Source organism: Schistocerca serialis, chromosome 1, assembly GCF_023864345.2.
Source record: "Schistocerca serialis cubense isolate TAMUIC-IGC-003099 chromosome 1, iqSchSeri2.2, whole genome shotgun sequence".
Lineage (NCBI taxonomy): Eukaryota > Metazoa > Arthropoda > Insecta > Orthoptera > Acrididae > Schistocerca > Schistocerca serialis.
Window position 1 is genome coordinate 49,670,070 of NC_064638.1, and position 72,089 is coordinate 49,742,158.

Here is a 72,089-nt window from a genome sequence, read left to right on the forward strand (position 1 = left end):
CCATAGTATTTCGTAGCGACGCAATTTCTGTGTCAATACGACAATGTGAGGGAGCGAGGGATGCAGTAAAGAAGGAATAGTGCATCTGAAAGGATATTCCCGTATCCCAAAAGAAAATCCTGTCGTTTCCATAGAAACGTTACTCGATTTAGAAGGAGAAGTCATAGAACCCATAGTATTTCATAGTGACGCCATTTCTGTGTTTATTCGTCATTATGAGGGAGCGAGAGATGCAGTTAAGAAGGAATAGTGTATCGGAAAGGAGATACTCGTACTCCAAAAGAAAATCCTGTCGTTTCCATAGAAATGTTACTCGATTTAGATGGAGAGGCCATAGACCCCATAGTATTTGGTGGCGACGCAATTTCTGTGTTAATACGACAATGTGAGGGAGCGAGGGATGCAGTAAAGAAGGAATAGTGCATCTTAAAAGATATACCCGTATCCCAAAAGAAAATCCTGTCGTTTCCATAGAAACGTAACTCGATTTACAAGGAGAAGTCATAGAACCCATAGTATTTCATAGCGACGCCATTTCTGTGTTTATTCGTCATTATGAGGGAGCGAGAGATGCAGTTAAGAAGGAATAGTGCATCGGAAAGGAGATACTCGTACTCCAAAAGAAAATCCTGTCGTTTCAATAGAAAATTTTCTCGATTTAGTGGGAGAAGCCATAGAGCCCATAGTATATCGTAACGACGCAATTTCTGTGTTAATACGACAATGTGAGGGAGCGAGGGATGCAGTAAAGATGGAATAGTGCATCTGAAAGGATATACCCGTATCACAAAAGGAAATCCTGTCGTTTCCATAGAAACGTTACTCGACTTAGAAGGAGAAGTCATAGAACCCATAGTATTTCATAGCGACGCCATTTCTGTGTTTATTCGTCATTATGAGGGAGCGAGAGATGCAGTTAAGAAGGAATAGTGCATCTGAAAGGATATACCCGTATCCCAAAGAAAAACCTGTCGTTTCCATAGCAACGTTACTCGATTTAGAGGGAGAAGTCATAGAACCCATAGTATATCATTGCGACACAGTTTCTGTGTTAATTCGTCAATGTGAGGAACGAGGTATGCAATAAAGAAGGAATAGTGCATCGGAAAAGAGATACTCGTATCCCAAAAATAAGCCTGTCGTTTCCATAGAAATGTTACTCGATTTAGATGGAGAAGCCATATAGCCCATAGTATTTCGTAGCGACGCAATTTCTGTGTTAATACGACAATGTGAGGGAGCGAGGGATGCAGTAAAGAAGGAATAGTGCATCTGAAAGAATATACCCGTATCCCAAAAGAAAATCCTGTCGTTTCCATAGAAACGTTACTCTATTTAGAAGGAGAAGTCATATAACCCATAGTAGTTCATAACGACACAGTTTCTGTGTTAATTCGTCAATGTGAGGAACGAGGGATGCAGTAAAGAAGGAATAGTGCATCTGAAAGGATATACCCGTATCCCAAAAGAAAATCCTGTCGTTTCCATAGAAGCGTTACTCGATTTAGAAGGAGAAGTCATAGAACCCATAGTATTTCATAGCGACACCATTTCTGTGTTTATTCGTCATTATGAGGGAGCGAGAGATGCAGATAAGAAGGAATAGTGCATCGGAAAGGAGATACTCGTACTCCAAAAGAAAATCCTGTCGTTTCAATAGAAACGTTTCTCGATTTAGAGGGAGAAGCGATAGAACCCATAGTATTTCATATCGACGCCATTTCTGTGTTTATTCGTCATATGAGGGAGCGAGAGATGCAGTTAAGAAGGAATAGTGCATCTGAAAGGATATACCCGTATCCCAAAAGAAAATCCTGTCGTTTCCATAGCAACGTTACTCGATTTAGAGGGAGAAGTCATAGAACCCATAGTATTTCATAGCGACACAGTTTCTGTGTTAATTCGTCAATGTGAGGAACGAGGGATGCAGTAAAGAAGGAATAGGGCATCTGAAAGGATATACCCGTATCCCAAAAGAAAATCCTGTCGTTTCCATAGAAACGTTACTCGATTTAGAAGGAGAAGTCATAGAACCCATAGTATTTCATAGTGACGCCATTTCTGTGTTTATTCGTCATTATGAGGGAGCGAGAGATGCAGTTAAGAAGGAATAGTGCATCTGAAAGGATATACCCGTATCCCAAAAGAAAATTCTGTAGTTTCCATAGAAACGTTACTCGATTTAGAAGGAGAAGTCATAGAACCCATAGTATTTCATAGCGACGCCATTTCTGTGTCTACTCGACATTATGAGGGAGCGAGAGATGCAGTTAAGAAGGAATAGTGCATCTGAAAGGATATACCCGTATCCCAAAAGAAAAACCTGTCGTTTCCATAGCAACATTACTCGATTTAGAGGGAGAAGTCATAGAACTCATAGTATTTCATAGCGACACAGTTTCTGTGTTAATACGACAATGTGAGGGAGCGAGGGATGCAGTAAAGAAGGAATAGTGCATCTGAAAGGATATACCCGTATCCCAAAAGAAAATCCTGTCGTTTCCATAGAAACGTTACTCGATTTAGAAGGAGAAGTCATAGAACCCATAGTATTTCATAGCGACGCCATTTCTGTGTTTATTCGTCATTGTGAGGGAGCGAGAGACGCAGTTAAGAAGGAATAGTGTATCGGAAAGGAGATACTCGTACTCCAAAAGAAAATCCTGTCATTTCCATAGAAATGTTACTCGATTTAGATGGAGAGGCCATAGAGCCCATAGTATTTCGTGGCGACCCAATTTCTGTGTTAATACGACAATGTGAGGGAGCGAGGGATGCAGTAAAGAAGGAATAGTGCATCTGAAAGGATATACCCGTTTCCCAAAAGAAAAACCTGTCGTTTCCATAGAAACGTTACTCGATTTAGAAGGAGAAGTCATAGTACCCATAGTATTTCATAGCGACGCCATTTCTGTGTTTATTCGTCATTATGAGGGAGCGAGAGATGCAGTTCAGAAGGAATAGTGCATCTGAAAGGATATACCCGTATCCCAAAAGAAAAACCTGTCGTTTCCATAGCAACGTTACTCGATTTAGAGGGAGAAGTTATAGAACTCATAGTATTTCATAGCGACACAGTTTCTGTGTTAATACGACAATGTGAGGGAGCGAGGAATGCAGTAAAGAAGGAATAGTGCATCTGAAAGGATATACCCGTATCCCAAAAGAAAATCCTGTCGTTTCCATAGAAACGTTACTCGATTTAGAAGGAGAAGTCATAGAACCCATAGTATTTCATAGCGACGCCATTTCTGTGCTTATTCGTCATTATGAGGGAGCGAGAGATGCAGTTAAGAAGGAATAGTGTATCGGAAAGGAGATACTCGTACTCCAAAAGAAAATTATGTCGTTTCCATAGAAATGTTACTGGATTTAGATGGAGAGGCCATAGAGCCCATAGTATTTCGTGGCGACGCAATTTCTGTATTAATACGACAATGTGAGGGAGCGAGGGATCCAGTAAAGAAGGAATAGTGCATCTGAAAAGATATACCCGTATCCCAAAAGAAAATCCTGTCGTTTCCATAAAAACGTTACTCGATTTAGATGGAGAAGTCATAGAACCCATAGTATTTCATAGCGACGCCATTTCTGTGTTTATTCGTCATTGTGAGGGAGCGAGAGATGCAGTTAAGAAGGAATAGTGTATCGGAAAGGAGATACTCGTACTCCAAAAGAAAATCCTGTCATTTCCATAGAAATGTTACTCGATTTAGATGGAGAGGCCATAGAGCCCATAGTATTTCGTGGCGACCCAATTTCTGTGTTAATACGACAATGTGAGGGAGCGAGGGATGCAGTAAAGAAGGAATAGTGCATCTGAAAGGATATACCCGTTTCCCAAAAGAAAAACCTGTCGTTTCCATAGAAACGTTACTCGATTTAGAAGGAGAAGTCATAGTACCCATAGTATTTCATAGCGACGCCATTTCTGTGTTTATTCGTCATTATGAGGGAGCGAGAGATGCAGTTAAGAAGGAATAGTGCATCTGAAAGGATATACCCGTATCCCAAAAGAAAAACCTGTCGTTTCCATAGCAACGTTACTCGATTTAGAGGGAGAAGTTATAGAACTCATAGTATTTCATAGCGACACAGTTTCTGTGTTAATACGACAATGTGAGGGAGCGAGGAATGCAGTAAAGAAGGAATAGTGCATCTGAAAGGATATACCCGTATCCCAAAAGAAAATCCTGTCGTTTCCATAGAAACGTTACTCGATTTAGAAGGAGAAGTCATAGAATCCATAGTATTTCATAGCGACGCCATTTCTGTGTTTATTCGTCATTATGAGGGAGCGAGAGATGCAGTTAAGAAGGAATAGTGTATCGGAAAGGAGATACTCGTGCTCCAATAGAAAATCCTGTCGTTTCCGTAGAAATGTTACTCGATTTAGATGGAGAGGCCATAGAGCCCATAGTATTTCGTGGCGACGCAATTTCTGTGTTAATACGACAATGTGAGGGAGGGAGGGATGCAGTAAAGAAGGAATAGTGCATCTGAAAAGACATACCCGTATCCCAAAAGAAAATCCAGTCGTTTCCATAGAAACGTTACTCGATTTAGAAGGAGAAGTCATAGAACCCATAGTATTTCATAGCGACGCCATTTCTGTGTTTATTCGTCATTATGAGGGAGCGAGAGATGCAGTTAAGAAAGAATAGTGCATCTGAAAGGATATACCCGTATCCCAAAAGAAAAACCTGTCGTTTCCATAGCAACGTTACTCTATTTAGAGGGAGAAGTCATAGAACCCATAGAATTTCATTGCGACACAAATTCTGTGTTAATTCGTCAATGTGAGGAACGAGGTATGCAGTAAAGAGGGAATAGTGCATCGGAAAAGAGATACTCGTATCCCAAAAATAAGCCTGTCGTTTCCATAGAAACGTTACTCGATTTAGATGGAGAAGCCATATAGCCCATAGTATTTCGTAGCGACGACATTTCTGTGTTAATACGACAATGTGAGGGAGCGACGGATGCAGTAAAGAAGGAATAGTGCATCTGAAAGGATATACCCGTATCCCAAAAGAAAATCCTGTCGTTTCCATAGGAACGTTACTCGATTTAGAAGGAGAAGTCATAGAACCCATAGTATTTCATAGCGACACCATTTCTGTATTTATTCGTCATTATGAGGGAGCGAGAGATGCAGTTAAAAGGAATAGTGCATCGGAAAGGAGATACTCGTACTCCAAAAGAAAATCCTCTCGCTTCAATAGAAACGTTTCTCGATTTAGAGGGAGAAGCGATAGAGCCCATAGTATTTCGTAGCGACGCAATTTCTGTGTTAATACGACAATATGAGGGAGCGAGGGATGCAGTAAAGAAGGAATAGTGCATCTGAAAGGATATACCCGTATCCCAAAAGAAAATCCTGTCGTTTCCATAGAAACGTTACTCGATTTAGAAGGAGAAGTCATAGAACCCATAGTATTTCATAGCGACGCCATTTCTGTGTTTATTCGTCATTATGAGGGAGCGAGAGATGCAGTTAAGAAGGAATAGTGTATCGGAAAGGAGATACTCGTACTCCAAAAGAAAATTATGTCGTTTCCATAGAAATGTTACTGGATTTAGATGGAGAGGCCATAGAGCCCATAGTATTTCGTGGCGACGCAATTTCTGTGTTAATACGACAATGTGAGGGAGCGAGGGATGCAGTAAAGAAGGAATAGTGCATCTGAAAAGATATACCCGTATCCCAAAAGAAAATCCTGTCGTTTCCATAGCAACGTTACTCGATTTAGAAGGAGAAGTCATAGAACCCATAGTATTTCATAGTGACGCCATTTCTGTGATTATTCGTCATTATGAGGGAGCGAGAGATGCAGTTAAGAAGGAATAGTGCATCTGAAAGGATATACCCGTATCCCAAAAGGAAAACCTGTCGTTTCTATAGCAACGTTACTCGATTTAGAGGGGAAGTCATAGAACCCACAGTATTTCATAGCGACACAGTTTCTGTGTTCATTCGTCAATGTGAGGAACGAGGGATGCAGTAAAGAAGGAATAGTTCATCCGAAAAGAGATACTCGTAACCCAAAAGAAAATGCTGTCGTTTCCATAGAAACATTACTCGATTTAGATGGAGATGCCATAGAGCCCATAGTATTTCGTAGCGACGCAATTTCTGTGTCAATACGACAATGTGAGGGAGCGAGGGATGCAGTAAAGAAGGAATAGTGCATCTGAAAGGATATACCCGTATCCCAAAAGAAAATCCTGTCGTTTCCATAGAAACGTTAATCGATTTAGAAGGAGAAGTCATAGAACCCATAGTATTTCATAGTGACGCCATTTCTGTGTTTATTCGTCATTATGAGGGAGCGAGAGATGCAGTTAAGAAGGAATAGTGCATCTGAAAGGATATACCCGTATCCCAAAAGAAAAACCTGTCGTTTCCATAGCAACGTTACTCGATTTAGAGGGAGAAGTCATAGAACTCATAGTATTTCATAGCGACACAGTTTCTGTGTTAATACGACAATGTGAGGGAGCGAGGGATGCAGTAAAGAAGGAATAGTGCATCTGAAAGGATATACCCGTATCCCAAAAGAAAATCCTGTCGTTTCCATAGAAACGTTACTCGATTTAGAAGGAAAAGTCATAGAACCCATAGTATTTCATAGCGACGCCATTTCTGTGTTTATTCGTCATTATGAGGGAGCGAGAGATGCAGTTAAGAAGGAATTGTGTATCGGAAAGGATATACTCGTACTCCAAAAGAAAATCCTGTCATTTCCATAGAAATGTTACTCGATTTAGATGGAGAGGCCATAGAGCCCATAGTATTTCGTGGCGACCCAATTTCTGTGTTAATACGACAATGTGAGGGAGCGAGGGATGCAGTAAAGAAGGAATAGTGCATCTGAAAGGATATACCCGTTTCCCAAAAGAAAAACCTGTCGTTTCCATAGAAACGTTACTCGATTTAGAAGGAGAAGTCATAGTACCCATAGTATTTCATAGCGACGCCATTTCTGTGTTTATTCGTCATTATGAGGGAGCGAGAGATGCAGTTAAGAAGGAATAGTTCATCTGAAAGGATATACACGTATCCCAAAAGAAAAACCTCTCGTTTCCATAGCAACGTTACTCGATTTAGAGGGAGAAGTCATAGAACTCATAGTATTTCATAGCGACACAGTTTCTGTGTTAATACGACAATGTGAGGGAGCGAGGGATGCAGTAAAGAAGGAATAGTGCATCTGAAAGGATATACCCGTATCCCAAAAGAAAAACCTGTCGTTTCCATAGAAACGTTAACGATTTAGAAGGAGAAGTCATAGAACCCATAGTATTTCATAGCGACGCCATTTCTGTGTTTATTCGTCATTATGAGGGAGCGAGAGATGCAGTTAAGAAGGAATAGTGTATCGGAAAGGAGATACTCGTACTCCAAAAGAAAATCCTGTCGTTTCCATAGAAATGTCACTGGATTTAGATGGAGAGGCCATAGAGCCCATAGTATTTCGTGGCGACGCAATTTCTGTGTTAATACGACAATGTGAGGGAGCGAGGGATGCAGTAAAGAAGGAATAGTGCATCTGAAAAGATATACCCGTATCCCAAAAGAGAATCCTGTCGTTTCCATAGAAACGTTAGTCGATTAAGAAGGAGAAGTCATAGAACTCATAGTATTTCAAAGCGACGCCATTTCTGTGTTTATTCGTCATTATGAGGGAGCGAGAGATGCAGTTAAGAAGGAATAGTGCATCTGAAAGGATATACCCGTATCCCAAAGAAAAACCTGTCGTTTCCATAGCAACGTTACTCGATTTAGAGGGTGAAGTCATAGAACCCATAGTATTTCATGGCGACACAGTTGCTGTGTTAATTCGTCAATGTGAGGAACGAGCGATGCAGTAAAGAAGGAATAGGGCATCTGAAAGGATATACCCGTATCCCAAAAGAAAATCCTGTCGTTTCCATAGAAACGTTACTCGATTTAGAAGGAAAAGTCATAGAACCCATAGTATTTCATAGCGACGCCATTTCTGTGTTTATTCGTCATTATGAGGGAGCGAGAGATGCAGTTAAGAAGGAATAGTGTATCGGAAAAGAGATACTCGTATCCCAAAAATAAGCCTGTCGTTTCCATAGAAATGTTACTCGATTTAGATGGAGAAGCCATATTGCCCATAGTATTTCGTAGCGACGACATTTCTGTGTTAATACGACAATGTGAGGGAGCGACGGATGCAGTAAAGAAGGAATGGTGCATCTGAAAGGATATACCCGTATCCCAAAGGAAAATCCTTTCGTTTCCATAGAAACGTTACTCGATTTAGAAGGAGAAGTCATAGAACCCATAGTATTTCATAGCGACACCATTTCTGTGTTTATTCGTCATTATGTGGGAGCGAGAGATGCAGTTAAAAGGAATAGTGCATCGGAAGGGAGATACTCGTACTCCAAAAGAAAATCCTGTCGCTTCAATAGAAACGTTTCTCGATTTAGAGGGAGAAGCGATAGAGCCCATAGTATTTCGTAGCGACGCAATTTCTGTGTTAATACGACAATATGAGGGAGCGAGGGATGCAGTAGAGAAGGAATAGTGCATCTGAAAGGATATACCCGTATCCCAAAAGAAAATCCTGTCGTTTCCATAGAAACGTTACTCGATTTAGAAGGAGAAGTCATAGAACCCATAGTATTTCATAGCGACGCCATTTCTGTGTTTATTCGTCATTATGAGGGAGCGAGAGATGCAGTTAAGAAGGAATAGTGTATCGGAAAGGAGATACTCGTACTCCAAAAGAAAATCCTGTCGTTTCCATAGAAATGTTACTCGATTTAGATGGAGAGGCCATAGACCCCATAGTATTTGGTGGCGACGCAATTTCTGTGTTAATACGACAATGTGAGGGAGCGAGGGATGCAGTAAAGAAGGAATAGTGCATCTTAAAAGATATACCCGTATCCCAAAAGAAAATCCTGTCGTTTCCATAGAAACGTAACTCGATTTACAAGGAGAAGTCATAGAACCCATAGTATTTCATAGCGACGCCATTTCTGTGTTTATTCGTCATTATGAGGGAGCGAGAGATGCAGTTAAGAAGGAATAGTGCATCGGAAAGGAGATACTCGTACTCCAAAAGAAAATCCTGTCGTTTCAATAGAAAATTTTCTCGATTTAGTGGGAGAAGCCATAGAGCCCATAGTATATCGTAACGACGCAATTTCTGTGTTAATACGACAATGTGAGGGAGCGAGGGATGCAGTAAAGATGGAATAGTGCATCTGAAAGGATATACCCGTATCACAAAAGGAAATCCTGTCGTTTCCATAGAAACGTTACTCGACTTAGAAGGAGAAGTCATAGAACCCATAGTATTTCATAGCGACGCCATTTCTGTGTTTATTCGTCATTTTGAGGGAGCGAGAGATGCAGTTAAGAAGGAATAGTGCATCTGAAAGGATATACCCGTATCCCAAAGAAAAACCTGTCGTTTCCATAGCAACGTTACTCGATTTAGAGGGAGAAGTCATAGAACCCATAGTATATCATTGCGACACAGTTTCTGTGTTAATTCGTCAATGTGAGGAACGAGGTATGCAGTAAAGAAGGAATAGTGCATCGGAAAAGAGATACTCGTATCCCAAAAATAAGCCTGTCGTTTCCATAGAAATGTTACTCGATTTAGATGGAGAAGCCATATAGCCCATAGTATTTCGTAGCGACGCAATTTCTGTGTTAATACGACAATGTGAGGGAGCGAGGGATGCAGTAAAGAAGGAATAGTGCATCTGAAAGAATATACCCGTATCCCAAAAGAAAATCCTGTCGTTTCCATAGAAACGTTACTCTATTTAGAAGGAGAAGTCATAGAACCCATAGTAGTTCATAACGACACAGTTTCTGTGTTAATTCGTCAATGTGAGGAACGAGGGATGCAGTAAAGAAGGAATAGTGCATCTGAAAGGATATACCCGTATCCCAAAAGAAAATCCTGTCGTTTCCATAGAAGCGTTACTCGATTTAGAAGGAGAAGTCATAGAACCCATAGTATTTCATAGCGACACCATTTCTGTGTTTATTCGTCATTATGAGGGAGCGAGAGATGCAGATAAGAAGGAATAGTGCATCGGAAAGGAGATACTCGTACTCCAAAAGAAAATCCTGTCGTTTCAATAGAAACGTTTCTCGATTTAGAGGGAGAAGCGATAGAACCCATAGTATTTCATATCGACGCCATTTCTGTGTTTATTCGTCATATGAGGGAGCGAGAGATGCAGTTAAGAAGGAATAGTGCATCTCAAAGGATATACCCGTATCCCAAAAGAAAATCCTGTCGTTTCCATAGCAACGTTACTCGATTTAGTGGGAGAAGTCATAGAACCCATAGTATTTCATAGCGACACAGTTTCTGTGTTAATTCGTCAATGTGAGGAACGAGGGATGCAGTAAAGAAGGAATAGGGCATCTGAAAGGATATACCCGTATCCCAAAAGAAAATCCTGTCGTTTCCATAGAAACGTTACTCGATTTAGAAGGAGAAGTCATAGAACCCATAGTATTTCATAGTGACGCCATTTCTGTGTTTATTCGTCATTATGAGGGAGCGAGAGATGCAGTTAAGAAGGAATAGTGCATCTGAAAGGATATACCCGTATCCCAAAAGGAAAACCTGTCGTTTCTATAGCAACGTTACTCGTGTTTAGAGGGGGAAGTCATAGAACCCACAGTATTTCATAGCGACACAGTTTCTGTGTTCATTCGTCAATGTGAGGAACGAGGGAAGCAGTAAAGAAGGAATAGTTCACCGAAAAGAGATACTCGTAACCCAAAAGAAAATGCTGTCGTTTCCATAGAAACATTACTCGATTTCGATGGAGAAGCCATAGAGCCCATAGTATTTCGTAGCGACGCAATTTCTGTGTCAATACGAGAATGTGAGGGAGCGAGGGATGCAGTAAAGAAGGAATAGTGGATCTGAAAGGATATACCCGTATCCCAAAAGAAAATCCTGTCGTTTCCATAGAAACGTTACTCGATTTAGATGGAGAAGTCATAGAACCCATAGTATTTCATAGTGACGCCATTTCTGTGTTTATTCGCCATTATGAGGGAGCGAGAGATGCAGTTAAGAAGGAATAGTGCATCTGAAAGGATATACCCGTATCCCAAAAGAAAAACCTGTCGTTTCCATAGCAACATTACTCGATTTAGAGGGAGAAGTCATAGAACTCATAGTATTTCATAGCGACACAGTTTCTGTGTTAATACGACAATGTGAGGGAGCGAGGGATGCAGTAAAGAAGGAATAGTGCATCTGAAAGGATATACCCGTATCCCAAAAGAAAATCCTGTCGTTTCCATAGAAACGTTACTCGATTTAGAAGGAGAAGTCATAGAACCCATAGTATTTCATAGCGACGCCATTTCTGTGTTTATTCGTCATTGTGAAGGAGCGAGAGACGCAGTTAAGAAGGAATAGTGTATCGGAAAGGAGATACTCGTACTCCAAAAGAAAATCCTGTCATTTCCATAGAAATGTTACTCGATTTAGATGGAGAGGCCATAGAGCCCATAGTATTTCGTGGCGACCCAATTTCTGTGTTAATACGACAATGTGAGGGAGCGAGGGATGCAGTAAAGAAGGAATAGTGCATCTGAAAGGATATACCCGTTTCCCAAAAGAAAAACCTGTCGTTTCCATAGAAACGTTACTCGATTTAGAAGGAGAAGTCATAGTACCCATAGTATTTCATAGCGACGCCATTTCTGTGTTTATTCGTCATTATGAGGGAGCGAGAGATGCAGTTAAGAAGGAATAGTGCATCTGAAAGGATATACCCGTATCCCAAAAGAAAAACCTGTCGTTTCCATAGCAACGTTACTCGATTTAGAGGGAGAAGTTATAGAACTCATAGTATTTCATAGCGACACAGTTTCTGTGTTAATACGACAATGTGAGGGAGCGAGGAATGCAGTAAAGAAGGAATAGTGCATCTGAAAGGATATACCCGTATCCCAAAAGAAAATCCTGTCGTTTCCATAGAAACGTTACTCGATTTAGAAGGAGAAGTCATAGAACCCATAGTATTTCATAGCGACACCATTTCTGTATTTATTCGTCATTATGAGGGAGCGAGAGATGCAGTTAAAAGGAATAGTGCATCGGAAAGGAGATACTCGTACTCCAAAAGAAAATCCTGTCGCTTCAATAGAAACGTTTCTCGATTTAGAGGGAGAAGCGATAGAGCCCATAGTATTTCGTAGCGACGCAATTTCTGTGTTAATACGACAATATGAGGGAGCGAGGGATGCAGTAAAGAAGGAATAGTGCATCTGAAAGGATATACCCGTATCCCAAAAGAAAATCCTGTCGTTTCCATAGAAACGTTACTCGATTTAGAAGGAGAAGTCATAGAACCCATAGTATTTCATAGCGACGCCATTTCTGTGTTTATTCGTCATTATGAGGGAGCGAGAGATGCAGTTAAAAAGGAATAGTGTATCGGAAAGAAGATACTCGTACTCCAAAAGAAAATCCTGTCGTTTCCATAGAAATGTTACTCGATTTAGATGGAGAGGCCATAGAGCCCATAGTATTTCGTGGCGACGCAATTTCTGTGTTAATACGACAATGTGAGGGAGCGAGGGATGCAGTAAAGAAGGAATAGTGCATCTGAAAAGATATACCCGTATCCCAAAAGAAAATCCTGTCGTTTCCATAGCAACGTTACTCGATTTAGAAGGAGAAGTCATAGAACCCATAGTATTTCATAGTGACGCCATTTCTGTGATTATTCGTCATTATGAGGGAGCGAGAGATGCAGTTAAGAAGGAATAGTGCATCTGAAAGGATATACCCGTATCCCAAAAGGAAAACCTGTCGTTTCTATAGCAACGTTACTCGATTTAGAGGGGAAGTCATAGAACCCACAGTATTTCATAGCGACACAGTTTCTGTGTTCATTCGTCAATGTGAGGAACGAGGGATGCAGTAAAGAAGGAATAGTTCATCCGAAAAGAGATACTCGTAACCCAAAAGAAAATGCTGTCGTTTCCATAGAAACATTACTCGATTTAGATGGAGAAGCCATAGAGCCCATAGTATTTCGTAGCGACGCAATTTCTGTGTCAATACGACAATGTGAGGGAGCGAGGGATGCAGTAAAGAAGGAATAGTGCATCTGAAAGGATATACCCGTATCCCAAAAGAAAATCCTGTCGTTTCCATAGAAACGTTACTCGATTTAGAAGGAGAAGTCATAGAACCCATAGTATTTCATAGTGACGCCATTTCTGTGTTTATTCGTCATTATGAGGGAGCGAGAGATGCAGTTAAGAAGGAATAGTGCATCTGAAAGGATATACCCGTATCCCAAAAGAAAAACCTGTCGTTTCCATAGCAACGTTACTCGATTTAGAGGGAGAAGTCATAGAACTCATAGTATTTCATAGCGACACAGTTTCTGTGTTAATACGACAATGTGAGGGAGCGAGGGATGCAGTAAAGAAGGAATAGTGCATCTGAAAGGATATACCCGTATCCCAAAAGAAAATCCTGTCGTTTCCATAGAAACGTTACTCGATTTAGAAGGAAAAGTCATAGAACCCATAGTATTTCATAGCGACGCCATTTCTGTGTTTATTCGTCATTATGAGGGAGCGAGAGATGCAGTTAAGAAGGAATTGTGTATCGGAAAGGATATACTCGTACTCCAAAAGAAAATCCTGTCATTTCCATAGAAATGTTACTCGATTTAGATGGAGAGGCCATAGAGCCCATAGTATTTCGTGGCGACCCAATTTCTGTGTTAATACGACAATGTGAGGGAGCGAGGGATGCAGTAAAGAAGGAATAGTGCATCTGAAAGGATATACCCGTTTCCCAAAAGAAAAACCTGTCGTTTCCATAGAAACGTTACTCGATTTAGAAGGAGAAGTCATAGTACCCATAGTATTTCATAGCGACGCCATTTCTGTGTTTATTCGTCATTATGAGGGAGCGAGAGATGCAGTTAAGAAGGAATAGTGCATCTGAAAGGATATACCCGTATCCCAAAAGAAAATCCTGTCGTTTCCATAGAAACGTTACTCGATTTAGAAGGAGAAGTCATAGAACCCATAGTATTTCATAGCGACACCATTTCTGTGTTTATTCGTCATTATGTGGGAGCGAGAGATGCAGTTAAAAGGAATAGTGCATCGGAAGGGAGATACTCGTACTCCAAAAGAAAATCCTGTCGCTTCAATAGAAACGTTTCTCGATTTAGAGGGAGAAGCGATAGAGCCCATAGTATTTCGTAGCGACGACATTTCTGTGTTAATACGACAATGTGAGGGAGCGACGGATGCAGTAAAGAAGGAATGGTGCATCTGAAAGGATATACCCGTATCCCAAAGGAAAATCCTTTCGTTTCCATAGAAACGTTACTCGATTTAGAAGGAGAAGTCATAGAACCCATAGTATTTCATAGCGACACCATTTCTGTGTTTATTCGTCATTATGTGGGAGCGAGAGATGCAGTTAAAAGGAATAGTGCATCGGAAGGGAGATACTCGTACTCCAAAAGAAAATCCTGTCGCTTCAATAGAAACGTTTCTCGATTTAGAGGGAGAAGCGATAGAGCCCATAGTATTTCGTAGCGACGCAATTTCTGTGTTAATACGACAATATGAGGGAGCGAGGGATGCAGTAGAGAAGGAATAGTGCATCTGAAAGGATATACCCGTATCCCAAAAGAAAATCCTGTCGTTTCCATAGAAACGTTACTCGATTTAGAAGGAGAAGTCATAGAACCCATAGTATTTCATAGCGACGCCATTTCTGTGTTTATTCGTCATTATGAGGGAGCGAGAGATGCAGTTAAGAAGGAATAGTGTATCGGAAAGGAGATACTCGTACTCCAAAAGAAAATTATGTCGTTTCCATAGAAATGTTACTGGATTTAGATGGAGAGGCCATAGAGCCCATAGTATTTCGTGGCGACGCAATTTCTGTGTTAATACGACAATGTGAGGGAGCGAGGGATGCAGTAAAGAAGGAATAGTGCATCTGAAAAGATATACCCGTATCCCAAAAGAAAATCCTGTCGTTTCCATAGAAACGTTAGTCGATTTAGAAGGAGAAGTCTTAGAACCCATAGTATTTCATAGTGACGCCATTTCTGTATTTATTCGTCATTATGAGGGAGCGAGAGATGGAGTTAAGAAGGAATAGTGCATCTGAAAGGATATACCCGTATCCCAAAAGAAAAACCTCTCGTTTCCATAGCAACGTTACTCGATTTAGAGGGAGAAGTCATAGAACTCATAGTATTTCATAGCGACACAGTTTCTGTGTTAATACGACAATGTGAGGGAGCGAGGGATGCAGTAAAGAAGGAATAGTGCATCTGAAAGGATATACCCGTATCCCAAAAGAAAATCCTGTCGTTTCCATAGAAACGTTACTCGATTTAGAAGGAGAAGTCATAGAATCCATAGTATTTCATAGCGAAGCCATTTCTGTGTTTATTCATCATTATGAGGGAGCGAGAGATGCAGTTAAGAAGGAATAGTGTATCGGAAAGGAGATACTCGTACTCCAAAAGAAAATCCTGTCGTTTCCATAGAAATGTTACTGGATTTAGATGGAGAGGCCATAGAGCCCATAGTATTTCGTGGCGACGCAATTTCTGTGTTAATACGACAATATGAGGGAGCGAGGGATGCAGTAAAGAAGGAATAGTGCATCTGAAAAGATATACCCGTATCCCAAAAGAAAATCCTGTCGTTTCCATAGAAACGTTAGTCGATTTAGAAGGAGAAGTCATAGAACCCATAGTATTTCATAGTGACGCCATTTCTGTATTTATTCGTCATTATGAGGGAGCGAGAGATGGAGTTAAGAAGGAATAGTGCATCTGAAAGGATATACCCGTATCCCAAAAGATAAACCTCTCGTTTCCATAGCAACGTTACTCGATTTAGAGGGAGAAGTCATAGAACTCATAGTATTTCAAAGCGACACAGTTTCTGTGTTAATACGACAATGTGAGGGAGCGAGGGATGCAGTAAAGAAGGAATAGTGCATCTGAAAGGATATACCCGTATCCCAAAAGAAAATCCTGTCGTTTCCATAGAAACGTTACTCGATTTAGAAGGAGAAGTCATAGAATCCATAGTATATCATAGCGAAGCCATTTCTGTGTTTATTCGTCATTATGAGGGAGCGAGAGATGCAGTTAAGAAGGAATAGTGTATCGGAAAGGAGATACTCGTACTCCAAAAGAAAATCCTGTCGTTTCCATAGAAATGTTACTCGATTTAGATGGAGAGGCCACAGAGCCCATAGTATTTCGTGGCGACGCAATTTCTGTGTTAATTCGTCAATGTGAGGAACGAGGTATGCAGTAAAGAAGGAATAGTGCATCGGAAAGGAGATACTCGTATCCCAAAAATAAGCCTGTCATTTCCATAGAAATGTTACTCGATTTAGATGGAGAAGCCATATAGCCCATAGTATTTCGTAGCGACGACATTTCTGTGTTAATACGACAATGTGAGGGAGCGACGGATGCAGTAAATAAGGAATAGTGCATCTGAAAGGATATACCCGTATCCCATAAGAAAATCCTGTCGTGTCCATAGAAACGTTACTCGATTTAGAAGGAGAAGTCATAGACCCCCAGAGTATTTCATAGCGACACAGTTTCTGTGTTAATTCGTCAATGTGAGGAACGAGGGATGCAGTAAAGAAGGAATAGTGCATCTGAAAGGATATACCCGTATCCCAAAGGAAAATCCTGTCGTTTCCATAGAATCGTTACTCGATTTAGAAGTAGAAGTCATAGAACCCATAGTATTTCATAGCGACACCATTTCTGTGTTTATTCGTCATTATGAGGGAGCGAGAGATGCAGTTAAGAAGGAATAGTGCATCGGAAAGGAGATACTCGTACTCCAAAAGAAAATCCTGTCGCTTCAATAGAAACGTTTCTCGATTTAGAGGGAGAAGCGATAGAGCCCATAGTATTTCGTAGCGACGCAATTTCTGTGTTAATACGACAATATGAGGGAGCGAGGGATGCAGTAAAGAAGGAATAGTGCATCTGAAAGGATATACCCGTATCCCAAAAGAAAATCCTGTCGTTTCCATAGAAACGTAACTCGATTTAGAAGGAGAAGTCATAGAACCCATAGTATTTCATAGCGACGCCATTTCTGTGTTTATTCGTCATTATGAGGGAGCGAGAGATGCAGTTAAAAAGGAATAGTGGATCGGAAAGGAGATACTCGTACTCCAAAAGAAAATCCTGTCGTTTCCATAGAAATGTTACTCGATTTAGATGGAGAGGCCATAGAGCCCATAGTATTTCGTGGCGACGCTATTTCTGTGTTAATACGACAATGTGAGGGAGCGAGGGATGCAGTAAAGAAGGAATAGTGCATCTGAAAAGATATACCCGTTTCCCAAAAGAAAATCCTGTCGTTTCCATAGAAACGTTACTCGATTTAGAAGGAGAAGTCATAGAACCCATAGTATTTCATAGCGACGCCATTTCTGTGTTTATTCGTCATTATGAGGGAGCGAGAGATGCAGTTAAGGAGGAATAGTGTATCGGAAAGGAGATACTCGTACTCCAAAAGAAAATTATGTCGTTTCCATAGAAATGTTACTGGATTTAGATGGAGAGGCCATAGAGCAAATAGTATTTCGTGGCGACGCAATTTCTGTGTTAATACGACAATGTGAGGGAGCGAGGGATGCAGTAAAGAAGGAATAGTGCATCTGAAAAGATATAACCGTATCCCAAAAGAAAATCCTGTCGTTTCCATAGAAACGTTAGTCGATTTAGAAGTCATAGAACCCATAGTATTTCATAGTGACGCCATTTCTGTATTTATTCGTCATTATGAGGGAGCGAGAGATGGAGTTAAGAAGGAATAGTGCATCTGAAAGGATATACCCGTATCCCAAAAGAAAAACCTCTCGTTTCCATAGCAACGTTACTCGATTTAGAGGGAGAAGTCATAGAACTCATAGTATTTCATAGCGACACAGTTTCTGTGTTAATTCGTCAATGTGAGGAACGAGGGATGCAGTAAAGAAGGAATAGTGCATCTGAAAGGATATACCCGTATCCCAAAAGAAAATCCTATCGTTTCCATAGAATCGTTACTCGATTTAGAAGTAGAAGTCATAGAACCCATAGTATTTCATAGCGACGCCATTTCTGTGTTTATTCGTCATTATGAGGGAGCGAGAGATGCAGTTAAAAAGGAATAGTGGATCGGAAAGGAGATACTCGTACTCCAAAAGAAAATCCTGTCGTTTCCATAGAAATGTTACTCGATTTAGATGGAGAGGCCATAGAGCTCATAGTATTTCGTGGCGACGCAATTTCTGTGTTAATACGACAATGTGAGGGAGCGAGGGATGCAGTAAAGAAGGAATAGTGCATCTGAAAAGATATACCCGTTTCCCAAAAGAAAATCCTGTCGTTTCCATAGAAACGTTACTCGATTTAGAATGAGAAGTCATAGAACCCATAGTATTTCATAGCGACACCATTTCAGTGATTATTCGTCATTATGAGGGAGCGAGAGATGCAGTTATGAAGGAATAGTGCATCTGAATGAATATACCCGTATCCCAAAAGAAAAACCTGACGTTTCCATAACTACGTTACTCGATTTACAGGGAGAAGTCATAGAACTCATAGTATTTCATAGCGACACAGGTTCTGTGTTAATACGACAATGTGAGGGAGCGAGGGATGCAGTAAAGAAGGAATAGTGCATCTGAAAGGATATACCCGTATCCCAAAAGAAAATCCTGTCGTTTCCATAGAAACGTTACTCGATTTAGAAGGAGAAGTCATAGAACCCATAGTATTTCATAGCGACGCCATTTATGTGTTTATTCGTCATTATGAGGGAGCGAGAGATGCAGTTAAGAAGGAATAGTGTATCGGAAGGGAGATACTCGTACTCCAAAAGAAAATCCTGTCGTTTCCATAGAAATGTTACTGGATTTAGATGGAGAGGCCATAGAGCCCATAGTATTTCGTGGCGACGCAATTTCTGTGTTAATACGACAATATGAGGGAGCGAGGGATGCAGTAAAGAAGGAATAGTGCATCTGAAAGGATATACCCGTATCCCAAAAGAAAATCCTGTCGATTCCATAGAAACGTAACTCGATTTAGAAGGAGAAGTCATAGAACCCATAGTATTTCATAGCGACGCCATTTCTGTGTTTATTCTTCATTATGAGGGAGCGAGAGATGCAGTTAAAAAGGAATAGTGGATCGGAAAGGAGATACTCGTACTCCATAAGAAAATCCTGTCGTTTCCATAGAAATGTTACTCGATTTAGATGGAGAGGCCATAGAGCCCATAGTATTTCGTGGCGACGCAATTTCTGTGTTAATACGACAATGTGAGGGAGCGAGGGATGCAGTAAAGAAGGAATAGTGCATCTGAAAAGATATACCCGTATCCCAAAAGAAAATCCTGTCGTTTCCGTAGCAACGTTACTCGATTTAGAAGGAGAAGTCATAGAACCCATAGTATTTCATAGTGACGCCATTTCTGTGTTTATTCGTCATTATGAGGGAGCGAGAGATGCAGTTAAGAAGGAATAGTGCATCTGAAAGGATATACCCGTATCCCAAAAGGAAAACTTGTCGTTTCTATAGCAACGTTACTCGATTTAGAGGCGGAAGTCATAGAACCCACAGTATTTCATAGCGACACAGTTTCTGTGGTCATTCGTCAATGTGAGGAACGAGGGATGCAGTAAAGAAGGAATAGTTCATCCGAAAAGAGATACTCGTAACCCAACAGAAAATGCTGTCGTTTCCATAGAAACATTACTCGATTTAGATGGAGAAGCAATAGAGCCCATAGTATTTCGTAGCGTCGCAATTTCTGTGTCAATACGACAATGTGAGGGAGCGAGGGATGCAGTAAAGAAGGAATAGTGCATCTGAAAGGATATACCCGTATCCCAAAAGAAAATCCTGTCGTTTCCATAGAAACGTTACTCGATTTAGAAGGAGAAGTCATAGAACCCATAGTATTTCATAGTGACGCCATTTCTGTGTTTATTCGTCATTATGAGGGAGCGAGAGATGCAGTTAAGAAGGAATAGTGCATGTGAAAGGATATACCCGTATCCCAAAAGAAAAACCTGTCGTTTCCATAGCTACGTTACTCGATTTAGAGGGAGAAGTCATAGAACTCATAGTATTTCATAGCGACACAGTTTCTGTGTTAATACGACAATGTGAGGGAGCGAGGGATGCAGTTAAGAAGGAATAGTGCATCTGAAAGGATATACCCGTATCCCAAAAGAAAATCCTGTCGTTTCCATAGAAACGTTACTCGATTTAGAAGGAGAAGTCATAGAACCCATAGTATTTCATAGCGACGCCATTTCTGTGTTTATTCGTCATTATGAGGGAGCGAGAGATGCAGTTAAGAAGGAATAGTGTATCGGAAAGGAGATACTCGTACTCCAAAAGAAAATCCTGTCATTTCCATAGAAATGTTACTCGATTTAGATGGAGAGGCCATAGAGACCATAGTATTTCGTGGCGACCCAATTTCTGTGTTAATACGACAATGTGATGGAGCGAGGGATGCAGTAAAGAAGGAATAGTGCATCTGAAAGGATATACCCGTTTCCCAAAAGAAAAACCTGTCGTTTCCATAGAAACGTTACTCGATTTAGAAGGAGAAGTCATAGTACCCATAGTATTTCATAGCGACGCCATTTCTGTGTTTATTCGTCATTATGAGGGAGCGAGAGAAGCAGTTAAGAAGGAATAGTGCATCTGAAAGGATATACCCGTATCCCAAAAGAAAAACCTGTCGTTTCCATAGCAACGTTACTCGATTTAGAGGGAGAAGTTATAGAACTCATAGTATTTCATAGCGACACAGTTTCTGTGTTAATACGACAATGTGAGGGAGCGAGGGATGCAGTAAAGAAGGAATAGTGCATCTGAAAGGATATACCCGTATCCCAAAAGAAAATCCTGTCGTTTCCATAGAAACGTTACTCGATTTAGAAGGAGAAGTCATAGAACCCATAGTATTTCATAGCGACGCCATTTCTGTGTTTATTCGTCATTATGAGGGAGCGAGAGATGCAGTTAAGAAGGAATAGTGTATCGGAAAGGAGATACTCGTACTCCAAAAGAAAATCCTGTCGTTTCCATAGAAATGTTACTGGATTTAGATGGGGAGGCCATAGAGCCCATAGTATTTCGTGGCGACGCAATATCTGTGTTAATACGACCGTAAGAGGGAGCGAGGGATGCAGTAAAGAAGGAATAGTGCATCTGAAAAGATATACCCGTATCCCAAAAGAAAATCCTGTCGTTTCCATAGAAACGTTAGTCAATTTAGAAGGAGAAGTCATAGAACCCATAGTATTTCATAGTGACGCCATTTCTGTATTTATTCGTCATTATGAGGGAGCGAGAGATGGAGTTAAGAAGGAATAGTGCATCTGAAAGGATATACCCGTATCCCAAAAGAAAAACCTCTCGTTTCCATAGCAACGTTACTCGATATAGAGGGAGAAGTCATAGAACTCATAGTATTTCATAGCGACACAGTTTCTGTGTTAATACGACAATGTGAGGGAGCGAGGGATGCAGTAAAGAAGGAATAGTGCATCTGAAAGGATATACCCGTATCCCAAAAGAAAATCCTGTCGTTTCCATAGAAACGTTACTCGATTTAGATGGAGAAGCCATATAGCTCATAGTATTTCGTAGCGACGACATTTCTGTGTTAATACGACAATGTGAGGGAGCGACGGATGCAGTAAAGAAGGAATAGTGCATCTGAAAGGATATACCCGTATCCCATAAGAAAATCCTGTCGTGTCCATAGAAACGTTACTCGATTTAGAAGGAGAAGTCATAGACCCCCAGAGTATTTCATAGCGACACAGTTTCTGTGTTAATTCGTCAATGTGAGGAACGAGGGATGCAGTAAAGAAGGAATAGTGCATCTGAAAGGATATACCCGTATCCCAAAAGAAAATCCTGTCGTTTCCATAGAATCGTTACTCGATTTAGAAGTAGAAGTCATAGAACCCATAGTATTTCATAGCGACACCATTTCTGTGTTTATTCGTCATTATGAGGGAGCGAGAGATGCAGTTAAGAAGGAATAGTGCATCGGAAAGGAGATACTCGTACTCCAAAAGAAAATCCTGTCGCTTCAATAGAAACGTTTCTCGATTTAGAGGGAGAAGCGATAGAGCCCATAGTATTTCGTAGCGACGCAATTTCTGTGTTAATACGACAATATGAGGGAGCGAGGGATGCAGTAAAGAAGGAATAGTGCATCTGAAAGGATATACCCGTATCCCAAAAGAAAATCCTGTCGTTTCCATAGAAACGTAACTCGATTTAGAAGGAGAAGTCATAGAACCCATAGTATTTCATAGCGACGCCATTTCTGTGTTTATTCGTCATTATGAGGGAGCGAGAGATGCAGTTATGAAGGAATAGTGCATCTGAATGAATATACCCGTATCCCAAAAGAAAAACCTGACGTTTCCATAACTACGTTACTCGATTTAGAGGGAGAAGTCATAGAACCCATAGTATTTCATAGTGACGCCATTTCTGTGTTTATTCGTCATTATGAGGGAGCGAGAGATGCAGTTAAGAAGGAATAGTACATCTGAAAGGATATACCCGTATCCCAAACGGAAAACCTGTCGTTTCTATAGCAACGTTACTCGATTTAGAGGCGGAAGTCATAGAACCCACAGTATTTCATAGCGACACAGTTTCTGTGGTCATTCGTCAATGTGAGGAACGAGGGATGCAGTAAAGAAGAAATAGTTCATCCGAAAAGAGATACTCGTAACCCAACAGAAAATGCTGTCGTTTCCATAGAAACATTACTCGATTTAGATGGAGAAGCAATAGAGCCCATAGTATTTCGTAGCGTCGCAATTTCTGTGTCAATACGACAATGTGAGGGAGCGAGGGATGCAGTAAAGAAGGAATAGTGCATCTGAAAGGATATACCTGTATCCCAAAAGAAAATCCTGTCGTTTCCATAGAAACGTTACTCGATTTAGAAGGAGAAGTCATAGAACCCATAGTATTTCATAGTGACGCCATTTCTGTGTTTATTCGTCATTATGAGGGAGCGAGAGATGCAGTTAAGAAGGAATAGTGCATCTGAAAGGATATACCCGTATCCCAAAAGAAAAACCTGTCGTTTCCATAGCAACGTTACTCGATTTAGAGGGAGAAGTCATAGAACTCATAGTATTTCATAGCGACACAGTTTCTGTGTTAATACGACAATGTGAGGGAGCGAGGGATGCAGTTAAGAAGGAATAGTGCATCTGAAAGGATATACCCGTATCCCAAAAGAAAATCCTGTCGTTTCCATAGAAACGTTACTCGATTTAGAAGGAGAAGTCATAGAACCCATAGTATTTCATAGCGACGCCATTTCTGTGTTTATTCGTCATTATGAGGGAGCGAGAGATGCAGTTAAGAAGGAATAGTGTATCGGAAAGGAGATACTCGTACTCCAAAAGAAAATCCTGTCATTTCCATAGAAATGTTACTCGATTTAGATGGAGAGGCCATAGAGACCATAGTATTTCGTGGCGACCCAATTTCTGTGTTAATACGACAATGTGAGGGAGCGAGGGATGCAGTAAAGAAGGAATAGTGCATCTGAAAGGATATACCCGTTTCCCAAAAGAAAAACCTGTCGTTTCCATAGAAACGTTACTCGATTTAGAAGGAGAAGTCATAGTACCCATAGTATTTCATAGCGACGCCATTTCTGTGTTTATTCGTCATTATGAGGGAGCGAGAGAAGCAGTTAAGAAGGAATAGTGCATCTGAAAGGATATACCCGTATCCCAAAAGAAAAACCTGTCGTTTCCATAGCAACGTTACTCGATTTAGAGGGAGAAGTTATAGAACTCATAGTATTTCATAGCGACACAGTTTCTGTGTTAATATGACAATGTGAGGGAGCGAGGGATGCAGTAAAGAAGGAATAGTGCATCTGAAAGGATATACCCGTATCCCAAAAGAAAATCTTGTCGTTTCCATAGAAACGTTACTCGATTTAGAAGGAGAAGTCATAGAACCCATAGTATTTCATAGCGACGCCATTTCTGTGTTTATTCGTCATTATGAGGGAGCGAGAGATGCAGTTAAGAAGGAATAGTGTATCGGAAAGGAGATACTCGTACTCCAAAAGAAAATCCTGTCGTTTCCATAGAAATGTTACTGGATTTAGATGGAGAGGCCATAGAGCCCATAGTATTTCGTGGCGACGCAATTTCTGTGTTAATACGACCATAAGAGGGAGCGAGGGATGCAGTAAAGAAGGAATAGTGCATCTGAAAAGATATACCCGTATCCCAAAAGAAAATCCTGTCGTTTCCATAGAAACGTTAGTCGATTTAGAAGGAGAAGTCATAGAACCCATAGTATTTCATAGTGACGCCATTTCTGTATTTATTCGTCATTATGAGGGAGCGAGAGATGGAGTTAAGAAGGAATAGTGCATCTGAAAGGATATACCCGTATCCCAAAAGAAAAACCTCTCGTTTCCATAGCAACGTTACTCGATTTAGAGGGAGAAGTCATAGAACTCATAGTATTTCATAGCGACACAGTTTCTGTGTTAATACGACAATGTGAGGGAGCGAGGGATGCAGTAAAGAAGGAATAGTGCATCTGAAAGGATATACCCGTATCCCAAAAGAAAATCCTGTCGTTTCCATAGAAACGTTACTCGATTTAGAAGGAGAAGTCATAGAATCCATAGTATTACATAGCGAAGCCATTTCTGTGTTTATTCGTCATTATGAGGGAGCGAGAGATGCAGTTAAGAAGGAATAGTGTATCGGAAAGGAGATACTCGTACTCCAAAAGAAAATCCTGTCGTTTCCATAGAAATGTTACTCGATTTAGATGGAGAGGCCATAAAGCCCATAGGTTTTCGTGGCGACGCAATTTCTGTGTTAATTCGTCAATGTGAGGAACGAGGTATGCAGTAAAGAAGGAATAGTGCATCGGAAAAGAGATACTCGTATCCCAAAAATAAGCCTGTCGTTTCCATAGAAATGTTACTCGATTTAGATGGAGAAGCCATATAGCCCATAGTATTTCGTAGCGACGACATTTCTGTGTTAATACGACAATGTGAGGGAGCGACGGATGCAGTAAAGAAGGAATAGTGCATCTGAAAGGATATACCCGTATCCCATAAGAAAATCCTGTCGTGTCCATAGAAACGTTACTCGATTTAGAAGGAGAAGTCATAGACCCCCAGAGTATTTCATAGCGACACAGTTTCTGTGTTAATTCGTCAATGTGAGGAACGAGGGATGCAGTAAAGAAGGAATAGTGCATCTGAAAGGATATACCCGTATCCCAAAAGAAAATCCTGTCGTTTCCATAGAATCGTTACTCGATTTAGAAGTAGAAGTCATAGAACCCAAAGTATTTCATAGCGACACCATTTCTTTGTTTATTCGTCATTATGAGGGAGCGAGAGATGCAGTTAGGAAGGAATAGTGCATCGGAAAGGAGATACTCGTACTCCAAAAGAAAATCCTGTCGCTTCAATAGAAACGTTTCTCGATTTAGAGGGAGAAGCGATAGAGCCCATAGTATTTCGTAGCGACGCAATTTCTGTGTTAATACGACAATATGAGGGAGCGAGGGATGCAGTAAAGAAGGAATAGTGCATCTGAAAGGATATACCCGTATCCCAAAAGAAAATCCTGTCGTTTCCATAGAAACGTAACTCGATTTAGAAGGAGAAGTCATAGAACTCATAGTATTTCATAGCGACGCCATTTCTGTGTTTATTCGTCATTATGAGGGAGCGAGAGATGCAGTTAAAAAGGAATAGTGGATCGGATTGGAGATACTCGTACTCCAAAAGAAAATCCTGTCGTTTCCATAGAAATGTTACTCGATTTAGATGGAGAGGCCATAGAGCCCATAGTATTTCGTGGCGACGCAATTTCTGTGTTAATACGACAATGTGAGGGAGCGAGGGATGCAGTAAAGAAGGATTAGTGCATCTGAAAAGATATACCCGTTTCCCAAAAGAAAATCCTGTCGTTTCCATAGAAACGTTACTCGATTTAGAATGAGAAGTCATAGAACCCATAGTATTTCATAGCGACACCATTTCAGTGATTATTCGTCATTATGAGGGAGCGAGAGATGGAGTTATGAAGGAATAGTGCATCTGAATGAATATACCCGTATCCCAAAAGAAAAACCTGACGTTTCCATAACTACGTTACTCGATTTAGAGGGAGAAGTCATAGAACCCATAGTAATTCATAGCGACACAGTTTCTGTGTTAATTCGTCAATGTGAGGAACGAGGGATGCAGTAAAGAAGGAATAGTGCATCTGAAAAGATATACCGGTATCCCAAAAGAAAATCCTGTCGTTTCCATAGAAACGTAACTCGATTTAGAAGGAGAAGTCATAGAACCCATAGTATTTCATAGCGACGCCATTTCTGTGTTTATTCGTCATTATGAGGGGCGAGAGATGCAGTTAAGAAGGAATAGTGCATCGGAAAGGAGATACTCGTACTCCAAAAGAAATTCCTGTCGTTTCAATAGAAACGTTTCTCGATTTAGAGGGAGAAGCCATAGAGCCCATAGTATTTCGTAGCGACGCAATTTCTGTTTCAATACGACAATGTGAGGGAGCGAGGGATGCAGTAAAGAAGGAATAGTGCATCTGAAAGGATATACCCGTATCCCAAAAGAATATCCTGTCGTTTCCATAGAAACGTTACTCGATTTAGAATGAGAAGTCATAGAACCCATAGTATTTCATAGTGACGCCATTTCTGTGTTTATTCGTCATTATAAGGGAGCGAGAGATGCAGTTAAGAAGGAATAGTGCATCTGAAAGTATATACCCGTATCCCAAAAGAAAAACCTGTCGTTTCCATAGCAACGTTACTCGATTTAGAGAGAGAAGGCATAGAACTCATAGTATTTCATAGCGACACAGTTTCTGTGTTAATACGACAATGTGAGGGAGCGAGGGATGCAGTAAAGAAGGAATAGTGCATCTGAAAGGATATTCCCGTATCCCAAAAGAAAATCCTGTCGTTTCCATAGAAACGTTACTCGATTTAGAAGGAGAAGTCATAGAACCCATAGTATTTCATAGTGACGCCATTTCTGTGTTTATTCGTCATTATGAGGGAGCGACAGATGCAGTTAAGAAGGAATAGTGCATCTGAAAGGATATACCCGTATCCCAAAAGAAAAACCTGTCGTTTCCATAGCAACGTTACTCGATTTAGAGGGAGAAGTCATAGAACTCATAGTATTTCATAGCGACATAGTTTCTGTGTTAATACGACAATGTGAGGGAGCGAGGGATGCAGTTAAGAAGGAATAGTGCATCTGAAAGGATATACCCGTATCCCAAAAGAAAATCCTGTCGTTTCCATAGAAACGTTACTCGATTTAGAAGGAGAAGTCATAGAACCCATAGTATTTCATAGCGACGCCATTTCTGTGTTTATTCGTCATTATGAGGGAGCGAGAGATGCAGTTAAGAAGGAATAGTGTATCGTAAAGGAGATACTCGTACTCCAAAAGAAAATCCTGTCATTTCCATAGAAATGTTACTCGATTTAGATGGAGAGGCCATAGAGCCCATAGTATTTCTTGGCGACCCAATTTCTGTGTTAATACGACAATGTGAGGGAGCGAGGGATGCAGTAAAGAAGGAATAGTGCATCTGAAAGGATATACCCGTTTCCCAAAAGAAAAACCTGTCGTTTCCATAGAAACGTTACTCGATTTAGAAGAAGAAGTCATAGTACCCATAGTATTTCATAGCGACGCCATTTCTGTGTTTATTCGTCATTTTGAGGGAGCGAGAGATGCAGTTAAGAAGGAATAGTGCATCTGAAAGGATATACCCGTATCCCAAAAGAAAAACCTGTCGTTTCCATAGCAACGTTACTCGATTTAGAGGGAGAAGTTATAGAACTCATAGTATTTCATAGCGACACAGTTTCTGTGTTAATACGACAATGTTAGGGAGCGAGGGATGCAGTAAAGAAGGAATAGTGCATCTGAAAGGATATACCCGTATCCCAAAAGAAAATCCTGTCGTTTCCATAGAAACGTTACTCGATTTAGAAGGAGAAGTCATAGAACCCATAGTATTTCATAGCGACGCCATTTCTGTGTTTATTCGTCATTATGAGGGAGCGAGAGATGCAGTTAAGAAGGAATAGTGTATCGGAAAGGAGATACTCGTACTCCAAAAGAAAATCCTGTCGTTTCCATAGAAATGTTACTGGATTTAGATGGAGAGGCCATAGAGCCCATAGTATTTCGTGGCGACGCAATTTCTGTGTTAATACGACAATATGTGGGAGCGAGGGATGCAGTAAAGAAGGAATAGTGCATCTGAAAAGATATACCCGTATCCCAAAAGAAAATCCTGTCGTTTCCATAGAAACGTTAGTCGATTTAGAAGGAGAAGTCATAGAACCCATAGTATTTCATAGTGACGCCATTTCTGTATTTATTCGTCATTATGAGAGAGCGAGAGATGGAGTTAAGAGGGAATAGTGCATCTGAAAGGATATACCCGTATCCCAAAAGAAAAACCTCTCGTTTCCATAGCAACGTTACTCGATTTAGAGGGAGAAGTCATAGAACTCATAGCATTTCATAGCGACACAGTTTCTGTGTTAATACGACAATGTGAGGGAGCGAGGGATGCAGTAAAGAAGGAATAGTGCATCTGAAAGGATATACCCGTATCCCAAAAGAAAATCCTGTCGTTTCCATAGAAACGTTACTCGATTTAGAAGGAGAAGTCATAGAATCCATAGTATTTCATAGCGAAGCCATTTCTGTGTTTATTCGTCATTATGAGGGAGCGAGAGATGCAGTTAAGAAGGAATAGTGTATCGGAAAGGAGATACTCGTACTCCAAAAGAAAATCCTGTCGTTTCCATAGAAATGTTACTCGATTTAGATGGAGAGGCCATAGAGCCCATAGTATTTCGTGGCGACGCAATTTCTATGTTAATTCGTCAATGTGAGGAACGAGGTATGCAGTAAAGAAGGAATAGTGCATCGGAAAAGAGATACTCGTATCCCAAAAATAAGCCTGTCGTTTCCATAGAAATGTTACTCGATTTAGATGGAGAAGCCATATAGCCCATAGTATTTCGTAGCGACGACATTTCTGTGTTAATACGACAATGTGAGGGAGCGACGGATGCAGTAATGAAGGAATAGTGCATCTGAAAGGATATACCCGTATCCCATAAGAAAATCCTGTCGTGTCCATAGAAACGTTACTCGATTTAGAAGGAGAAGTCATAGACCCCCAGAGTATTTCATAGCGACACAGTTTCTGTGTTAATTCGTCAATGTGAGGAACGAGGGATGCAGTAAAGAAGGAATAGTGCATCTGAAAGGATATACCCGTATCCCAAAAGAAAATCCTGTCGTTTCCATAGAATCGTTACTCGATTTAGAAGTAGAAGTCATAGAACCCATAGTATTTCATAGCGACACCATTTCTGTGTTTATTCGTCATTATGAGGGAGCGAGAGATGCAGTTAAGAAGGAATAGTGCATCGGAAAGGAGATACTCGTACTCCAAAAGAAAATCCTGTCGCTTCAATAGAAACGTTTCTCGATTTAGAGGGAGAAGCGATAGAGCCCATAGTATTTCGTAGCGACGCAATTTCTGTGTTAATACGACAATATGAGGGAGCGAGGGATGCAGTTAAGAAGGAATAGTGCATCTGAAAGGATATACCCGTATCCCAAAAGAAAATCCTGTCGTTTCCATAGAAACGTTACTCGATTTAGAAGGAGAAGTCATAGAACCCATAGTATTTCAGAGCGACGCCATTTCTGTGTTTATTCGTCATTATGAGGGAGCGAGAGATGCAGTTAAAAAGTAATAGTGGATCGGAAAGGAGATACTCGTACTCCAAAAGAAAATCCTGTCGTTTCCATAGAAATGTAACTCGATTTAGATGGAGAGGCCATAGAGCCCATAGTATTTCGTGGCGACGCAATTTCTGTGTTAATACGACAATGTGAGGGAGCGAGGGATGCAGTAAAGAAGGAATAGTGCATCTGAAAAGATATACCCGTTTCCCAAAAGAAAATCCTGTCGTTTCCATAGAAACGTTACTCGATTTAGAATGTGAAGTCATAGAACCCATAGTATTTCATAGCGACACCATTTCAGTGATTATTCGTCATTATGAGGGAGCGAGAGATGCAGTTATGAAGGAATAGTGCATCTGAATGAATATACCCGTATCCCAAAAGAAAAACCTGACGTTTCCATAACTACGTTACTCGATTTAGAGGGAGAAGTCATAGAACCCATAGTAATTCATAGCGACACTGTTTCTGTGTTAATTCGTCAATGTGAGGAACGAGGGATGCAGTAAAGAAGGAATAGTGCATCTGAAAAGATATACCCGTATCCCAAAAGAAAATCCTGTCGTTTCCATAGAAACGTAACTCGATTTAGAAGGAGAAGTCATAGAACCCATAGTAGTTCATAACGACACAGTTTCTGTGTTAATTCGTCAATGTGAGGAACGAGGGATGCAGTAAAGAAGGAATAGTGCATCTGAAAGGATATACCCGTATCCCAAAAGAAAATCCTGTCGTTTCCATAGAAGCGATACTCGATTTAGAAGGAGAAGTCATAGAACCCATAGTATTTCATAGCGACACCATTTCTGTGTTTATTCGTCATTATGAGGGAGCGAGAGATGCAGTTAAGAAGGAATAGTGCATCGGAAAGGAGATACTCGTACTCCAAAAGAAAATCCTGTCGTTTCAATAGAAACGTTTCTCGATTTAGAGGGAGAAGCGATAGAACCCATAGTATTTCATATCGACGCCATTTCTGTGTTTATTCGTCATAATGAGGGAGCGAGAGATGCAGTTAAGAAGGAATAGTGCATCTGAAAGGATATACCCGTATCCCAAAAGAAAAACCTGTCGTTTCCATAGCAATGTTACTCGATTTAGAGGGAGAAGTCATAGAACCCATAGTATTTCATAGCGACACAGTTTCTGTGTTAATTCGTCAATGTGAGGAACGAGGGATGCAGTAAAGAAGGAATAGGGCATCTGAAAGGATATACCCGTATCCCAAAAGAAAATCCTGTCGTTTCCATAGAAACGTTACTCGATTTAGAAGGAGAAGTCATAGAACCCATAGTATTTCATAGTGACGCCATTTCTGTGCTTATTCGTCATTATGAGGGAGCGAGAGATGCAGTTAAGAAGGAATAGTGCATCTGAAAGGATATACCCTTATCCCAAAAGGAAAACCTGTCGTTTCTATAGCAACGTTACTCGATTTAGAGGGGGAAGTCATAGAACCCACAGTATTTCATAGCGACACAGTTTCTGTGTTCATTCGTCAATGTGAGGAACGAGGGATGCAGTAAAGAAGGAATAGTTCATTCGAAAAGAGATACTCGTAACCCAAAAGAAAATGCTGTCGTTTCCATAGAAACATTACTCGATTGAGATGGAGAAGCCATAGAGCCCATAGTATTTCGTGGCGACGCAATTTCTGTGTCAATACGACAATGTGAGGGAGCGAGGGATGCAGTAAAGAAGGAATAGTGCATCTGAAAGGATATACCCGTATCCCAAAAGAAAATCCTGTCGTTTCCATAGAAACGTTACTCGATTTAGAAGGAGAAGTCATAGAACCCATATTATTTCATAGTGACGCCATTTCTGTGTTTATTCGTCATTATGAGGGAGCGAGAGGTGCAGTTAAGAAGGAATAGTGCATCTGAAAGGATATACCCGTATCCCAAAAGAAAAACCTGTCGTTTCCATAGCAACGTTACTCGATTTAGAGGGAGAAGTCATAGAACTCATAGTATTTCATAGCGACACAGTTTCTGTGTTAATACGACAATGTGAGGGAGCGAGGGATGCAGTAAAGAAGGAATAGTGCATCTGAAAGGATATACCCGTATCCCAAAAGAAAATCCTGTCGTTTCAATAGAAACGTTACTCGATTTAGAAGGAGAAGTCATAGAACCCATAGTATTTCATAGCGACGCCATTTCTGTGTTTATTCGTCTTTATGAGGGAGCGAGAGATGCAGTTAAGAAGGAATAGTGTATCGGAAAGGAGATACTCGTACTCCAAAAGAAAATCCTGTCATTTCCATAGAAATGTTACTCGATTTAGATGGAGAGGCCATAGAGCCCATAGTATTTCGTGGCGACCCAATTTCTGTGTTAATACGACAATGTGAGGGAGCGAGGGATGCAGTAAAGAAGGAATAGTGCATCTGAAAGGATATACCCGTTTCCCAAAAGAAAAACCTGTCGTTTCCATAGAAACGTTACTCGATTTAGAAGGAGAAGTCGTAGTACCCATAGTATTTCATAGCGACGCCATTTCTGTGTTTATTCGTCATTATGAGGGAGCGAGAGATGCAGTTAAGAAGGAATAGTGCATCTGAAAGGATATACCCGTATCCCAAAAGAAAAACCCGTCGTTTCCATAGCAACGTTACTCGATTTAGAGGGAGAAGTTATAGAACTCATAGTATTTCATAGCGACACAGTTTCTGTGTTAATACGACAATGTGAGGGAGCGAGGGATGCAGTAAAGAAGGAATAGTGCATCTGAAAGGATATACCCGTATCCCAAAAGAAAATCCTGTCGTTTCCATAGAAACGTTACTCAATTTAGAAGGAGAAGTCATAGAACCCATAGTATTTCATAGCTACGCCATTTCTGTGTTTATTCGTCATTATGAGGGAGCGAGAGATGCAGTTAAGATGGAATAGTGTATCGGAAAGGAGATACTCGTACTCCAAAAGAAAATCCTGTCGTCTCCATAGAAATGTTACTCGATTTAGATGGAGAGGCCATAGAGTCCATAGTATTTCGTAGTGACGCAATTTCTGTGTTAATACGACAATGTGAGGGAGCGAGGGATGCAGTAAAGAAGGAATAGTGCATCTGAAAGGATATACCCGTATCCCAAAAGGAAATCCTGTCGTTTCCATTAAAACGTTACTCGACTTAGAAGGAGAAGTCATAGAACCCATAGTATTTCAAAGCGACGCCATTTCTGTGTTTATTCGTCATTATGAGGGAGCGAGAGATGCAGTTAAGAAGGAATAGTCAATCTGAAAGGATATACCCGTATCCCAAAAGAAAAACCTGTCGTTTCCATAGCAACGTTACTCGATTTAGAGGGAGAAGTCATAGAACTCATAGTATTTCATAGCGACACAGTTTCTGTGTTAATACGACAATGTGAGGGAGCGAGGGATGCAGTAAAGAAGGAATAGTGCATCTGAAAGGATATACCCGTATCCCAAAAGAAAATCCTGTCGTTTCCATAGAAACGTTACTCGATTTAGAAGGAGAAGTCATAGAACCCATAGTATTTCATAGCGACGCCATTTCTGTGTTTATTCGTCATTATGAGGGAGCGAGAGATGCAGTTAAGAAGGAATAGTGTATCGGAAAGGAGATACTCGTACTCCAAAAGAAAATCCTGTCATTTCCATAGAAATGTTACTCGATTTAGATGGAGAGGCCATAGAGCCCATAGTATTTCGTGGCGACCCAATTTCTGTGTTAATACGACAATGTGAGGGAGCGAGGGATGCAGTAAAGAAGGAATAGTGCATCTGAAAGGATATACCCGTTCCCCAAAAGAAAAACCTGTCGTTTCCATAAGAACGTTACTCGATTTAGAAGGAGAAGTCATAGTACCCATAGTATTTCATAGCGACGCCATTTCTGTGTTTATTCGTCATTATGAGGGAGCGAGAGATGCAGTTAAGAAGGAATAGTGCATCTGAAAGGATATACCCGTATCCCAAAAGAAAAACCTGTCGTTTCCATAGCAACGTTACTCGATTTTGAGGGACAAGTTATAGAACTCATTGTATTTCATAGCGACACTGGTTCTTTGTTAATACGACAATGTGAGGGAGCGAGGGATGCAGTAAAGAAGGAATAGTGCATCTGAAAGGATATACCCGTATCCCAAAAGAAAATCCTGTCGTTTCCATAGAAACGTTACTCGATTTAGAAGGAGAAGTCATAGAACCCATAGTATTTCATAGTGACCCCATTTCTGTATTTATTCGTCATTACGAGGGAGCGAGAGATGCAGTTAAGAAGGAATAGTGCATCTGAAAGGATATACCCGTATCCGAAAAGAAAAACCTGTCGTTTCCATAGCAACGTTACTCGATTTAGAGGGAGAAGTCATAGAACTCATAGTATTTCATAGCGACACAGTTTCTGACTTAATACGACAATGTGAGGGAGCGAGGGTTGCAGTAAAGAAGGAGTAGTGCATCTGAAAGGATATACCCGTATCCCAAAAGAAAATCCTGTCGTTTCCATAGAAACGTTACTCGATTTAGATGGAGAAGTCATAGAACCCATAGTATTTCATAGCGACGCCATTTCTGTGTTTATTCGTCATTATGAGGGAGCGAGAGATGCAGTTAAAAAGGAATAGTGTATCGGAAAGGAGATACTCGTACTCCAAAAGAAAATTATGTCGTTTCCATAGAAATGTTACTGGATTTAGATGGAGAGGCCATAGAGCCGATAGTATTTCGTGGCGACGCAATTTCTGTGTTAATACGACAATGTGAGGGAGCGAGGGATGCAGTAAAGAAGGAATAGTGCATCTGAAAAGATATACCCGTATCCCAAAAGAAAATCCTGTCGTTTCCATAGAAACGTTAGTCGATTTAGAAGGAGAAGTCATAGAACCCATAGTATTTCATAGTGACCCCATTTCTGTATTTATTCGTCATTACGAGGGAGCGAGAGATGCAGTTAAGAAGGAATAGTGCATCTGAAAGGATATACCCGTATCCGAAAAGAAAAACCTGTCGTTTCCATAGCAACGTTACTCGATTTAGAGGGAGAAGTCATAGAACTCATAGTATTTCATAGCGACACAGTTTCTGACTTAATACGACAATGTGAGGGAGCGAGGGTTGCAGTAAAGAAGGAGTAGTGCATCTGAAAGGATATACCCGTATCCCAAAAGAAAATCCTGTCGTTTCCATAGAAACGTTACTCGATTTAGATGGAGAAGTCATAGAATCCATAGTATTTCATAGCGACGCCATTTCTGTGTTTATTCGTCATTATGAGGGAGCGAGAGATGCAGTTAAGAAGGAATAGTGTATCGGAAAGGAGGTACTCGTACTCCAAAAGAAAATCCTGTCGTTTCCATAGAAATGTTACTCGATTTAGATGGAGAGGCCATAGAGCCCATAGTATTTCGTGGCGACGCAATTTCTGTGTTAATACGACAATGTGAGGGAGGGAGGGATGCAGTAAGGAAGGAATAGTGCATCTGAAAAGATATACCCGTATCCCAAAAGAAAATCCTGTCGTTTGCATAGAAACGTTACTCGATTTAGATGGAGAAGTCATAGAACCCATAGTATTTCATAGCGACGCCATTTCTGTGTTTATTCGTCATTATGAGGGAGCGAGAGATGCAGTTAAGAAGGAATAGTGCATCTGAAAGGATATACCCGTATCCCAAAAGAAAAACCTGTCGTTTCCATAGCAACGTTACTCTATTTAGAGGGAGAAGTCATAGAACCCAAAGAATTTCATTGCGACACAGATTCTGTGTTAATTCGTCAATGTGAGGAACGAGGTATGCAGTAAAGATGGAAAAGTGCATCGGAAAAGAGATACTCGTATCCCAAAAATAAGCCTGTCGTTTCCATAGAAATGTTACTCGATTTAGATGGAGAAGCCATATAGCCCATAGTATTTCGTAGCGACGACATTTCTGTGTTAATACGACAATGTGAGGGAGCGACGGATGCAGTAAGGAAGGAATAGTGCATCTGAAAGGATATACCCGTATCCCAAAGGAAAATCCTGTCGTTTCCATAGAAACGTTACTCGATTTAGAAGGAGAAGTCATAGAACCCCAGAGTATTTCATAGCGACACAGTTTCTGTGTTAATACGTCAATGTGAGGAACGAGGGATGCAGTAAAGAAGGAATAGTGCATCTGAAAGGATATACCCGTATCCCAAAAGAAAATCCTGTCGTTTCCATAGAATCGTTACTCGATTTAGAAGTAGAAGTCATAGAACCCATAGTATTTCATATCGACACCATTTCTGTGTTTATTCGTCATTATGAGGGAGCGAGAGATGCAGTTAAGAAGGAATAGTGCATCGGAAAGGAGATACTCGTACTCCAAAAGAAAATCCTGTCGCTTCAATAGAAAAGTTTCTCGATTTAGAGGGAGAAGCGATAGAGCCCATAGTATTTCGTAGCGACGCAATTTCTGTGTTAATACGACAATATGAGGGAGCGAGGGATGCAGTAAAGAAGGAATAGTGCATCTGAAAGGATATACCCGTATCCCAAAAGAAAATCCTGTCGTTTCCATAGAAACGTTACTCGATTTAGAAGGAGAAGTCATAGAACCCATAGTATTTCATAGTGACGCCATTTCTGTGTTTATTCGTCATTATAAGGGAGCGAGAGATGCAGTTAAGAAGGAATAGTGCATCTGAAAGTATATACCCGTATCCCAAAAGAAAATCCTGTCGTTTCCATAGAAACGTTACTCGATTTAGAAGGAGAAGTCATAGAACCCATAGTATTTCATAGCGACGCCATTTCTGTGTTTATTCGTCATTATGAGGGAGCGAGAGATGCAGTTAAAAAGGAATAGTGGATCGGAAAGGAGATACTCGTACTCCAAAAGAAAATCCTGTCGTTTCCATAGAAATGTTACTCGATTTAGATGGAGAGGCCATAGAGCCCATAGTATTTCGTGGCGACGCAATTTCTGTGTTAATACGACAATGTGAGGGAGCGAGGGATGCAGTAAAGAAGGAATAGTGCATCTGAAAAGATATACCCGTTTCCCAAAAGAAAATCCTGTCGTTTCCATAGAAACGTTACTCGATTTAGAATGAGAAGTCATAGAACCCATAGTATTTCATAGCGACACCATTTCAGTGATTATTCGTCATTATGAGGGAGCGAGAGATGCAGTTATGAAGGAATAGTGCATCTGAATGAATATACCCGTATCCCAAAAGAAAAACCTGACGTTTCCATAACTACGTTACTCGATTTAGAGGGAGAAGTCATAGAACCCATAGTAATTCATAGCGACACAGTTTCTGTGTTAATTCGTCAAAGTGAGGAACGAGGGATGCAGTAAAGAAGGAATAGTGCATCTGAAAAGATATACCCGTATCCCAAAAGAAAATCCTGTCGTTTCCATAGAAACGTAACTCGATTTAGAAGGAGAAGTCATAGAACCCATAGTATTTCATAGCGACGCCATTTCTGTGTTTATTCGTCATTATGAGGGGCGAGAGATGCAGTTAAGAAGGAATAGTGCTTCGGAAAGGAGATACTCGTACTCCAAAAGAAATTCCTGTCGTTTCAATAGAAACGTTTCTCGATTTAGAGGGAGAAGCCATAGAGCCCATAGTATTTCGTAGCGACGCAATATCTGTTTCAATACGACAATGTGAGGGAGCGAGGGATGCAGTAAAGAAGGAATAGTGCATCTGAAAGGATATACCCGTATCCCAAAAGAAAATCCTGTCGTTTCCATAGAAACGTTACTCGATTTAGAAGGAGAAGTCATAGAACCCATAGTATTTCATAGTGACGCCATTTCTGTGTTTATTCGTCATTATAAGGGAGCGAGAGATGCAGTTAAGAAGGAATAGTGCATCTGAAAGTATATACCCGTATCCCAAAAGAAAAACATGTCGTTTGCATAGCAACGTTACTCGATTTAGAGGGAGAAGTCATAGAACTCATAGTATTTCATAGCGACACAGTTTCTGTGTTAATACGACAATGTGAGGGAGCGAGGGATGCAGTAAAGGAGGAATAGTGCATCTGAAAGGTTATTCCCGTATCCCAAAAGAAAATCCTGTCGTTTCCATTGAAACGCTACTCGATTTAGAAGAAGAAGTCATAGAACCCATAGTATTTCATAGCTACGCCATTTCTGTGTTTATTCGTCATTATGAGGGAGCGAGAGATGCAGTTATGAAGGAATAGTGCATCTGAATGAATATACCCGTATCCCAAAAGAAAAACCTGACGTTTCCATAACTACGTTACTCGATTTAGAGGGAGAAGTCATAGAACCCATAGTAATTCATAGCGACACAGTTTCTGTGTTAATTCGTCAATGTGAGGAACGAGGGATGCAGTAAAGAAGGAATAGTGCATCTGAAAAGATATACCCGTATCCCAAAAGAAAATCCTGTCGTTTCCATAGAAACGTAAGTCGATTTAGAAGGAGAAGTCATAGAACCCATAGTATTTCATAGCGACGCCATTTCTGTGTTTATTCGTCATTATGAGGGGCGAGAGATGCAGTTAAGAAGGAATAGTGCATCGGAAAGGAGATACTCGTACTCCAAAAGAAATTCCTGTCGTTTCAATAGAAACGTTTCTCGATTTAGAGGGAGAAGCCATAGAGCCCATAGTATTTCGTAGCGACGCAATTTCTGTTTCAATACGACAATGTGAGGGAGCGAGGGATGCAGTAAAGAAGGAATAGTGCATCTGAAAGGATATACCCGTATCCCAAAAGAAAATCCTGTCGTTTCCATAGAAACGTTACTCGATTTAGAAGGAGAAGTCATAGAACCCATAGTATTTCATAGTGACGCCATTTCTGTGTTTATTCGTCATTATAAGGGAGCGAGAGATGCAGTTAAGAAGGAATAGTGTATCGGAAAGGAGATACACGTACTCCAAAAGAAAATCCTGTCGTTTCCATAGAAATGTTACTCGATTTAGATGGAGAGGCCATAGAGCCCATAGTATTTCGTGGCGACGCAATTTCTGTGTTAATACGACAATGTGAGGGAGCGAGGGATGCAGTAAAGAAGGAAAAGTGCATCTGAAAAGATATACCCGTATCCCAAAAGAAAATCCTGTCGTTTCCATAGAAACGTTACTCGATTTACAAGGAGAAGTCATAGAACCCATAGTATTTCATAGCTACGCCATTTCTGTGTTTATTCGTCATTATGAGGGAGCGAGAGATGCAGTTAAGAAGGAATAGTGCATCGGAAAGGAGATACTCGTACTCCAAAAGAAAATCCTGTCGTTTCAATAGAAAATTTTCTCGATTTAGTGGGAGAAGCCATAGAGCCCATAGTATATCGTAACGACGCAATTTCTGTGTTAATACGACAATGTGAGGGAGCGAGGGATGCAGTAAAGAAGGAATAGTGCATCTGAAAGGATATACCCGTATCCCAAAAGGAAATCCTGTCGTTTCCATAGAAACGTTACTCGACTTAGAAGGAGAAGTCATAGAACCCATAGTATTTCATAGCAACGCCATTTCTGTGTTTATTCGTCATTATGAGGGAGCCAGAGATGCAGTTAAGAAGGAATAGTGCATCTGAAAGGATATACCCGTATCCCAAAAGAAAAACCTGTCGTTTCCATAGCAACGTTACTCGATTTAGAGGGAGAAGTCATAGAACCCATAGTATTTCATTGCGACACAGTTTCTGTGTTAATTCGTCAATGTGAGGAACGAGGTATGCAGTAAAGAAGGAATAGTGCATCGGAAAAGAGATACTCTTATCCCAAAAATAAGCCTGTCGTTTCCACAGAAATGTTACTCGATTTAGATGGAGAAGCCATATTGCCCATAGTATTTCGTAGCGACGCAATTTCTGTGTTAATACGACAATGTGAGGGAGCGAGGGATGCAGTAAAGAAGGAATAGTGCATCTGAAAGGATATACCCGTATCCCAAAAGAAAATCCTGTCGTTTCCATAGAAACGTTACTCGATTTAGAAGGAGAAGTCATAGAACCCATAGTATTTTATAACGACACAGTTTCTGTGTTAATTCGTCAATGTGAGGAACGAGGGATGAAGTAAAGAAGGAATAGTGCATCTGAAAGGATATACCCGTATCCCAAAAGAAAATCCTGTCGTTTCCATAGAAGCGTTACTCGATTTAGAAGGAGAAGTCATAGAACCCATAGTATTTCATATCGACGTCATTTCTGTGTTTATTCGTCATTATGAGGGAGCGAGAGATGCAGTTAAGAAGGAATAGTGCATCTGAAAGGATATACCCGTATCCCAAAAGAAAAAACCTGTCGTTTCCATAGCAACGTTACTCGATTTAGAGGGAGAAGTCATAGAACCATAGTATTTCATAGCGACACAGTTTCTGTGTTAATTCGTCAATGTGAGGAACGAGGGATGCAGTAAAGAAGGAATAGGGCATCTGAAAGGATATACCCGTATCCCAAAAGAAAATCCTGTCGTTTCCATAGAAACGTTACTCGATCTAGAAGGAGAAGTCATAGAACCCATAGTATTTCATAGCGACGCCTTTTCTGTGTTTATTCGTCATTATGAGGGAGCGAGAGATGCAGTTAAGAAGGAATAGTGCATCTGAAAAGATATACCCGTATCCCAAAAGGAAAACCTGTCGTTTCTATAGCAACGTTACTCGATTTAGAGGGGGAAGTCATAGAACCCACAGTATTTCATAGCGACACAGTTTCTGTGTTCATTCGTCAATGTGAGGAACGAGGGATGCAGTAAAGAAGGAATAGTTCATCCGAAAAGAGATACTCGTAACCCAAAAGAAAATGCTGTCGTTTCCATAGAAACGTTACTCGATTTAGATGGAGAAGCCATAGAGCCCATAGTATTTCGTAGCGACGCAATTTCTGTGTTAATACGACAATGTGAGGGAGCGAGGGATGCAGTAAAGAAGGAATAGTGCATCTGAAAGGATATACCCGTATCCCAAAAGAAAATCCTGTCGTTTCCATAGAAACGTTACTCGATTTAAAAGGAGAAGTCATAGAACCCATAGTATTTCATAGCGACGCCATTTCTGCGTATATTCGTCATTATGAGGGAGCGAGAGATGCAGTTAAGAAGGAATAGAGCATCTGAAAGGATATACCCGTATCCCAAAAGAAAAACCTGTTGTTTCCATAGCAACGTTACTCGATTCAGAGGGAGAAGTCATAGAACCCATAGTATTTCATAGCGACACAGTTTCTGTGTTAATTCGTCGATGTGAGGAACGAGGGATGCAGTAAAGAAGGAATAGTGCATCTGAAAAGATATACCCGTATCCCAAAAGAAAATCCTGTCGTTTCCATAGAAACGTAACTCGATTTAGAAGGAGAAGTCATAGAACCCATAGTATTTCATAGCGACGCCATTTCTGTGTTTATTCGTCATTATGAGGGGCGAGAGATGCAGTTAAGAAGGAATAGTGCATCGGAAAGGAGATACTCGTACTCCAAAAGAAATTCCTGTCGTTTCAATAGAAACGTTTCTCGATTTAGAGGGAGAAGCCATAGAGCCCATAGTATTTCGTAGCGACGCAATTTCTGTTTCAATACGACAATGTGAGGGAGCGAGGGATGCAGTAAAGAAGGAATAGTGCATCTGAAAGGATATACCCGTATCCCAAAAGAAAATCCTGTAGTTTCCATAGAAACGTTACTCGATTTAGAAGGAGAAGTCATAGAACCCATAGTATTTCATAGTGACGCCATTTCTGTGTTTATTCGTCATTATAAGGGAGCGAGAGATGCAGTTAAGAAGGAATAGTGCATCTGAAAGTATATACCCGTATCCCAAAAGAAAAACCTGTCGTTTCCATAGCAACGTTACTCGATTTAGAAGGAGAAGTCATAGAACTCATAGTAATTCATAGCGACACAGTTTCTGTGTTAATACGACAATGTGAGGGAGCGAGGGATGCAGTAAAGAAGGAATAGTGCATCTGAAAGGATATTCCCGTATCCCAAAAGAAAATCCTGTCGTTTCCATTGAAACGTTACTCGATTTAGAAGAAGAAGTCATAGAACCCATAGTATTTCATAGCTACGCCATTTCTGTGTTTATTCGTCATTATGAGGGAGCGAGAGATGCAGTTAAGAAGGAATAGTGTATCGGAAAGGAGATACACGTACTCCAAAAGAAAATCCTGTCGTTTCCATAGAAATGTTACTCGATTTAGATGGAGAGGCCATAGAGCCCATAGTATTTCGTGGGGACGCAATTTCTGTGTTAATACGACAATGTGAGGGAGCGAGGGATGCAGTAAAGAAGGAAAAGTGCATCTGAAAAGATATACCCGTATCCCAAAAGAAAATCCTGTCGTTTCCATAGAAACGTTACTCGATTTACAAGGAGAAGTCATAGAATCCATAGTATTTCATAGCGACGCCATTTCTGTGTTTATTCGTCATTATGAGGGAGCGAGAGATGCAGTTAAGAAGGAATAGTGCATCGGAAAGGAGATACTCGTACTCCAAAAGAAAATCCTGTCGTTTCAATAGAAAATTTTCTCGATTTAGTGGGAGAAGCCATAGAGCCCATAGTATATCGTAACGACGCAATTTCTGTGTTAATACGACAATGTGAGGGAGCGAGGGATGCAGTAAAGAAGGAATAGTGCATCTGAAAGGATATACCCGTATCCCAAAAGGAAATCCTGTCGTTTCCATAGAAACGTTACTCGACTTAGAAGGAGAAGTCATAGAACCCATAGTATTTCATAGCAACGCCATTTCTGTGTTTATTCGTCATTATGAGGGAGCCAGAGATGCAGTTAAGAAGGAATAGTGCATCTGAAAGGATATACCCGTATCCCAAAAGAAAAACCTGTCGTTTCCATAGCAACGTTACTCGATTTAGAGGGAGAAGTCATAGAACCCATAGTATTTCATTGCGACACAGTTTCTGTGTTAATTCGTCAATGTGAGGAACGAGGTATGCAGTAAAGAAGGAATAGTGCATCGGAAAAGAGATACTCTTATCCCAAAAATAAGCCTGTCGTTTCCACAGAAATGTTACTCGATTTAGATGGAGAAGCCATATTGCCCATAGTATTTCGTAGCGACGCAATTTCTGTGTTAATACGACAATGTGAGGGAGCGAGGGATGCAGTAAAGAAGGAATAGTGCATCTGAAAGGATATACCCGTATCCCAAAAGAAAATCCTGTCGTTTCCATAGAAACGTTACTCGATTTAGAAGGAGAAGTCATAGAACCCATAGTATTTTATAACGACACAGTTTCTGTGTTAATTCGTCAATGTGAGGAACGAGGGATGAAGTAAAGAAGGAATAGTGCATCTGAAAGGATATACCCGTATCCCAAAAGAAAATCCTGTCGTTTCCATAGAAGCGTTACTCGATTTAGAAGGAGAAGTCATAGAACCCATAGTATTTCATAGCGACACCATTTCTGTGTTTATTCGTCATTATGAGGGAGCGAGAGATGCAGTTAAGAAGGAATAGTGCATCGGAAAGGAGATACTCGTACTCCAAAAGAAAATCCTGTCGTTTCAATAGAAACGTTTCTCGATTTAGAGGGAGAAGCGATAGAACCCATAGTATTTCATATCGACGTCATTTCTGTGTTTATTCGTCATTATGAGGGAGCGAGAGATGCAGTTAAGAAGGAATAGTGCATCTGAAAGGATATACCCGTATCCCAAAAGAAAAAACCTGTCGTTTCCTTAGCAACGTTACTCGATTTAGAGGGAGAAGTCATAGAACCATAATATTTCATAGCGACACAGTTTCTGTGTTAATTCGTCAATGTGAGGAACGAGGGATGCAGTAAAGAAGGAATAGGGCATCTGAAAGGATATACCCGTATCCCAAAAGAAAATCCTGTCGTTTCCATAGAAACGTTACTCGATCTAGAAGGAGAAGTCATAGAACCCATAGTATTTCATAGCGACGCCTTTTCTGTGTTTATTCGTCATTATGAGGGAGCGAGAGATGCAGTTAAGAAGGAATAGTGCATCTGAAAAGATATACCCGTATCCCAAAAGGAAAACCTGTCGTTTCTATAGCAACGTTACTCGATTTAGAGGGGGAAGTCATAGAACCCACAGTATTTCATAGCGACACAGTTTCTGTGTTCATTCGTCAATGTGAGGAACGAGGGATGCAGTAAAGAAGGAATAGTTCATCCGAAAAGAGATACTCGTAACCCAAAAGAAAATGCTGTCGTTTCCATAGAAACGTTACTCGATTTAGATGGAGAAGCCATAGAGCCCATAGTATTTCGTAGCGACGCAATTTCTGTGTTAATACGACAATGTGAGGGAGCGAGGGATGCAGTAAAGAAGGAATAGTGCATCTGAAAGGATATACCCGTATCCCAAACGAAAATCCTGTCGTTTCCATAGAAACGTTACTCGATTTAAAAGGAGAAGTCATAGAACCCATAGTATTTCATAGCGACGCCATTTCTGCGTATATTCGTCATTATGAGGGAGCGAGAGATGCAGTTAAGAAGGAATAGAGCATCTGAAAGGATATACCCGTATCCCAAAAGAAAAACCTGTTGTTTCCATAGCAACGTTACTCGATTTAGAGGGAGAAGTCATAGAACCCATAGTATTTCATAGCGACACAGTTTCTGTGTTAATTCGTCGATGTAAGGAACGAGGGATGCAGTAAAGAAGGAATAGTGCATCTGAAAAGATATACCCGTATCCCAAAAGAAAATCCTGTCGTTTCCATACAAACGTTACTCGATTTAGAAGGAGAAGTCATTGATCCCATAGTATTTCATAGTGACGCCATTTCTGTGTTTATTCGTCATTATGAGGGAGCGAGAGATGCAGTTAAGAAGGAATAGTACATCTGAAAGGATATACCCGTATCCCAAAAGAAAAACCTGTCGTTTCCATAGCAACGTTACTCGATTTAGAGGGAGAAGTCATAGCACTCATAGTATTTCATAGCGACACAGTTTCTGTGTTAATACGACAATGTGAGGGAGCGAGGGATGCAGTAAAGAAGGAATAGTGCATCTGAAAGGATATACCCGTATCCCAAAAGAAAATCCTGTCGTTTCCATTGAAACGTTACTCGATTTAGAAGGAGAAGTCATAGAACCCATAGTATTTCATAGCGACGCCATTTCTGTGTTTATTCGTCATTATGAGGGAACGAGAGATGCACTTAAGAAGGAATAGTGCATAGGAAAGGAGATTCTCGTACTCCAAAATAAATCCTGTCGTTTCAATAGAAACTTTTCTCGATTTAGTGGGAGAAGCCATAGAGCCCATAGTATATCGTAACGACGCAGTTTCTGTGTTAATACGACAATGTGAGGGAGCGAGGGATGCAGTAAAGAAGGAATAGTGCATCTGAAAGGATATACCCGTATCCCAAGAGGAAATCCTGTCGTTTCCATAGAAACGTTACTCGACTTAGAAGGAGAAGTCATAGAACCCATAGTGTTTCATAGCGACGCCATTTCTGTGTTTATTCATCATTATGAGGGAGCGAGAGATGCAGTTAAGAAGGAATAGTGCATCTGAAAGGATATACCCGTATCCCAAAAGAAAATCCTGTCGTTTCCATAGAAACGTTACTCGATTTAGAAGGAGAAGTCATAGAACCCATAGTATTTCATTGCGACACAGTTTCTGTGTTAAATCGTCAATGTGAGGAACGAGGTATGCAGTAAAGAAGGAATAGTGCATCGGAAAAGAGATACTCGTATCCCAAAAATAAGCCTGTCGTTTCCATAGAAATGTTACTCGATTTAGATGGAGAAGCCATATAGCCCATAGTATTTCGTAGCGACGCAATTTCTGTGTTAATACGACAATGTGAGGGAGCGAGGGATGCAGTAAAGAAGGAATAGTGCATCTGAAAGGATATACCCGTATCCCAAAAGAAAATCCTGTCGTTTCTATAGAAACGTTACTCGATTTAGAAGGAGAAGTCATAGAACCCATAGTATTTCATAGCGACACAGTTTCTGTGTTAATTCGTCAATGTGAGGAACGAGGGATGCAGTAAAGAAGGTATAGTGCATCTGAAAGGATATACCGGTATCCCAAAAGAAAATCCTGTCGTTTCCTTAGAAGCGTTACTCGATTTAGAAGGAGAAGTCATAGAACCCATAGTATTTCATAGCGACACCATTTCTGTGTTTATTCGTCATTATGAGGGAGCGAGAGATGCAGTTAAGAAGGAATAGTGCATCGGAAAGGAGATACTCGTACTCCAAAAGAAAATCCTGTCGTTTCAATAGAAACGTTTCTCGATTTAGAGGGAGAAGCGATAGAGCCCATAGTATTTCGTAGCGACGCAATTTCTGTGTTAATACGACAATGTGAGGGAGCGAGGGATGCAGTAAAGAACGAATAGTGCATCTGAAAGATATACCCGTACCCCAAAAGAAAATCCTGTCGTTTCCATAGAAACGTTACTCGATTTAGAATTAGAAGTCATAGAACCCATAGTATTTCATAGCGACACCATTTCTGTGTTTATTCGTCATTATGAGGGAGCGAGAGATGCTGTTAAGAAGGAATAGTGCATCGGAAAGGAGATACTCGTACTCCAAAAGAAAATCCTTTCGTTTCAATAGAAACGTTTCTCGATTTAGAGGGAGAAGCGATAGAGCCCATAGTATTTCGTAGCGACGCAATTTCTATGTTAATACGACAATGTGAGGGGGCGAGGGATGCAGTAAAGAAGGAATAGTGCATCTGAAATGGATATTCCCGTATCCCAAAAGAAAATCCTGTCGTATCCATAGAAACGTTACTCGATTTAGAAGGAGAAGTCATAGAACCCATAATATTTCATAGCGACGCCATTTCTGTGTTTATTCGTCATTATGAGGGAGCGAGAGATGCAGTTAAGAAGGAATAGTGTATCGGAAAGGAGATACTCGTACTCCAAAAGAAAATCCTGTCGTTTCCATAGAAATGATACTCGATTTAGATGGAGAGGCCGTAGAGCCCATAGTATTTCGTGGCGACGCAATTTCTGTGTTAATACGACAATGTGAGGAAGCGAGGGATGCAGTAAAGAAGGAATAGTGCATCTGAAAAGATATACCCGTATCCCAAAAGAAACTCCTGTCGTTTCCATAGAAACGTTACTCGATTTAAAAGGAGAAGTCATAGAACCCATAGTATTTCATTGCGACGCCATTTCTGCGTTTATTCGTCATTATGAGGGAGCGAGAGATGCAGTTAAGAAGGAATAGAGCATCTGAAAGGATATACCCGTATCCCAAAAGAAAAACCTGTCGTTTCCATAGCAACGTTACTCGATTTAGAGGGAGAAGTCATAGAACCCATAGTATTTCATAGCGACACAGTTTCTGTGTCAATTCGTCAATGTGAGGAACGAGGGATGCAGTAAAGAAGGAATAGTGCATCTGAAAAGATATACCCGTATCCCAAAAGAAAATCCTGTCGTTTCCATAGAAACGTCACTCGATTTAGAAGGAGAAGTCATAGAACCCATAGTATTTCATAGTGACTCCATTTCTGTGTTTATTCGTCATTATGAGGGAGCGAGAGATGTAGTTAAGAAGGAATAGTGCATCTGAAAGGATATACCCGTATCCCAAAAGAAAAACCTGTCGTTTCCATAGCAACGTTACTCGATTTACAGGGAGAAGTCATAGAACTCATAGTATTTCATAGCGACACAGTTTCTGTGTTAATACGACAATGTGAGGGAGCGAGGGATGCAGTAAAGAAGGAATAGTGCATCTGAAAGGATCGACCCGTATCCCAAAAGAAAATCCTGTCGTTTCCATAGAAACGTTACTCGATTTAGAAGGAGAAGTCAGAGAACTCATAGTATTTCATAGCGACGCCATTTCTGTGTTTATTCGTCATTATGAAGGAGCGAGAGATGCAGTTAAGAAGGAAAAGTGTATCGGAAAGGAGATACTCGTACTCCAAAAGAAAATCCTGTCGTTTCCATAGAAATGTTACCTGATTTAGATGGAGAGGCCATAGAGAACATAGTATTTCGTGGCGACGCAATTTCTGTGTTAATACGACAATGTGAGGGAGCGAGGGATGCAGTAAAGAAGGAATAGTGCATCTGAAAAGATATACCCGTATCCCAAAAGAAAATCATGTCGTTTCCATAGAAACGTTACTCGATTTCGAAGGAGAAGTCATATAACCCATAGTATTTCATAGCGACGCCATTTCTGTGTTTATTCGTCATTATGAGGGAGCGAGAGATGCAGTTAAGAAGGAATAGTGCATCTGAAAGGATATACCCGTATCCCAAAAGAAAATCCTGTCGTTTCCATAGAAACGTCACTCGATTTAGAAGGAGAAGTCATAGAACCCATAGTATTTCATAGTGACGCCATTTCTGTGTTTATTGGTCATTATGAGGGAGCGAGAGATGTAGTTAAGAAGGAATAGTGCATCTGAAAGGATATACCCGTATCCCAAAAGAAAAACCTGTCGTTTCCATAGCAACGTTACTCGATTTAGAGGGAGAAGTCATAGAACTCATAGTATTTCATAGCGACACAGTTTCTGTGTTAATACGACAATGTGAGGGAGCGAGGGATGCAGTAAAGAAGGAATAGTGCATCTGAAAGGGTATACCCGTATCCCAAAAGAAAATCCTGTCGTTTCAATAGAAACGTTTCTCGATTTAGAGGGAGAAGCGATAGAGCCCATAGTATTTCGTAGCGACGCAATTTCTGTGTTAATACGACAATGTGAGGGAGCGAGGGATGCAATAAAGAAGGAACAGTGAATCTGAAAGGATATACCCGTATCCTTCCATAGAAACGTTACTCGATTTAGAAGGAGAAGTCATAGAACCCATAGTATTTCATAGCGACGCAATTTCTATGTTTATTCGTCATTATGAGGGAGCGAGAGATGCAGTTAAGAAGGAATAGTGTATCGGAAAGTAGATACTCGTACTCGAAAAGAAAATCCTGTCGTTTCCATAGAAACGTAACTCGAATTAGAAGGAGAAGTCATAGAACCCATAGTATTTCATAGCGACACCATTTCAGTGATTATTCGTCATTATGAGGGAGCGAGAGATGCACTTATGAAGGAATAGTGCATCTGAATGAATATACCCGTATCCCAAAAGAAAAACCTGACGTTTCCATAGCTACGTTACTCGATTTAGAGGGAGAAGTCATAGAACCCATAGTAATTCATAGCGACACAGTTTCTGTGTTAATTCGTCAATGTGAGGAACGAGGGATGCAGTAAAGAAGGAATAGTGCATCTGAAAAGATATACCCGTATCCCAAAAGAAAATCCTGTCGTTTCCATAGAAACGTAACTCGAATTAGAAGGAGAAGTCTTAGAACCCATAGTATTTCATAGCGACGCCATTTCTGTGTTTATTCGTCATTATGAGGGGCGAGAGATGCAGTTAAGAATGAATAGTGCATCGGAAAGGAGATACTCGTACTCCAAAAGAAAATCCTGTCGTTTCAATAGAAACGTTTCTCGAGTTAGTGGGAGAAGCCATAGAGCCCATAGTATTTCGTAGCGACGCAATTTCTGTGTCAATACGACAATGTGAGGGAGCGAGGGATGCAGTAAAGAAGGAATAGTGCATCTGAAAGGATATACCCGTATCCCAAAAGAAAATCCTGTCGTTTCCATAGAAACGTTACTCGATTTAGAACGAGAAGTCATAGAACCCATAGTATTTCATGGTGACGCCATTTCTGTGTTTATTCGTCATTATAAGGGAGCGAGAGATGCAGTTAAGAAGGAATAGTGCATCTGAAAGTATATACCCGTATCCCAAAAGAAAAACTTTTCGTTTCCATAGTAACGTTACTCGATTTAGAGGGTGAAGTCAAAGAACTCATAGTAGTTCATAGCGACACAGTTTCTGTGTTAATACGACAATGTGAGGGAGCATGGGATGCAGTAAAGAAGGTATAGTGCATCTGAAAGGATATACCCGTATCCCAAAAGAAAATCCTGTCGTTTCCATAGAAACGTTACTCGATTTAGTGGGAGAAGCCATAGAGCCCATAGTATATCGTAACGACACAGTTTCTGTGTTAATTCGTCAATGTGAGGAACGAGGAATGCAGTAAAGAAGGAATAGTGCATCTGAAAGGATATACCCGTATCCCAAAAGAAAATCCTGTCGTTTCCATAGAAGCCTTACTCGATTTAGAAGAAGAAGTCATAGAACCCATAGTATTTCATAGCGACACAATTTCTGTGTTTATTCGTCATTATGAGGGAGCGAGAGATGCAGTTAAGAAGGAATAGTGCATCGGAAAGGAGATACTCGTACTCCAAAAGAAAACCTGTCGTTTCCATAGAAATGTTACTCGAGTTAGAGGGAGAAGCGATAGAACCCATAGTATTTCATATCGACGCCATTTCTGTGTTTATTCGTCATTATTAGGGAGCGAGAGATGCAGTTAAGAAGGAATAGTGCATCTGAAAGGATATACCCGTATCCCAAAAGAAAAACCTGTCGTTTCCATAGCAACGTTACTCGATTTGGAGGGAGAAGTCATAGAACCCATAGTATTTCGTTGCGACACAGTTTCTGTGTTAAATCGTCAATGTGAGGAACGAGGTATGCAGTAAAGAAGGAATAGTGCATCGGAAAAGAGATACTCGTATCCCAAAAGAAAATCCTGTCGTTTCCATAGAAACGTTACTCGATTTAGAAGGAGAAGTCATAGAACCCATAGTATTTCATAACGACACAGTTTCTGTGTTAATTCGTCAATGTGAGGAACGAGGAATGCAGTAAAGAAGGAATAGTGCATGTGAAAGGATATACCCGTATCCCAAAAGAAAAACCTGTCGTTTCCATAGCAACGTTACTCGATTTAGAGGGAGAAGTCATAGAACCCATGGTATTTCATAGCGACACAGTTTCTGTGTTAATTCGTAAATGTGAGGAACGAGGGATGCAGTAAAGAAGGAATAGGGCATCTGAGAGGATATACCCGTATCCCAAAAGAAAATCCTGTCGTTTCCATAGAAACGTTACTCGATCTAGAAGGAGAAGTCATAGAACCCATAGTATTTCATAGCGACGCCTTTTCTGTGTTTATTCGTCATTATGAGGGAGCGAGAGATGCAGTTAAGAAGGAATAGTGCATCTGAAAGGATATACCCGTATCCCAAAAGGAATACCTGTCGTTTCTATAGCAACGTTACTCGATTTAGAGGGGGAAGTCATAGAACCCACAGTATTTCATAGCGACACAGTTTCTGTGTTAATTCGTCAATGTGAGGAACGAGGGATGCAGTAAAGAAGGAATAGTTCATCGGAAAAGAGATACTCGTAACCCAAAAGAAAATGCTGTCGTTTCCATAGAAACGTTACTCGATTTAGATGGAGAAGCCATAGAGCCCATAGTATTTCGTAGCGACGCAATTTCTGTGTTAATACGACAATGTGAGGGAGCGAGTTATACAGTAAAGAAGGAATAGTGCATCTGAAAGGATATACCCGTATCCCAAAAGAAATTCCTCTCGTTTCCATAGAAACGTTACTCGATTTAAAAGGAGAAGTCATAGAACCCATAGTATTTCATAGCGACGCCATTTCTGCGTTTATTCGTCATTATGAGGGAGCGAGAGATGCAGTTAAGAAGGAATAGAGCATCTGAAAGGATATACCCGTATCCCAAAAGAAAAACCTGTCGTTTCCATAGCAACGTTACTCGATTTAGAGGGAGAAGTCATAGAACCCATAGTATTTCTTTGCGACACAGTTTCTGTGTTAATTCGTCAATGTCAGGAACGAGGGATGCAGTAAAGAAGGTATAGTGCATCTGAAAAGATATACCCGTATCCCAAAAGAAAACCCTGACGTTTCCATAGAAACGTAACTCGATTTAGAAGGAGAAGTCATAGAACCCATAGTATTTCATAGCGACGCCAAATCTGTGTTTATTCGTCATTATGAGGGAGCGAGAGATGCAGTTAACAAGGAATAGTGCATCTGAAGGGATATACCCGTATCCCAAAAGAAAAACCTGTCGTTTCCATAGCAACGTTATTTGATTTAGAGGGAGAAGTCATAGAACCCATAGTATTTCATAGCGACACTGTTTCTGTGTTAATTCGTCAATGTGAGGAACGAGGGATGCAGTAAAGAAGGAATAGTGCATCGGAAAAGACATACTCGGATCCCAAAAGAAAAATCCTGTCGTTTCCATAGAAACGTTACTCGATTTAGATGGAGAAGCCATAGAGCCCATAGTATTTCGTAGCGAAGCAATTTCTGTGTTAATACGACAATGTGAGGGAGCGAGGGATGCAGTAAAGAAGGAATAGTGCATCTGAAAGGATATACCCGTATCCCAAAAGAAAATCCTGTCGTTTCCATAGAAACGTTACTCGATTTAGAAGGAGAAGTCATAGAACCCACAGTATTTCATAGCGACACCATTTCAGTGATTATTCGTCATTATGAGGGAGCGAGAGATGCAGTTAAGAAAGAATAGTGCATCTGAATGGATATACCCGTATCCCAAAAGAAAAACCTGTCGTTTCCATAGCAACGTTACTCGATTTAGAGGGAGAAGTCATAGAACCCATAGTAATTCATAGCGACACAGTTTCTGTGTTCATTCGTCAATGTGAGGAACGAGGGATGCAGTAAAGAAGGAATAGTGCATCTGAAAAGATATACCCGTATCCCACAAGAAAATCCTGTCGTTTCCATAAAAACGTAACTCGATTTAGAAGGAGAAGTCATAGAACCCATAGTATTTCATCGCGACGCCATTTCTGTGTTTATTCGTCATTATGAGGGAGCGAGAGATGCAGTTAAGAAGGAATAGTGCATCGGAAAGGAGATACTCGTACTCCAAAAGATAATCCTGTCGTTTCAAGAGATACTTTTCTCGATTTAGAGGGAGAAGCCATAGAGCCCATAGTATTTTGTAGCGACGCCATTTCTGTGTTTATTCGTCATTATGAGGGAGCGAGGGATGCAGTAAAGAAGGAATAGTGCATCTGAAAGTTTATACCCGTATCCCAAAAGAAAATCCTGTCGTTTCCATAGAAACGTTACTCGATTTAGAATGAGAAGTCATAGAACCCATAGTATTTCATAGTGACGCCATTTCTGTGTTTATTCGTCATTATGAGGGAGCGAGAGATGCAGTTAAGGAGGAATAGTGCATCTGAAAGGATATACCCGTATCCCAAAAGAAAAACCTGTCGTTTCCATAGCAACGTTACTCGATTTAGAGGGAGAAGTCATAGAACTCATAGTATTTCATAGCGACACAGTTTCTGTGTTAATACGACAATGTGAGGGAGCGAGGGATGCAGTAAAGAAGGAATAGTGCATCTGAAGGGATATACCCGTATCCCAAAAGAAAATCCTGTCATTTCCATAGAAACGTTACTCGATTTAGAAGGAGAAGTCATAGAACCCATAGTATTTCATAGCGACGCCAATTCTGTGTTTTTTCGTCATTATGAGGGAGCGAGAGATGCAGTTAAGAAGGAATAGTGCATCGGAAAGGAGATACTCGTACTCCAAAAGAAAATCCTGTTGTTTCCATAGAAATGTTACTCGATTTAGATGGAGAGGCCATAGAGCCCATAGTATTTCGTGGCGACGCAATTTCTGTGTTAATACGACAATGTGAGGGAGCGAGGGATGCAGTAAAGAAGGAATAGTGCATCTGAAAAGATATACCCGTATCCCAAAGGAATATCCTGTCGTTTCCATAGAAACGTTACTCGATTTAGAAGGAGAAGTCATAGAACCCATAGTATTTCATAGCGACGATATTTCTGTGTTCATTCGTCATTATGAGGGAGCGAGAGATGCAGTCAAGAAGGAATAGTGCATCGGAAAGGACATACTCGTACACCAAAAGAAAATCCTGTCGTTTCAATAGAAACTTTTCTCGATTTAGTGGGAGAAGCCATAGAGCCTGTAGTATTTCGTAACGACGCAATTTCTGTGTTAATACGACAGTGTGAGGGAGCGAGGGATGCAGTAAAGAAGGAATAGTACATCTGAAAGGATATACCCTTATCCCAGAAGAAAATCCTGTCGTTTCCATAGAAACGTTACTTGATTTAGAAGGAGAAGTCATAGAACCCATAGTATTTCATAGCGACGCCATTTCTGTGTTTATTCGTCATTGTGAGGGAGCGAGAGATGCAGTTAAGAAGGAATAGTGCATCTGAAAGGATATACCCGTATCCCAAAAGAAAATCCTGTCGTTTCCATCAAAGCGTTACTCGATTTAGAAGGAGAAGACATAGAACCCATAGTATTTCATAGCGACGCCTTTTCTGTGTTTATTCGTCATTATGAGGGAGCGAGTGATGCAGTTAAGAAGGAATAGTGCATCTGAAAGTATATACCCGTATTCGAAAAGGAAAACCTGTCGTTTCTATAGCAACGTTACTCGATTTAGAGGGAGAAGTCATAGAACCCACAGTATTTCATAGCGACACAGTTTCTGTGTTCATTCGTCAATGTGAGGAACGCGCATTCAGTAAAGAAGGTATAGTGCAGCGGAATAGAGACACTCGAATCCCAAAAGAAAATCCTGTCGTTTCCATAGAAACGTTACTCGATGTAGATGGAGAAGCCATAGAGCCCATAGTATTTCGTAGCGACGCATTTTCTGTGTTAATACGACAATGTGAGGGAGCGAGGGATGCAGTAAAGAAGGAATAGTGCATCTGAAAGGATATACCCATATCCCAAAACAATATCCTGTCGTTTTCATAGAAACGTTACACGATTTAGAAGGAGAAGTCATAGAACCCATAGTATTTCATAGCGACCCCATTTCTGCGTTTATTCGTCATTATGAGGGAGCGAGAGATGCTGTTAAGAAGGAATAGAGCATCTGAAAGGATATACCCGTATCCCAAAAGAAAAACCTGTCGTTTCCATAGCAACGTTACTCGATTTAGAGGGAGAAATCATAGAACCCATAGTATTTCATAGGGACACAGTTTCTGAGTTAATTCGTCAATGTGAGGAACGAGGGATGCAGTAAAGAAGGAATAGTGCATCTGAAAGGATATACCCGTATCCCAAAAGATAATCCTGTCGTTTCCATAGAAACGTAACTCGATTTAGAAGGAGAAGTCATAGAACCCATAGTATTTCATAGCGACGCTATTTCTGTGTTTATTCGTCATTATGAAGAAGCGAGAGATGCAGTTATAAAGGAATAGTGCATCTGAAAGGATATACCCGTATCCCAAAAGAAAAACCTGTCGTTTCCATAGCAACGTTACTCGATTTAGAGGGAGAAGTCATAGAACCCATAGTATTTCATAGCGACACTGTTTCTGTGTTAATTCGTCGTCATTATGAGGGAGCGAGAGATGCAGTTAAGAAGGAATAGTGCATCTGAAAGGATATACCCGTATCCCAAACGAAAAACCTGTCGTTTCCATTGCAACGTTACTCGATTTACAGGGAGGAGTCATAGAACCCATAGTATTTCATAGCGACACAGTTTCTGTGATAATTCGTCAATGTGAGGAACGAGGGATGCAGTAAAGAAGGATTTGTGCATCGGAAAAGATACACTCGTATCCCAAAAGGAAATCCTGTCGTTTCCATTGAATCGTTACTCGATTTAGATGGAGAAGCCATAGAGCCCATAGTATTTCGTAGCGACGCAATTTCTGTGTTAATACGACAATGTGAGGGAGCGAGGGATGCAGTAAAGAAGGAATAGTGCATCTGAAGGGATATACCCGTATCCCAAAAGAAAATCCTGTTGTTTCTATAGATACGTTACTCGATTTAGAAGGAGAAGTCATAGACCCCATAGTATTTCATAGCGACGCCATTTCTGTGTTTATTCGTCATTATGAGGGAGCGAGAGATGCAGTTAAGAAGCAATAGTGCATCTGAAAGGATATACCCGTATCCCAAAAGAAAAAGCTGTCTTTTCCTTAGCAACGTTACTCGATCTAAAATGGCTCTGAGCACTATGGGACTCAACTGCTGAGGTCATTAGTCCCCTAGAACTTAGAACTAGTTAAACCTAACTAACCTAAGGACATCACAAACATCCATGCCCGAGGCAGGATTCGAACCTGCGGCCGTAGCGGTCTTGCGGTTCCATACTGCAGCGCCTTTAACCGCACGGCCACTTCGGCCGGCGTTACTCGATCTAGAGGGTGAAGTCATAGAACCCATAGTATTTCATAGCGACACAGTATTTGTGTTAACTCGTCAATGTGAGGAACGAGGGATGCAGTAAAAAAGGAATAGTGCATCTGAAAGGATATACCCGTATCCCAAAAGAAAAACCTGTCGGTACCATAGAAACGTTACTAGATTTAGAAGGAGAAGTCATAGAACCCATAGTATTTCATAGCGACGCCATTTCCGTGTTTATTCGTCATTATGAGGGAGCGGGAGATGCATTTAAGAAGTAATAGTGCATCTGAAAGGATATACCCGTATCCCAATAGAAAAACCTGTCGTTTCCATAGCAACGCTACTCGATTTAGAGGGAGAAGTCATAGGACCCATAGTATTTCATAGCGACACAGTTTCTGTGTTAATTCGTCAATGTGAGGATCGAGGGATGCAGTAAAGAAGGAATAGTGCGTCGGAAAAGAGATGCTCGTATCCCAAAAGAAAATCCTGTCGTTTCCATAGAAACGTTACTCGATTTAGATGGAGAAGCCATAGAGCACATAGTATTTCATAGCGACGCAATTTCTGAGTTAATACGACAATGTGAGGGAGCGAGGGATGTAGTAAAGAAGGAATTTTGCATCTGAAAGGATACAAACGTATCCCAAAAGAAAAACCTGTCGTTTCCATAGCAACGTTACTCGATTTAGAGGGAGAAGTCATAGAACCCATACTATTTCATAGCGACACAGTTTCTGTGTTAATTCGTCAATGTGAGGAACGAGGGATGCGGTAAAGAAGGAATAGTGCATCTGAAAGGATATACCCGTATCCCAGAAGAAAATCCTGTCGTTTCCATAGATACGTTACTCGATTTAGAAGGAGAAGACATAGAACCCATAGTATTTCATAGCGACGCCATTTCTGTGTTTATTCGTCATTATGAGGGAGCGAGAGATGCAGATAAGAAGGAATAGTGCATCTGAAAGGATATACCCGTATCCCAAACGAAAAACCTGTCGTTTCCATTGCAACGTTACTCGATTTACAGGGAGGAGTCATAGAACCCATAGTATTTCATAGCGAAACAATTTCTGTGTTAATTCGTCAATGTGAGGAATGAGGGATGCAGTACAGAAGGAATAGTGCATCGGAAAAGAGATACTCGTATCCGAAAAGAAAATCCTGTCGTTTCCATACAAACGTTACGCGATTTGGATGCAGAAGCCATAGAGCCCATAGTATTTCGTAGGGACACAATTTCTGAGTTAATACGACAATGTGAGGGAGCGAGGGCTGCAGTAAAGAAGGAATAGTGCATCTGAAAAGATATACCCGTATCCCAAAAGAAAATCCTGTCGTTTCCATAGAAACGGTACTCGATTTAGAAGGAGAAGTCATAGAACACATAGTATTTCATAGCGACGCCATTTCTGTGTTTATTCGTCATTATGAGGGAGCGAGAGATGCAGTTAAGAAGCAATAGTGCATCTGAAAGGATATACCCGTATCCCAAAAGAAAAACCTGTCGTTTCCATAGCAACGTTACTCGATTTAGAGGGAGAAGTCATAGAACCCATAGTATTTCATAGTGACACAGTTTCTGTGTTAATTCGTCAATGTGAGGACGCGGGATGCAGTAGAGAAGGAATAGTGCATCGGAAAAAAGATACTCGTATCACAAGAGAAAATCCTGTCGTTTCCATAGAAATGTCGCTCGATTTAGATGGAGAAGCCATAGAGCCCATAGTATTTAGTAGCTACGCAATTTCTGCGTTAATACGACAATGTGAGGGAGCGAGGGATCCAGTAGAGAAGGATTAGTGCATCTGAAAGGATATACCCGTATCCCAAAAGAAAATCCTGTCGTTTCCATAGAAACGTTACTCGATTTAGAAGGAGAAGTCATAGAAGCCATAGTATTTCATAGCGACGCCATTTCTGTGTTTATTCTTCATTATGAGAGAGCGAGAGATGCAGTTAAGATAGAATAGTGCATCTGAAAGGATATACCCGTATCCCAAAAGAAAAACCTGTCGTTTCCATAGCAACGTTACTCGATTTAGAGGGAGAAGTCATAGAACCCATAGTATTTCATAGCGACACAGTTTCTGTGTTCATTCGTCAATGTGTGGAACGAGGGATGCAGTAAAATAGGAATAGTGCAGTGGAAAAGAGATACTCGTATTCCAAAAGAAAATCCTGTCGTTTCCATAGAAATGTTAGTCGATTTAGATGGAGAAGCCATAGAGCCCATAGTATTTCATAGCGACGCCATTTCTGTGTTTATTCGTCATTATGAGGGAGCGAAAGATGCAGTTAAGAAGGAATAGTGCATCTGAAAGGATATACCCGTATCCCAAAAGAAAAAGCTGTCTTTTCCGTAGCAACGTTACTCGATCTAGAGGGAGAAGTCATAGAACCCATAGTATTTCATAGCGACACAGTATCTGTGTTAATTCGTCAATGTGAGGAACGAGGGATGCAGTAAAAAAGGAATAGTGCATCTGAAAGGAACTACCCGTATCCCAAAAGAAAAACCTGTCGTTACCATAGAAACGTTATTCGATTTAGAAGGAGAAGTCATAGAACCCATAGTATTTCATAGCGACGCCATTTCCGTGTTTATTCGTCATTATGAGGGAGCGAGAGATGCAGCTAAGAAGGAATAGTGCATCTGAAAGGATATACCCGTATCCCAAAAGAAAAACCTGTCGTTTCCATAGCAACGCTACTCGATTTAGAGGGAGAAGTCATAGGACCCATAGTATTTCATAGCGACACAGTTTCTGTGTTAATTCGTCAATGTGAGGATCGAGGGATGCAGTAATGAAGGAATAGTGCGTCGGATAAGAGATGCTCGTATCCCAAAAGAAAATCCTGTCGTTTCCACAGAAACGTTACTCGATTAAGATGGAGAAGCCATAGAGCACATAGTATTTCATAGAGACGCAATTTCTGTGTTAATACGACAATGTGAGGGAGCGAGGGATGTAGTAAAGAAGGAATAGTGCATCTGAAAGGATATAAACGTATCCCAAAAGAAAAACCTGTCGATTCCATAGCAATGTTACTCGATTTAGAGGGAGAAGTCATAGAACCCATACTATTTCATAGCGTCACAGTTTCTGTGTTAATTCGTCAATGTGAGGAACGAGGGATGCGGTAAAGAAGGAATAGTGCATCTGAAAGGATATACCCGTATCCCAGAAGAAAATCCTGTCGTTTCCATAGAAACGTTACTCGATTTAGAAGGAAAAGACATAGAACCCATAGTATTTCATAGCGACGCCATTTCTGTGTTTATTCGTCATTATGAGGGAGCGAGGGATGCAGTTAAGAAGGAATAGTGCATCTGAAAGGATATACCCGTATCCCAAACGAAAAACCTGTCGTTTCCATAGCAACGTTACTCGATTTAGAGGGAGGAGTCATAGAACCCATAGTATTTCATAGCGAAACAGTTTCTGTGTTAATTCGTCAATGTGAGGAACGAGGGATGCAGTACAGAAGGAATAGTGCATCGGAAGAGAGATACTCGTATCCGAAAAGAAAATCCTGTCGTTTCCATACAAACGTTACTCGATTTAGATGGAGAAGCCGTAGAGCCCATAGTATATCGTAGCGGCGCAATTTCTGTGTTAATACGACAATGTGAGGAAGCGAGGGATGCAGTAAAGAAGGAATAGTGCATCTGATAGGATATACCCGTATCCCAAAAGAAAATCCTGTCGTTTCCATAGAAACGTTACTCGATTTAGAAGGAGAAGTCATAGAACACATAGTATTTCATAGCGACGGCATTTCTATGTTTATTCGTCATTATGGGGGAGCGAGAGATGCAGTTAAGAAGGAATAGTGCATCTGAAAGGATATACCCGTAACCCAAAAGAAAATCCTGTCGTTTCCATAGAAACGTTACTCGATTTAGAAGGAGAAGTCATAGAACACATAGTATTTCATAGCGACGCCATTTCTATGTTTAATCGTCATTATGAGGGAGCGTGAGATGCAGTTAAGAGGGAATAGTGCATCTGAAAGGATATACCCGTATCCCAAAAGAAAAACCTGACGATTCCTTAGCAACGTTACTCGATTTAGAGGGAGAAGTCATAGAATCCATAGTATTTCATGGCGACACAGTTTCTGTGTTAATTCGTCAATGTGAGGAACGAGGGATGCAGTAAAGAAGGAATAGTGCATCGGAAAGAGATACTCGTATCCCAAAAGAAAATCCTGTCGTTTCCATAGAAACGTTACTCGATTTAGATGGAGAAGCCATATAGCCTTTAGTATTTCGTAGCGACGCAATTTCTTTGTTAATACGACAATGTGAGGGAGCAAGGGAGGCAGTAGAGAAGGAATAGTGCATCTGAACGGTTATACCCGTATCCCATAAGAAAATCCTGTCGTTTCCATAGAAACGTTACTCGATTTAGAAGGAGAAGTCATAGAACCCATAGTATTTCATAGCGACGCCATTTCTGTGTTTATTCGTCATTATGAGGGAGCGAGAGATGCAGTTAAGAAGGATTAGTGCATCTGAAAGGATATACCCGAATCCCAAAAGAAAAACCTGTCGTTTCCATAGCAACGTTACTCGATTTAGAGGGAGAAGTCATAGAACCCATAGTATTTCATAGCGACACAGTTTCTGTGTTAATTCGTCATTGTGAGAAACGAGGGATGCAGTAAAGAAGGAATAGTGCAACGGAAAAGAGATACTCGTATCCCAAAACAAAATCCATTCGTTTCCATAGAAACGTTACTCGATTTAGATGGAGAAGCCATAAAGCCCATAGTATTTCGTAGCGACGCAATTTCTCTGTTAATACGACAATGTGAGGGAGCGAGGGATGCAGTAAAGAAGGAATAGTGCATCTGAAAGGATATACCCGTATCCCAAAAGAAAATCCTGTCGTTTCCATAGAAACGATACTCGATTTCAAAGGAGAAGTCATAGAACCCATAGTATTTCATAGCGACGCCATTTCTGTGTTTATTCGTCATTATGAGGAAGCGAAAGATGCAGTTAAGAAGGAATAGTGCATCTGACAGGATATACCCGTATTCCACTAGAAAAACCTGTCGTTTCCATAGCAACGTTACTCGATTTAGAGGGAGAAGTCATAGAACCCATAGTATTTCATAGCGGCACAGTTTCTGCGTTAATTCGTCAATGTGAGGAACGAGGGATGCAGTAAAGAAGGAATAGTGCATCGGAAAAGAGATACTCGTATCCCAAAAGAAAATCCTGTCGTTTCTATAGAAACGTTACTCGATTTAGATGGAGAAACCATAGAGCCAATAGTATTTCGTAGCGACGCAAATTCTGTGTTAATACGACAATGTAAGGGAGCGAGGGATGCAGTAAAGAAGGAATAGTGCATCTGAAAGTATATACCCGTATCCCAAATTAAAATCCTGTCGTTTCCATAGAAACGTTACTCGATTTAGAAGGAGAAATCATTGAACCCATAGTATTTCATAGCGACGCCATTTCTGTGTTTATTCGTCATTAAGAGAGAGCGAGAGATGCAGTTAAGAAGGAATAGTGCATCTGAAAGGATATACCGGTATCCGAAAAGAAAAACCTGTCGTTTCCATAACAACGTTACTCGATTTAGAGGGAGAAGTCATAGAACCCATAGTATTTCATAGCGACACAGTTTCTGTGTTAATTCGTCAATGTGAGGAACGAGTGATGCAGTAAAGAAGGAATAGTGCATCGGAAAAGAGATACTCGTATCCCAAAAGAAAATCCTGTCGTTTCTATAGAAACGTTACTCGATTTAGATGGAGAAACCATAGAGCCAATAGTATCTCGTAGCAACGCAATTACTGTGTTAATACGACAATGTGAGGGAGCGAGGGATGCAGTAAAGAAGGAATAGTGCATCTGAAAGGATATACCTGTATCCCAAAAGAAAATCCTTTCGTTTCCATAGAAACGTTACTCGATTTAGAAGGAGAAGTCATAGAGCCCATAGTATTACGTAGCGACGCAATTTCTGTGTTAATACGACAATGTGAGGGAGCGAGGGATGCAGTAAAGAAGGAATAGTGCATCTGAAAGGATATACCCGTATCCCAAAAGAAAATCCTGTCGTTTCCGTAGAAACGTTACTCGATTTAGAAGGAGAAGTCATAGAACACATAGTATTTCATAGCGACGCCATTTCTGTGTTTATTCGTCATTATGAGGGAGCGAGAGATGCAGTTAAGAAGCAATAGTGCATCTGAAAGGATATACCCGTATCCCAAAAGAAAAACCTGTCGTTTCCATAGCAACGTTACTCGATTTAGAGGGAGAAGTCATAGAACCCACAGTATTTCATAGTGACACAGTTTCTGTGTTAATTCGTCAATGTGAGGACGCGGGATGCAGTAGAGAAGGAATAGTGCATCGGAAAAAAGATACTCGTATCACAAGAGAAAATCCTGTCGTTTCCATAGAAATGTCGCTCGATTTAGATGGAGAAGCCATAGAGCCCATAGTATTTAGTAGCTACGCAATTTCTGCGTTAATACGACAATGTGAGGGAGCGAGGGATCCAGTAGAGAAGGATTAGTGCATCTGAAAGGATATACCCGTATCCCAAAAGGAAATCCTGTCGTTTCCATAGAAACGTTACTCGATTTAGAAGGAGAAGTCATAGAAGCCATAGTATTTCATAGCGACGCCATTTCTGTGTTTATTCTTCATTATGAGGGAGCGAGAGATGCAGTTAAGATAGAATAGTGCATCTGAAAGGATATACCCGTATCCCAAAAGAAAAACCTGTCGTTTCCATAGCAACGTTACTCGATTTAGAGGGAGAAGTCATAGAACCCATAGTATTTCATAGCGACACAGTTTCTGTGTTCATTCGTCAATGTGTGGAACGAGGGATGCAGTAAAATAGGAATAGTGCAGTGGAAAAGAGATACTCGTATTCCAAAAGAAAATCCTGTCGTTTCCATAGAAATGTTAGTCGATTTAGATGGAGAAGCCATAGAGCCCATAGTATTTCATAGCGACGCCATTTCTGTGTTTATTCGTCATTATGAGGGAGCGAAAGATGCAGTTAAGAAGGAATAGTGCATCTGAAAGGATATACCCGTATCCCAAAAGAAAAAGCTGTCTTTTCCGTAGCAACGTTACTCGATCTAGAGGGAGAAGTCATAGAACCCATAGTATTTCATAGCGACACAGTATCTTTGTTAATTCGTCAATGTGAGGAACGAGGGATGCAGTAAAAAAGGAATAGTGCATCTGAAAGGAACTACCCGTATCCCAAAAGAAAAACCTGTCGTTACCATAGAAACGTTATTCGATTTAGAAGGAGAAGTCATAGAACCCATAGTATTTCATAGCGACGCCATTTCCGTGTTTATTCGTCATTATGAGGGAGCGAGAGATGCAGCTAAGAAGGAATAGTGCATCTGAAAGGATATACCCGTATCCCAAAAGAAAAACCTGTCGTTTCCACAGAAACGTTACTCGATTAAGATGGAGAAGCCATAGAGCACATAGTATTTCATAGAGACGCAATTTCTGTGTTAATACAACAATGTGAGGGAGCGAGGGATGTAGTAAAGAAGGAATAGTGCATCTGAAAGGATATAAACGTATCCCAAAAGAAAAACCTGTCGATTCCATAGCAACGTTACTCGATTTAGAGGGAGAAGTCATAGAACCCATACTATTTCATAGCGACACAGTTTCTGTGTTAATTCGTCAATGTGAGGAACGAGGGATGCGGTAAAGAAGGAATAGTGCATCTGAAAGGATATACCCGTATCCCAGAAGAAAATCCTGTCGTTTCCATAGAAACGTTACTCGATTTAGAAGGAGAAGACATAGAACCCATAGTATTTCATAGCGACGCCATTTCTGTGTTTATTCGTCATTATGAGGGAGCGAGGGATGCAGTTAAGAAGGAATAGTGCATCTGAAAGGATATACCCGTATCCCAAACGAAAAACCTGTCGTTTCCATAGCAACGTTACTCGATTTAGAGGGAGGAGTCATAGAACCCATAGTATTTCATAGCGAAACAGTTTCTGTGTTAATTCGTCAATGTGAGGAACGAGGGATGCAGTACAGAAGGAATAGTGCATCGGAAAAGAGATACTCGTATCCGAAAAGAAAATCCTGTCGTTTCCATACAAACGTTACTCGATTTAGATGGAGAAGCCGTAGAGCCCATAGTATATCGTAGCGGCGCAATTTCTGTGTTAATACGACAATGTGAGGAAGCGAGGGATGCAGTAAAGAAGGAATAGTGCATCTGATAGGATATACCCGTATCCCAAAAGAAAATCGTGTCGTTTCCATAGAAACGTTACTCGATTTAGAAGGAGAAGTCATAGAACACATAGTATTTCATAGCGACGCCATTTCTATGTTTATTCGTCATTATGGGGGAGCGAGAGATGCAGTTAAGAAGGAACAGTGCATCTGAAAGGATATACCCGTAACCCAAAAGAAAATCCTGTCGTTTCCATAGAAACGTTACTCGATTTAGAAGGAGAAGTCATAGAACACATAGTATTTCATAGCGACGCCATTTCTATGTTTAATCGTCATTATGAGGGAGCGAGAGATGCAGTTAAGAAGGAATAGTGCATCTGAAAGGATATACCCGTATCCCAAAAGAAAAACCTGACGATTCCTTAGCAACGTTACTCGATTTTGAGGGAGAAGTCATAGAATCCATAGTATTTCATGGCGACACAGTTTCTGTGTTAATTCGTCAATGTGAGGAACGAGGGATGCAGTAAAGAAGGAATAGTGCATCGGAAAAGAGATACTCGTATCCCAAAAGAAAATCCTGTCGTTTCCATAGAAACGTTACTCGATTTAGATGGAGAAGCCATAGAGCCTTTAGTATTTCGTAGCGACGCAATTTCTTTGTTAATACGACAATGTGAGGGAGCAAGGGAGGCAGTAGAGAAGGAATAGTGCATCTGAACGGTTATACCCGTATCCCATAAGAAAATCCTGTCGTTTCCATAGAAACGTTACTCGATTTAGAAGGAGAAGTCATAGAACCCATAGTATTTCATAGCGACGCCATTTCTGTGTTTATTCGTCATTATGAGGGAGCGGGAGATGCAGTTAAGAAGGATTAGTGCATCTGAAAGGATATACCCGTATCCCAAAAGAAAAACCTGTCGTTTCCATAGCAACGTTACTCGATTTAGAGGGAGAAGTCATAGAACCCATAGTATTTCATAGCGACACAGTTTCTGTGTTAATTCGTCATTGTGAGAAACGAGGGATGCAGTAAAGAAGGAATAGTGCAACGGAAAAGAGATACTCGTATCCCAAAACAAAATCCTTTCGTTTCCATAGAAACGTTACTCGATTTAGATGGAGAAGCCATAGAGCCCATAGTATTTCGTAGCGACGCAATTTCTCTGTTAATACGACAATGTGAGGGAGCGAGGGATGCAGTAAAGAAGGAATAGTGCATCTGAAAGGATATACCCGTATCCCAAAAGAAAATCCTGTCGTTTCCATAGAAACGATACTCGATTTCAAAGGAGAAGTCATAGAACCCATAGTATTTCATAGCGACGCCATTTCTGTGTTTTTTCGTCATTATGAGGAAGCGAAAGATGCAGTTAAGAAGGAATAGTGCATCTGAAAGGATATACCCGTATCCCACTAGAAAAACCTGTCGTTTCCATAGCAACGTTACTCGATTTAGAGGGAGAAGTCATAGAACCCATAGTATTTCATAGCGGCACAATTTCTGCGTTAATTCGTCAATGTGAGGAACGAGGGATGCAGTAAAGAAGGAACAGTGCATCGGAAAAGAGATACTCGTATCCCAAAAGAAAATCCTGTCGTTTCTATAGAAACGTTACTCGATTTAGATGGAGAAACCATAGAGCCAATAGTATTTCGTAGCGACGCAAATTCTGTGTTAATACGACAATGTAAGGGAGCGAGGGATGCAGTAAAGAAGGAATAGTGCATCTGAAAGTATATACCCGTATCCCAAATTAAAATCCTGTCGTTTCCATAGAAACGTTACTCGATTTAGAAGGAGAAATCATTGAACCCATAGTATTTCATAGCGACGCCATTTCTGTGTTTATTCGTCATTAAGAGAGAGCGAGAGATGCAGTTAAGAAGGAATAGTGCATCTGAAAGGATATACCGGTATCCGAAAAGAAAAACCTGTCGTTTCCATAACAACGTTACTCGATTTAGAGGGAGAAGTCATAGAACCCATAGTATTTCATAGCGACACAGTTTCTGTGTTAATTCGTCAATGTGAGGAACGAGTGATGCAGTAAAGAAGGAATAGTGCATCGGAAAAGAGATACTCGTATCCCAAAAGAAAATCCTGTCGTTTCTATAGAAACGTTACTCGATTTAGATGGAGAAACCATAGAGCCAATAGTATCTCGTAGCAACGCAATTACTGTGTTAATACGACAATGTGAGGGAGCGAGGGATGCAGTAAAGAAGGAATAGTGCATCTGAAAGGATATACCTGTATCCCAAAAGAAAATCCTTTCGTTTCCATACAAACGTTACTCGATTTAGAAGGAGAAGTCATAGAGCCCATAGTATTACGTAGCGACGCAATTTCTGTGTTAATACGACAATGTGAGGGAGCGAGGGATGCAGTAAAGAAGGAATAGTGCATCTGAAAGGATATACCCGTATCCCAAAAGAAAATCCTGTCGTTTCCGTAGAAACGTTACTCGATTTAGAAGGAGAAGTCATAGAACACATAGTATTTCATAGCGACGCCATTTCTGTGTTTATTCGTCATTATGAGGGAGCGAGAGATGCAGTTAAGAAGCAATAGTGCATCTGAAAGGATATACCCGTATCCCAAAAGAAAAACCTGTCGTTTCCATAGCAACGTTACTCGATTTAGAGGGAGAAGTCATAGAACCCATAGTATTTCATAGTGACACAGTTTCTGTGTTAATTCGTCAATGTGAGGACGCGGGATGCAGTAGAGAAGGAATAGTGCATCGGAAAAAAGATACTCGTATCACAAGAGAAAATCCTGTCGTTTCCATAGAAATGTCGCTCGATTTAGATGGAGAAGCCATAGAGCCCATAGTATTTAGTAGCTACGCAATTTCTGCGTTAATACGACAATGTGAGGGAGCGAGGGATCCAGTAGAGAAGGATTAGTGCATCTGAAAGGATATACCCGTATCCCAAAAGAAAAACCTGTCGTTTCCATAGCAACGTTACTCGATTTAGAGGGAGAAGTCATAGAACCCATAGTATTTCATAGCGACACAGTTTCTGTGTTCATTCGTCAATGTGTGGAACGAGGGATGCAGTAAAATAGGAATAGTGCAGTGGAAAAGAGATACTCGTATTCCAAAAGAAAATCCTGTCGTTTCCATAGAAATGTTAGTCGATTTAGATGGAGAAGCCATAGAGCCCATAGTATTTCATAGCGACGCCATTTCTGTGTTTATTCGTCATTATGAGGGAGCGAAAGATGCAGTTAAGAAGGAATAGTGCATCTGAAAGGATATACCCGTATCCCAAAAGAAAAAGCTGTCTTTTCCGTAGCAACGTTACTCGATCTAGAGGGAGAAGTCATAGAACCCATAGTATTTCATAGCGACACAGTTTCTGTGTTAATTCGTCAATGTGAGGATCGAGGGATGCAGTAATGAAGGAATAGTGCGTCGGATAAGAGATGCTCGTATCCCAAAAGAAAATCCTGTCGTTTCCACAGAAACGTTACTCGATTAAGATGGAGAAGCCATAGAGCACATAGTATTTCATAGAGACGCAATTTCTGTGTTAATACGACAATGTGAGGGAGCGAGGGATGTAGTAAAGAAGGAATAGTGCATCTGAAAGGATACAAACGTATCCCAAAAGAAAAACCTGTCGATTCCATAGCAACGTTACTCGATTTAGAGGGAGAAGTCATAGAACCCATACTATTTCATAGCGACACAGTTTCTGTGTTAATTCGTCAATGTGAGGAACGAGGGATGCGGTAAAGAAGGAATAGTGCATCTGAAAGGATATACCCATATCCCAGAAGAAAATCCTGTCGTTTCCATAGAAACGTTACTCGATTTAGAAGGAGAAGACATAGAACCCATAGTATTTCATAGCGACGCCATTTCTGTGTTTATTCGTCATTATGAGGGAGCGAGGGATGCAGTTAAGAAGGAATAGTGCATCTGAAAGGATATACCCGTATCCCAAACGAAAAACCTGTCGTTTCCATAGCAACGTTACTCGATTTAGAGGGAGGAGTCATAGAACCCATAGTATTTCATAGCGAAACAGTTTCTGTGTTAATTCGTCAATGTGAGGAACGAGGGATGCAGTACAGAAGGAATAGTGCATCGGAAAAGAGATACTCGTATCCGAAAAGAAAATCCTGTCGTTTCCATACAAACGTTAGTCGATTTAGATGGAGAAGCCGTAGAACCCATAGTATATCGTAGCGGCGCAATTTCTGTGTTAATACGACAATGTGAGGAAGCGAGGGATGCAGTAAAGAAGGAATAGTGCATCTGATAGGATATACCCGTATCCCAAAAGAAAATCCTGTCGTTTCCATAGAAACGTTACTCGATTTAGAAGGAGAAGTCATAGAACACATAGTATTTCATAGCGACGCCATTTCTATGTTTATTCGTCATTATGGGGGAGCGAGAGATGCAGTTAAGAAGGAATAGTGCATCTGAAAGGATATACCCGTAACCCAAAAGAAAATCCTGTCGTTTCCATAGAAACGTTACTCGATTTAGAAGGAGAAGTCATAGAACACATAGTATTTCATAGCGACGCCATTTCTATGTTTAATCGTCATTATGAGGGAGCGAGAGATGCAGTTAAGAAGGAATAGTGCATCTGAAAGGATATACCCGTATCCCAAAAGAAAAACCTGACGATTCCTTAGCAACGTTACTCGATTTAGAGGGAGAAGTCATAGAATCCATAGTATTTCATGGCGACACAGTTTCTGTGTTAATTCGTCAATGTGAGGAACGAGGGATGCAGTAAAGAAGGAATAGTGCATCGGAAAAGAGATACTCGTATCCCAAAAGAAAATCCTGTCGTTTCCATAGAAACGTTACTCGATTTAGATGGAGAAGCCATAGAGCCTTTAGTATTTCGTAGCAACGCAATTTCTTTGTTAATACGACAATGTGAGGGAGCAAGGGAGGCAGTAGAGAAGGAATAGTGCATCTGAACGGTTATACCCGTATCCCATAAGAAAATCCTGTCGTTTCCATAGAAACGTTACTCGATTTAGAAGGAGAAGTCATAGAACCCATAGTATTTCATAGCGACGCCATTTCTGTGTTTATTCGTCATTATGAGGGAGCGAGAGATGCAGTTAAGAAGGATTAGTGCATCTGAAAGGATATACCCGTATCCCAAAAGAAAAACCTGTCGTTTCCATAGCAACGTTACTCGATTTAGAGGGAGAAGTCATAGAACCCATAGTATTTCATAGCGACACAGTTTCTGTGTTAATTCGTCATTGTGAGAAACGAGGGATGCAGTAAAGAAGGAATAGTGCAACGGAAAAGAGATACTCGTATCCCAAAACAAAATCCTTTCGTTTCCATAGAAACGTTACTCGATTTAGATGGAGAAGCCATAGAGCCCATAGTATTTCGTAGCGACGCAATTTCTCTGTTAATACGACAATGTGAGGGAGCGAGGGATGCAGTAAAGAAGGAATAGTGCATCTGAAAGGATATACCCGTATCCCAAAAGAAAATCCTGTCGTTTCCATAGAAACGATACTCGATTTCAAAGGAGAAGTCATAGAACCCATAGTATTTCATAGCGACGCCATTTCTGTGTTTATTCGTCATTATGAGGAAGCGAAAGATGCAGTTAAGAAGGAATAGTGCATCTGAAAGGATATACCCGTATCCCACTAGAAAAACCTGTCGTTTCCATAGCAACGTTACTCGATTTAGAGGGAGAAGTCATAGAACCCATAGTATTTCATAGCGGCACAGTTTCTGCGTTAATTCGTCAATGTGAGGAACGAGGGATGCAGTAAAGAAGGAATAGTGCATCGGAAAAGAGATACTCGTATCCCAAAAGAAAATCCTGTCGTTTCTATAGAAACGTTACTCGATTTAGATGGAGAAACCATAGAGCCAATAGTATTTCGTAGCGACGCAAATTCTGTGTTAATACGACAATGTAAGGGAGCGAGGGATGCAGTAAAGAAGGAATAGTGCATCTGAAAGTATATACCCGTATCCCAAATTAAAATCCTGTCGTTTCCATAGAAACGTTACTCGATTTAGAAGGAGAAATCATTGAACCCATAGTATTTCATAGCGACGCCATTTCTGTGTTTATTCGTCATTAAGAGAGAGCGAGAGATGCAGTTAAGAAGGAATAGTGCATCTGAAAGGATATACCGGTATCCGAAAAGAAAAACCTGTCGTTTCCATAACAACGTTACTCGATTTAGAGGGAGAAGTCATAGAACCCATAGTATTTCATAGCGACACAGTTTCTGTGTTAATTCGTCAATGTGAGGAACGAGTGATGCAGTAAAGAAGGAATAGTGCATCGGAAAAGAGATACTCGTATCCCAAAAGAAAATCCTGTCGTTTCTATAGAAACGTTACTCGATTTAGATGGAGAAACCATAGAGCCAATAGTATTTCGTAGCAACGCAATTACTGTGTTAATACGACAATGTGAGGGAGCGAGGGATGCAGTAAAGAAGGAATAGTGCATCTGAAAGGATATACCTGTATCCCAAAAGAAAATCCTTTCGTTTCCATAGAAACGTTACTCGATTTAGAAGGAGAAGTCATAGAGCCCATAGTATTACGTAGCGACGCAATTTCTGTGATAATACGACAATGTGAGGGAGCGAGGGATGCAGTAAAGAAAGAATAGTGCATCTGAAAGGATATACCCGTATCCCAAAAGAAAATCCTGTCGTTTCCGTAGAAACGTTACTCGATTTAGAAGGAGAAGTCATAGAACCCATAGTATTTCATAGCGACGCCATTTCTGTGTTTATTCGTCATTAAGACAGAGCGAGAGATGCAGTTAAGAAGGAATAGTGCATCTGAAAGGATATACCAGTATCCCAAAAGAAAAACCTGTCGTTTCCATATCAACGTTACTCGATTTAGAGGGAGAATTAATAGAACCCATAGTATTTCATAGCGGCACAGTTTCTGTGTTAATTCGTCAATGTGAGGAACGAGGGATGCAGTAAAGAAGGAATAGTGCATCTGAAAGGATATACCCGTATCCCAAAAGAAAATCCTGTCGATTCCATAGAAACGTTACTCGATTTAGAAGGAGAAGTCATAGAACCCGTAGTATTTCATATCGACGCCATTTCTGTTTTTATTCGTCAATATGTGGGAGCGAGAGATGCAGTTCAGAAGGAATAGTGCATCTGAAAGAAATACCCGTATCCCAAAAGAAAAAACTGTCGTTTCCATAGCAACGTTACTCGATTTAGAGGGAGAAGTCATAGAACCCATAGTATTTCATAGCGACACAGTTTCTGTGTTAATTCGTCATTGTGAGGAACAAGGGATGCAGTAAAGAAGGAATAGTGCATCGGAAAAGAGATACTCGTATCCCAAAAGAAAATCCTGTCGTTTCCATAGAAACGTTACTCGATTTAGATGGAGAAGCCATAGAGCCCATAGTATTTCGTAGCGACGCAATTTCTGTGTTAATACGACAATGTGAGGGAGCGAGGGATGCAGTAAAGAAGGAATAGTGCATCTGAAAGTATATACCCGTATCCCAAATTAAAATCCTGCCGTTTCCATAGAAACGTTACTCGATTTAGAAGGAGAAATCATTGAACCCATAGTATTTCATAGCGACGCCATTTCTGTGTTTATTCGTCATTAAGAGAGAGCGAGAGATGCAGTTAAGAAGGAATAGTGCATCTGAAAGGATATACCGGTATCCGAAAAGAAAAACCTGTCGTTTCCATAACAACGTTACTCGATTTAGAGGGAGAAGTCATAGAACCCATAGTATTTCATAGCGACACAGTTTCTGTGTTAATTCGTCAATGTGAGGAACGAGTGATGCAGTAAAGAAGGAATAGTGCATCGGAAAAGAGATACTCGTATCCCAAAAGAAAATC